The sequence below is a fragment of the Sceloporus occidentalis genome, unplaced genomic scaffold (genome assembly GCF_023333645.1).
Source record: "Sceloporus occidentalis isolate IW3139 unplaced genomic scaffold, rSceOcc1.0.p SCAF_1, whole genome shotgun sequence".
Taxonomy (NCBI): domain Eukaryota; kingdom Metazoa; phylum Chordata; class Lepidosauria; order Squamata; family Phrynosomatidae; genus Sceloporus; species Sceloporus occidentalis.
This window is the reverse complement of record NW_028316981.1, coordinates 254932526-255004614: the sequence shown is the minus strand read 5'-3', so window position 1 is coordinate 255004614 and position 72089 is coordinate 254932526. Positions and strand designations below refer to the sequence as shown.

The window sequence follows — 72089 nt, the reverse complement described above, 5'->3', positions numbered from 1 at the left end:
CACAGCCAAACCGCGCGGCTCCGTTACGGAGCAAAAAAGAAGCTCCAAAATGGAGCTTCTTCTTGCGGCGCCCTAATGACGTCGCGAGGCGCCAGGGGCGCATTCGCGACGTCATTAGCGCCGCAACATGTTCGGATGCACAGCGTCCGATACGTAAAGATGGCGGCGCCCGTATGAACAGGGTGCCGCCATCTTGTACGTATTCTATACATACTAGGGTTAGGGGGGTGCCGAAGCACCGCCCCTTCCTAACCCTAGTACGTATAGAATACGTACTAAATGGCGGTCTGTAACCCGCCTAAGATTTGAATCCACACTGGGCCATGGAAATCCACTGGGGGCCTTCGGCACATCCCACTCTCAGCCATAGAGGAAAGCAAATGCAAACTCCTTCTGAACAAGTCTTGCAAAGAAAACCCTGTGATAGATTTGCTTAGGGTCACCATAAGTCAGAAATAACTGGCAGGGACACAACAGCAGCAGCAACAACAACAACAATCTTAAAATTCTTAACCAGAGAGGAGCTCTAGTGCCTTGCCAATCTACACCTCCAGGATTTCATAGGATGTTGCCATGGCAGTTAAAATGGAATCATAGCACTATGTTTGTGTAATGTGAAAAGGCCCTAAGAATAGAGGGAAATTATATTTTTCCTCTGTTGTTATTTGGAAACTTTCCATATAGCTTGCGGCAAGGGGCTCTTTTGTTGTTGTTAACTGACCTAAGCATTTTCCCATCCTTAATCTCCTTCACTCATTCTAGGATTCTTACTATAAAATGTTAGAGAACTGAGCATATCAAGTTCCCCTCTTACCTTGCTCTCTTTGGCCGGTTACACACCGGCACTTTAGTGCGTGATGAGCACGCACTAGGGTTACAAAAGGGCGGTGCTTCCGCATCGCCTTAACCCTAGTGCATGCTCGTCACGCACTAAACGGCGGCGGCCCTTCCATACGGCCACCGCCGTGAGGACGTCACGGACGTGCCACCTCTAGACGGGGTGGCGCGGATGTGACATCCTCAATCCGTGGCAGGGCGCCTAGGGCGCCCTTTCCGCGGACCAGGAAGGAGCTCCGTTTCAGAGCTCCTTCCTGGTCCGCGGCGCCGCTTTGTTTCGCTGGGCGCAGCCTTCACACGGCTACACCCAGCGAAGCAAGGGAGAAAGGGGCCAAGCGGCCCCTTTCTCCCCCTCCCCGCCGCCGCGGGGTGTCCTTGGGGCTTGAAGCCCCAGGGACACCCCTTTCCAGGCTGCGGGGAAGCGGCGTTTTGCTGCTTCCCCGCAGCCTGAAAAGCAGCGGATCGGGGCCTCAGCGTCTGCCGGTGTAACCGCTGAAGCCCCGATACTCCGGGGAAAGGGGCGGGTCCAGACCGCCCCAAATGGGCGGTCTATAACCCGCCTTTCTTCTCTTCCCCTGCCATCAGTCTGATATTTGTTTCAATAAACTTAACTGTTAAGACTGGCTGTGTTTATTTAGATCTCTCCCCTCACAGCTGTATGTAGTTACTTGAGGCGAGTTAGGGGTTTTGTAATAGAGGTGTAACAACCAATTTCACAAGCAAAATAATGAGTGCACATGACATTATAATTTCAGAGGGGTAATATGTAACACATCCAGTTTAAAGTGGCTTTCCATGGCAACATTAGTCATTTCAAGGCATTTTTATCTCTTTTCCTTATCAATCTTAAGAATTGTGTGTTTTTTTTTAAAAAAACAGTTGCCTAAAATGCTGTGGTCCTGAGAAGACACCCACAAACCAATATGTTTTAGGAGAATTTTAACAGCTCAAATAAAATACCTTGGTTAGGGCAACAGTCAGCCATGCGATCTTAATCCTTTTTATACTGGTCCCAAATCACACAGAACTCCAGAGGCAATTCCAAATAGGTTTTGTAGTTTTATTTAAAAAATAAGGAGCACACATACAAGCATCCACTCATGCACACACAAAAGCACTAACAAAGCAGAGATGGGAGAACGGGGAAAGCAGAGGCTTTGTTAATGGTAGTACGGTACTGATCCTGATGCATGATTTGAATGGATGTGCATCCGGAGCAGAGATAGCTCAAGAGCCGCCAGGCAAGTGGGATGGTCGGTTTATTGAGGAGTCTAGTAAAATGAATAGAGTTTCTGCCCAGTCCCAAACTAGACAAAATTGCTATTATCTAGGTGGTGGTATATATACTCAAAATCATATCTTGGGGCAGTAATCTTGGAATGAATGGGTTAACTCATTTCTAAATGGTTTTTCAAGAGAGAAGAATGGTCAAGAGATTGAGGAAATGTTTGAGAAATTGGCATGAATATAGCAAAAAAAAAACCACAAATATAGTAGAAAACAAAATAGATCCTACAAATGTCAAATCCCCCCCATACACACACACACACACACACACACACACACACGTAAAAACCTTTACTTTTCTCTGTTTCAAAAACATGATCCACAGTTGTTGGTCCAACTAGTTGTTTCATGCAAAATAATTAATGCTGCAGGAACACTGCACTGCACCACTACAACTATTGATAATAAACTGTATCATGCCAGTAAGGGTATAGTTTTATTATTTTGTTTCTTCACTAGGTGGCATTAGATTTGGTTTAGTGGCTCCAGGACTGCTGTCACTGTTCTACTAGTTTCTTTCACAGTGCACTGTTATAGCACTTTAATGCCTCTTAGGTTACCATCGCTCCATGCTATGGATTCCTGATATTCGTAGCTCTGTTAAATACATTTCTCTGCTAGAGAGTTCTAAAGTTTCACCAAACTGCCAATCCCAAGCCTGCACAGGATGCAGCCATGGTACTCAAAGTGGTATCAAAGTGCAATGCCATGTGAAAGAAAGCTTTGTTTGAAAGAGTAAATAAAAGCACTTCCCTAGCTTCCCTGTTGGTATGTGCCCTAAGCCATCCATGACAGTGCACAACCAATGTTCTCATTGTGGAACAATTCTTGGTGGTTCAAGGCCCCAAGAGTATGGTACTAATGACACTATGGGTGTATCTGCACTGTAGAAATAAAGCAGTTTGACACCACTTTAACTGCCATGGCTCAATGCTATGTAATCCTGGGAACTGTAGTTTTATATTTAGCCTTCTCTGTTAGAAATTTCTGGTGCCACAACAAACTACAGTTCCCAGAATTCCATAACATTGAATCGTGGCAATTAAACTGGTGTCAAACTGCATTTCTGCTGTGTAAATGCAGCTCATGTTAGTTTCCCATCATTATAGTGAGGCAAGGTTACTGTCTAAAACCAGGGAATTCCAGGCTATTTTTCCAAAAATTTAGTTGCCTATGCCCCATCCACCCACTGCTTCAAAAAACATATTTTGACTGACAGGATCAATTCTTCTTCATGTGCTATGTTCTATGTGAAGGGAAGTGAATCTTGTCTATATTGTGCTTAGGGCGAGTTTTCTGTTTTGCCCACACCAGAACAGTATTTTGGTAGCACTAGCAGAAAGAAATCTCCAAAGCAAAGGTTGTCATATTGCTGCCTTTACAAAACAAATCAAAGAGAAACTGTGTCTACCCTTCTGTAGCTCCCCTCAAATCTTAACTAAGGGTGCCTGAAAGCCATTTCATGGTTACAAATTATTTACTTGCTCATTTGTATATGAATATTTTTCTAGGAAATGTTACAAGCAGCTGTTTAATCCAAGGGGGCATAGTCCTGCATAAATGGATATAGGATGGATATAGGATGGATTGCAGCCTGGTGAACAAGTGACTTTGAAGGGAGTCCTGGTTGCATGACAAGCAATACCTACTGAAATTTCCTCTTCTATACAACCATTAAAGATAGAGGAGCCATCTCCAGTTTTCACTCTGGGCATTATAAGAAGACCCAGGACTGAAAGTACATACCTGAGCAAGAATTGTATATATTTGCTGTATAGAGACTAATGAGTCACACTTCAGTTTTAAATCCCTACAGCTCTGCAAATAAATTCATTCATTCATTCATTCATTTTTCTGTGCCACCTTTCTCCTAAATTGGACCCATAGTGACTCACAAAAGATTAAAAAAACAATACAACTTTTTAAAACAAAATTAAACTACCACATCAATAAAACAGTTAAAAACACAAAATCATTAAAGCATGCAGAGCTAAAAGTATAAAATATGAGTCATTATCAATGACTAGCAAAACAAACAAGTCAAAACTGCTTAACATTATCTGAAAAACTTAATAATTTTGCCCTTTGTTATGGTCATGGCTAGGAATTGCCATTAGATGTTGTGAGAAAGCAGCTCCCATCCGTCTTAGCAAACATTGTCAACAGTAAAGAATGCTGGGAGATGCCGTTCAACAGCATCTGGAGAAGCACAGTTCCCGCCCCAGTGTTAGAATCGTTGTGTGCGGCTGTAGCTAGTTCATCCTTCTTATGGGGGAAAAACAAATAAGGTTGACACTTCATTTCAACCTGTTATTCCCATGCTTTGACAGGCCCCATCCTTGGAGGAAGGGCAGAATAAAATTAATCAGCAATTAGGGATGTGAAGAATTTTTACTAAATTATTCTGACAAGTAATACACTGAATACACTAGTTCAGCTCATTGAAAAATTGCCAGATTTCTCATCTCCAGCCAGAAAACAGAATTCATGCCCTTCTTTTCCATTGGTATTTCTGCAATTTGTACAAAATGTCTCTGTACAAAATTAGTGTCTCTACCCCTTGTGAAACCAATTGCACATACACACCTACAGCAAGCACAGAAGGGACTGGCTGGTTGTCCCAAAAATACAAGCAACCCATTTAATCCTTCTCATTTTAAAACGTTCATGTAACAAAACTGTCAGCAACTATGCAATATGTGTAACAATTGTTCTCACAATTATCAAAACAATCATGAATAGAAAATATCTTCCTCTCTTCCAAAGGAGGGGGGAAAAATATATGATTTCTCATTCATGAAAACCAGACAAGCAGGTTGCTATCAGTAATACAGTATATAGGTGCACCTCTCTTAACAGTGAAAATAATAGGATAGGTTCCTGCATCATAAAAAAGAAGAGCAGTTCAACAAGTTTCAGCAAACTTTTTATTCAAAATTAACAATACATACACCTGAAACTAAACAACCAGGTAAACTTTGTATAAGTACACAAAAACACTTTGAATCTTCTAAAGACTACTGTACATGAAAACCTCTTCCAAAGTGCATCCAGGGATTATTTCTTTTCTTTTCTTCTATCAGCTTCCTTATTTCCCCCTTCTATTTTGGTAGACATGAGGATTAGAACGAAAAGTGGGGCTGAGCAAGCATTTGTAAAAAGGCACTTCTTTGTCAGAGGCTTTGGGTGCATCAACGCTGTACAAATGATGCATTTTGAAACCACTTTAAGTTTGTAGCTGCATCCTATGGAATCCTGGGATCTGTAGTTTTACAAGGTATTTAGCCTTCTTTGCCAAAGAGTGCTCATGCCTCACAAAAAACTGCAAACCCATGATTCTGTAGGATGGAGCCATGGTAGTTAAAGTGGTGTTGAGCTGCATGATTTCTACACTGTAGATACACCCATAGCTAAGAGAGGTGTTCCTGGGTTCATTTATTCTACCATTCCTGAAAGGCACTCAGAGTGTCAGTGCTGCTTCGTTTCCAGCCCAGACACGATGTAAGCTAGCCCTGGGCCATCCTAGTGTATGGGATTCGAACTTATGTCTCTCCAGTTTAACCTCATGCCAACCACACACAAGGGAAGAAAAACTTCTAGCTACTGTTGGTTCTTTCAGGTATACTTGACAGTGGTTGGTTAAGTACAATCTAGGCATTGGTCCAATTATCTTTGAACAATAAATGCATCTTGTGTAAAACCAACAGGGACCAGAGTCCATTCAGTCTTTGAAGAAGCCATCCATGTGGAAACAATGAATTTCCTTTGTGTATCCCACACAATCCTGCCCTGCAAAAGAGGTTTCTGGAGAAATGTCTTTCACAAATAGCATCAAACCACCACCCATATTTATATTTGTCTCTCTAGGTCCCAATGCTTTTTGAGGACTGCCCACGTGACCCATTTGTCAGTATTGTGTGTGTCTCAAAGGGGCTGGCAGCTAAGGGAGCAGCAGTAATACCATTAGGCTTGCATTTCCCCAAATAAGCCTTTCCCAGCATGACTTCAAAAGGGCTATTCAAAGTGCCTGTGAATTAATCCATGCTCTTTAAAGAATCACAATAGTACCAGCAGCAGGGTAAGCATCACAAAGCCAGGGAGCAGCACCTGAGAAGGATGCCCATCTTGTGCCTCCCTCCTTAGCAATGAAGAATTCAAAAGCTGCTCACCTGTGTCAAGCTGGATAGATTTTTCTTCCAACTGGAGATGAAGATAGGCACATGGCAGCTTTACCAAAAATAATATAGTACACTTTGTACTAAAACCACAATAGCTGGTATGCAGAAAGACTGTCCGGTTATGCTCACATTAAGACTGATAGGCAGACATTCCTGATATCTTCAGTATCCAAAGTGGCAGCCATTTTTAATTAAAAAAAACTAGTTACAGTTGTTTTTGCATGCCTTCAAGTCATTTTCGACTTATGACCCTAAGGTGAACCTATTACACGATATCTTGGCAAGATTTCTTCAGAGGGTTTTTTTTTTTCCATTACCTTCCTCAGAGGCTGAGAGAGTATGACTTGCCCAAAGTCACCCAGTGGGTTTCTGTGGCTGAGTGGGGATTTGAACCCTGTTCTCCCAGCGCCCTAGTCCAATATCCAAACCAGTATGCCACACTGGCTCTAGGCAGGCAGGCATTCCTTATACTCTCAAAATCCAAACTGCCAGCCATTTAAAAAAAAAATAGTTAGGGTTCTAATATATAACATGAAGTCTCAGTTCCTTGGGGCCAAAGTGAATTTTCTTTATATCACGATGGCTGATATTGGGCAACTTTTTTATTGGGGAAATCACCTAAAATGGCAAGAAATGAATGTCAAACTACTACATCTTCAAGAAAAGAATTTTGAATTTGCAAATAAACCTAGGAAGTGGCTCTCTTACAAGCTGAGACAGGGAAGGATAAAAAAAAGTTTGTTACAAAGATTAAGAAAGGAAACCACTATGAAACGGAATGAAAATATGAAAAGCTTTGAGGAATATTACGAAGATTTATATGTGAGGGGATTTGAAAAAAAATCAGTTTGAACGAACCTGTGAAACTATGAAACCTGTTGAGGCGATTAAAAAGATTAAAGCTGGGAAAGCACCAAACCCAGATGAATTGTCTGCACTATACTGGAAGAAATTTGAGTTACTTCAGTCACTTAAGATGCTGTGTGATGGAGTTTTAGGAAGAGAAAGGATGCCAAACTTGTGGAGAAATGCCTATAATACAGTGATTCATAAAGAAGATACAGATGTGATTTTAACACAAAAATTATATATCAATCTTTTTATTAAACAATGACTATACAATATTTGCCACTATTTTGACAAATAGACTGAGGAAACACATCTCTCAGAATATCCATGAAGACCAAAGTGGATTTTTGCAAAAAAGATAATTTAGGAGCAATGTGGGAACAGTTTTTAATATTATTGAATATTTGGAATATAGCAGTAAAAAAAGGACGGCATTGATATTTATCTAACCTATAAAGACAATTTATTCAAGCTTGAGATTTTGGTAAATGGCAACATCAAAATGCAGATATAGGCGCGTTACAGACGGGCCTAAAAGGCGCCGTCCTCGCGCCGCGATTACGCACGAGGGGCAGCGCTTCCGGACGCGCCTTGCCCCTTGCGCGTAACCGATACGTCAAGATAGCGGCGCCCTATACAGATGGGCACCGCCATCTTGACGTAGCAGATGCTCTGCGTCCGCACGTCCAAACCCGGAAGAGACGTCGCGAGTGCACGCTTTGGCACTCACGGCGTCTCTTCCGGGTTCCTGGAAGGAGCGCGATTTGCACACTCCTTTTTTGCTCCGTGAGGGAGTCGTGCGGTTTGGCTACTGCGGCTCCCTCACGGAGCAAACAGCAGCAGCCCAAGACCGCCTCTTTTGGGCGGTCTGTAACGGGCCATAGATACAAAAAGGAATTTCACAGGGATACCCATTTTCACTTCTGCTTTTTATTTTGGCATTGTAGTATCCAGTAACAATTCAACAAAGCAAACACTGTGTCATGCCAGAGAGGGTGAGCCAAACAATGCAATGTCAACTGCTTTGCTGATACAATATTTTAAAACAAAAAGGTGAAAGATAAATGATAAATCTTATCATCTTTCTATTTCCAAAGCTCAAGACTACCCATAATACTCTAACCATTAGCAGTAAAAGTGTACCATCACTATGGTAGCAATAAAACCAGTTTAGTTTTTGTTGCAACAGATAAAATAAGAAGGATGACTGCTGTCTCACAAGTGGTTCCAGTCTTCTCTGAGGCTCAGTCTGATGCAACATACTGATTAGAGCCACACTGAAATCCTCTGCAAACCAGGTTGGTCAGATAGACTCTGGCAATATTGTGCTTATTTATTCCCACAGCAACCCTAATCCAACTCAAATAAGGGAAGGGGTGTGTGTTATTTTGTTGGATTAAGCATTCACCAACAGGGGAAAAAACTGGACAGGATGATTGATGACTGCAGAAATTTCTGAGCTGAAAACCCTTGCTGAGGAAATATCTGCTGCTGCTTGAGGAGCCGTGGAACTGCTATTGATTCCTTAAACTCAATCTTAGTGAAGCAGCCAATGTAGGTTTTGAACTAGTCAAAGATACTAGAGATAATTCTCCTGCAATTTCATAACATAAAAGCTCAGGGTTAGGAAGAAGCACTTGAAGATCTTGTAGTCAATATCCCCAAATAAACTCAAATTCTCTAAAACAGAGAAAGACTATCCAGATTCTGCTGGAGCACAATTCCCACCATCCCTCACTATCAACAATGCACCCAAGGGGTGTATTTTTTGCTGCTAGGGGAAAGTTGATATTTGTTAGTTAGATTAACTATGTTGGGGTATATTTTATTTTATTATGTTGATACTGTGGATTTTGTTCTTTGTATTTTTCTATATATATATTTATATATATTTTCCTTGCTTTAGACATTAGATTTATGTTTTGTATTCTGGCTTATATTTACTGTATGATTATTTTTTGTATCTAATGTTCTTGTTGTAATCCGCTTTGATTCTGTGGGGAAAAGGCGGAACAGAAATAAATTATTATTATTATTATTATTATTATAAATTATTATTATTACCAAGGACTCCAAAACCATCTGCCTCATAGCAGAAGCCAACTCACAACAGCAGTTTTCATTACATACTTCTTGCTTACCCCTTCCACAACTTGTTGCCTTCTAGGTGCATTGAGAACACAACTCCCACTGGCCATGATGATGAGAGTTGTAATCCAGTACAAGGGCACGAAGTTGAGGAAGATAAGCCAGGCTTTTTATTCATAACAGCCTTCTAGACAGGGTTACAAATAACTGAATTTAAAACAGTATATTATCCAATAAGTAGAAGCACCATGCTTGGAAATTTAATAGAGCCCTGGTGGCACAGTAGTTAAATGCCAGTACTGCAGCCACTTATTCACAGCCACAAGGTTGTGAGTTTGATATCAGCCAGGGGCTCCAGGGTTGACTCAGCCCAGCATCCTTTCAAGGTCACTAAAATGAGTACCCAGCATGTTGTGGGCAATTAGCTTACATGTTGTAAACCACTTAGAGACTGCTTAATTCAGTACGAAGCGGTATAGAAATGTAGTTGCTATTACCATTGCTATAATGGCTGAATCCATATTCCAGCATCAGCCACAACTTGAGAACAGGCCTTAGGGGTAGCCTTCCCTAACCTTCTGATTGCCAGATGTGTTGGATTGTAACTCACATCACCCCTGTCCACCATGACCATTTAACGTGGTGATGGCCAGTGCAGTCCAACACAACCGAAGGGCACCAGGTTGGGAAAAGTTGTCTTATAAATTCCATGTTCATAGAATGATTATTATTCAGTGCACAATGGGTATTTTCTTAATTAGGTTTCACATCCTTAGTAGATTATATTTGGCACTTGTCAAAAATGTATCCCTTTACCCTACCATATATTTAAGGCATTCCTCCTTGTCTTGGAAATGTCTCCCAACAGATCAAAGGAAAAGTTATTACCCTTTGCAAATATATTATTTCTCACTCAGTCACAACCCATGTGATTTAAGACAGTTCAGAACTATTGTCTATTTAGGTGTTTAGCTCATTAGGGTTTTTTGTTTGTTTGTTTGTTTTTGTATGAACCATTTTGATAACCAGTAAAAATATTTTTTTTAAAAAAAAAAAGACAGTTCAGAACTGGGATGAGCCAGAGACACAAACATGATCAAACAAAAACTTTGGAGAACTGGGAATGGAGAGTGGGGTGGGAGAAGCAAATGGCAGGAAATATTGGAAACCTCAAGACAAACACAAAGAAATATCTACACAAACTGAGAAATAAAGGAGCTAAGAAATCTGGAGTGGGAAGTGCCAAACCTAACAAGCCAGCTAAACAAACACATCCTTTCATCAATCGTTGGACTGGTCCTGTGCAATGTTTGGAGTTGGCAGCATACACACAGGAGGCCTTAATTGCAGAGCCAAGGACCTACAAATAGTCTTTGGATCAAGTTTGTTTTACTCAGTCTCCAAATACTTTAGGCACATTCTTTACTGGACCAAGATGTGCAACCTCTGACATGCCCTGTCAGGTTGGATAGAATTTGTCAGTTTAGCTATCTCACACATTTTAATTTTTAAAGAACTTTTTTTTTTACACCATTTATAAATTTATGAATTTTGGCCACTTTGTCTTTTGTACTACATTGTACCTATTGGACCATATTCAATAGGTTGTTATTTTTAAGGAGAAGGCTAACGTCTACCAGCCTGCCATGCAGTTGTTAAATATGAGCAGCCAGTCAAAAAGAAGCTCCAAACTTGAAAAGAAACCACAAACAATGGTTGAATAATTTGAAGCCTGATTTGTAAGGGCCAAGTATTTAACATCCTCTGCCTGAATCTTTCTCCCACACTTGTTTCAAAATCTCATTTCTTGTCATAAGGGTTATAGAAGTGTTTATGGGGTTTATCGTACAATCAGTATGATGTAGTGATATGAGTGTTGGACAAGGACTTTGCAGAATAGAGTTCAAATGTCTGATTGGAGGAGAGTTTGTATTTTCAAAATAGAGAATCAAAATGCCATGCTTCTGAAACCTAATATCCAATAAGCCTTGTTTCAGTAAACAGCCCCACCCCTCTACCCCCAGCCATCAACCCTGACCAGGCCCTGAATTTTGCAACATCTTACCTGATCTTGCCTGGAGGTTTGGACAGCTTGCCGTTTTTTGTGCATTTTTAGTTGGGCTGTTTAAGTATCTCCACAAAACATATTTGGGAATTTGGCTTATGGCCAACTCAGTTTGCCCTGCATTTTGTATGTTTCAGAAATGGATATGCGAGTACACCAACTTCTGTGCGCACATTATATACTCGTTCTGCTTGGAAAAGCACTCAATGAAAAATCAAAGTATGGTAGACCTTTAACCTTTTGATCTGATTATAAGAAACTATTGCCATATTATGTGTACTAACCATAAACTCACTTTTCTGAATACAGATCCACAACAATACCACCTGTGCAAAACTGGGGGTGGGGATATTGTACCAACTTTGTCGAACCCATGCTGACAGAAAGAATGATGGTTTACTTGCAACTGTAGTTCAAGTGGTCATCTGAACAGCTAATGTACTCTCCAACATTTCAAAGATGACATCTGGGACATGTGCAGCCAAACATTAAGAGTATGGTCAAGAGGAAAAAAAAAAAAATTAACGAGGGAGAACACACAAAGGTTGTAGCAGTTTGCTTATACTGTACCTGAGCTTACTGGGAAGGGCAAAATTCCATCCCCCTTCTTCCTTACCATTGAATTAATTGAGTACAAGCGATATTTTAAAAGCAACTGAAAATGTGGGATGACCAATTAATTTGAAACTGCCCCTACCACATCAGGCCAGTTAGAGGGTTTGAGTTTACACATATGGTATCTGCTGCACACAAAGCTCCGTGTGGGATGCTTCTATAGCAAGGTTAGTTTTGGTCCATTTCTATATGTAAGTAGCACAGCCTCCACATTTCTGTGCATTCCAAATCTCTGAGCAACTCATCAATAATAAAATGGGAAGCGGAATACTAACATGATAGCAGCTGCAGTGAGGTATAAATGTAGCAAGTACTGTACTACCGTTAAAGGCAAGTAGCCTGTTTTCTTTTTATTTGCAGTCTCCGGAAGGTCTCATCTATGTGTAGGCTAAAAAACTTATCAAGAGACAAGAAAACTTAACAGTCCAAAGGAAGCATGAAATACATCTTGAGCTATAAGCATACTCTCAATCAGAGCCTTTCAGTTTCAATTTGGTTTTAGCTCAACATCCTGCTTAACTAACACTGAACCAGCATTCCGTAATTCAGAGGCAATAGGGTATTTGCATGTAATGAAAATGGAGAGCACAGTACCAAAGACAGGATATGGGGCAGGAAGCTGCAAGAAAAACATGTCCTCATATTTTCATCAATATAAGGTAATGTTATATGTAGTCATCAAGATTATGAAGCACTGATAATCTAATTCTCAGTGAATTATGCCTTTTTCAAAATTTCAATCCCAAAACCATGTCCATATCGGTTTTGTAATAACAAATTCCACTTGGCTATGCACTGGTGTGATATACTTTTATGGTTGTTTCCTTCTAACAACAGTTAAGACAAAAATATTAATATTAATAACCTCTGACTTGCTGTAGCTTAACTATAATTAGAGCAAACCATAGTTCCCCAAGTCTGAACATTTCTTCTGGTTGCATCTAAAAAAAAAATCATGTATCCTCCTTAGGGACACAACGGGAAGTAGATGAGTATGTGAGAACTGGAGGCTCATTCTTCTAAAATCAAGCTTTCAGTCCCACACCTTTAGACTCACATAGCTGGGAGTAACCCCACTGAATGCAATGTGATTTGTAAATATACATGTACAGTCACTCCTCTGCATCCACAGATTTTTCATCCATGGATTCAAGCATCCACACCTTCAAAATATTTTAAAAGGATATACATTTCAAATAGTGAACTTTGATTTCATCATTTTATACAAGGGAAACCATTTTACTACACCATTAAATTTAATGAGACTTGAACATCCACAGATGTTGGTATCCATGGGGATTCCTGGAACCAAACCCCAGCAGATACTAAGGACCCACTGTATAAAACTGCCCAATAAATCATGGTTTAGCATGGATGAAACAAGGATTAAGCTACATTTCCTGCACTTGCTCAACTAAACATACCTTCCCTGCTCCCCCAGTTTGGTACATCTGTGGAAAGTTGTGAACAGTGAATAATATATATTGTGTATTTCAGTGTGATTTTGATAAGCTGGCTCACTTGGGTAAAATGTGGGCTGGCCAATGCTACTGACCAGTTGATTTGTCAAGTGTTCATTCGTAGTTTGTCATCCGTCTGGATAGAAATGACAAACAGTGTGTGTTTTGTCATGGATCTAGATTTCTTTAATATATTTACAGGTTGAATATCCCAGAATATTTGAAATAACTGGGACCAGATGTTTTGGACATTTTCAGATTTTGAAATATTTTCATATACATGAAATATCTTAGAGACAGGACCCAAATCTAAACATGAACTTCATTTATGTTTTGTATACATCGCCCAAAGGTAACTTATACATAATTTTTTAAAATAATGTTGTGCAGGAACAAAGTTTGTGTACACTGAAACATCAGAAAGCAAAGGTGTCACTGTCTTACCCACCCATGTGGGCAATTTGGATTTCATAATTCTGGATGAAGAAGATTCAGCCTGCGTTAAAGGGCCTTCAATCAAAGAAAAACAAGAATACTCATTAATTTAGATTTAATACGAACCGGAAAGGACAGCTAATACCACAGACAGATTGCATTAGCTCCCCATCTCCTTAAGATTATCTTGAATCCTATTTCTGAAATGGGATTCAAGATCTTAAGGAGATGGGGAGCTAATGCAATCCTAGCAAAATTAATATAAAGAGATAGATTTTACATACTGTATTTATGTAGGCGAAAAATCAGATGTAGAAATATGGATTGGTTGAATAGCAATATATGTGAAAAGGATCTATAGGTTTCAGTAGATCAGTAGTGCATGCAACGTATAAATAAAAGGGCTAATGCAGTTCTAGGCTTCACAACAGTAGTTTCCAGATCACGAACCGCAATGGTGCAACTGTATTCTTCTTTGGTCAGATCTCAGCAATCATGCAATTGGATCATGGTTTGGTCAGCTCTCATGACAAGTACTGTGTCCAGTTCTGGGGACTGCAGTGTATGAATAATATGGTCAAACTGGAAGAAGTCCAGGAAAGCAACAGAGGTAGTACAGATCAATTCCTATGAGGCAAAGTTGAAGGTGCTGGTTATGTAGCTCAGAGAATGCAACCAAAATACTCAAATTATGGCTGTTGAATATATATCAGGAAGAACATCCTGACAGTACAAGATGTGTGACAGTGGAATAAACATCTTGGAAAATGGTGGATCTGGTGCAACCTGTCAGGCCTGCTGTAACATCTGTAACAGCAGGGCTTGGCTTAGAGTCTGAGATCCCGCTGAACTGATTCACTGGGATCACTGTAATTGAGAAGCACATTATAATCTGGGCAAGATATTTATATAAATAAACCTTGTTCTAAAGTATTTATAAAAATATTTCTTGGTAATTTAGGTATTTCACAATGTATGGAATGGGTAATGCCAGATGTCCAAGTTGGATTTAGGGGGGAAAAGGCCCTAGGCTACACTGGATAATGAAGCATACCAAAGAATTAAAAAAAAAATCAGAACATGTTTCATAAATTATAGCAAAGCCTTGATTGTATAGATTACAAAAATCTACTGTTTTCTCTTAAAGAAATGGGTGTGCCACAACATTTGATTGTACTGATGCACAATCTGTACTTAGGACAAGAGGCTATTGTTAGAACAGGATACAGAGAAATGGAACGATTTCCAATTGGAAAGGGATTCAGGGCAAGGGGGTCAAAAGCAAGGCTGTAAACTATCACCATATCTCAACTTGTATGTCAAAAATATAATATGCAAAACAGGATTAAATTAAGAGGAAGAAGGTGTGAAAATTGAAGGAACATCAACAATTTCAGGTATGTGGATGACACCATACAACAGTATGCCACATCATTCGCGGGCGCCTTTTATGTGGCTTTCAGCTTAAGCTGAAAGCCGCATGACAGAAACAGAACGCCACATGCTCTGTGTCGCATCGCATGCACGAGCCCCACTGTCAATGGGGCTCAAGCATATGCACTATTTGCTTTATACAGGGGGCGAGGTCCAGAACGGATCCCCACGTAAAGCAAGGGCACAATGTACTAGTAGAAAATAGGCCTGGAACAATTACTGAAGAAAGTCAAGGAGGAATTTGTTAAGGCAGGATTAATGCTGTATCTAAAGCAATCAAAAGTAATAACCACAGATGATTTATGTAACTTTAATGCCAATAATGAAGAAATTGAAATAGTCAAGGAATTTCCCATCTCTATGTAGAGATGTGAGAGCTGGACAGTGAGGAAAGCTGATAGGAAGAAAATCAACTCATTAGCGGTGTGGTGCTGGAGGAGAGTTCATGGACTGATACCATGGACTGCTGAAAAACCAAACAATGGGTCCTAGAGCAAAATCAAGTCTGAACTCTTCCTAGAAGCTAAAATTCAAAGACACAGTTGTGTTAGACTAGAATATCAGTATGCAAAGGGATCTCGTAGCATCTTTGAGACTAACTGTCTACGAAAGCTTATGTTTCTAGTTTCTTTCTTTCAGTCAGGGGTAAAACAGACCGTCACAATAGGCCAGCTTGGGGGCACGGTATTTAGATGATGCACACCTCAAAGCTACCCCCAAGCCGGCGTGACATCATCCACCCGCCTAGATGGCAAGTAGCACTGTGGCGCTCTGGCAGCGTGGCATTTATACGCTGCAAGGCAGAGGAGCGCCAAAAAGTGAGCGCCTCAGCAGAAAAGCTGCCATTTTTCTGGCGTGAAAAGGAGTGGCATTTTGCCCCTTCTTTTTGCCCCAGAAAAAAAAGGATCAGGGGTGCAGTGTGCGGTTGCCCAGGACCCGATCCAGCGCTCAATGGTGCAGCGTCAAGCATGTTCTGGCCCAAAGTCTCAAAGGTGCTACAAGATCCCTTTGCATATAGACGCCAAAATGACCAAATTGAGGCTGTTGTATTTTGGTCATATCATGAGAAGGCATGGCTCACTAGAAAAAGAAAAAAAAGAGCCTTCCCCTCCTTGCCAACTGTCATCTTCTGTCCTAGGAGGGAGTGAAAAGACAGGCCCAATGCCATTGGGCCTGAAGAAGGCCCTCCCTTCTTGCCAACTGTCATCTTTTGGCCTAGAGGGAGTGAAAAGACAGGTCCAACGCCATTGGGCCTGGCCTCAATTAAGAAGAAGAGCCCTCCCTCCAGTCCATCTGCCTTGGTCCAGGCCTGAAAGGAAGAGAAGAACTGCTGGACCTGACCCCTTCTCCACCACTATTCCCTTCTCCTTTTGTGTTGTCTCTTTTTAGATTGTAAGCCTGAGGGCAGGAAACCGTCTAATTAAAATAATAATTGTAAGCTGCTCTCAGAGCCTTTAGGACTGAAGGGCAGGGTATAAATACCATAAATAAATAAATAAGCCATTAATGCTATTAATGCTACATAAGGTAGAGGGGGAGCAGGAAAAGAGGAAGACAACATTACAGATGGATAGACTCAATTAATGAAAGCCATGGCCATGAGTGCAAGAACTGGACGGGGCTATGAAGGATAGGGTAGCTTGATGATATTCATTGGACCGCCATAAGTGAAGGCTGAATTGGAGGCAGTTAACAACCAAGATTTTTTAAATGATATTAGCTCCTAACCCACATAATTCACAAAAATAAGACTTTTAAGTAGCTTTTAACATGATCTACTCACTCTTTCAATTTCCTTCCACAATGTTGATGTGACTTTAGACAAGCAGTCTTCAGTAAAATATGCTTTCCTTCTCTGAATTGTACTGCAGCTCTCCAACTTATTTAGACATTGTACTATATTTAGTTTTGCACAATGATTAGTGCAATGTAAATTCCGACAAAGAACAAGACTCAAATGAGTTCTGAAAATATAACACATTTTACCTTCATATAATCAAATGAGGACAAAACACTCTAATTCAAGATAACGTCATGCATATCAACTGGCAATTCCATTTTTCCCAGAAACACAGGGAAACCTACAAATTTACACTTAGCTTCCTTCACTTTGTATAAAAACAACAGATTGATGCTTTGAACACCAAAGCACAATGTGGTATTAGTTCCCCCAGATCTGCAACCCAGCATCTGCTTGATAGTTGCCATTAGAAAATTGATAAAACTGGAGAATGCAGTAAGAACAAGCCATTATGTTTGTCAATTTTATTAGAAAAACAAAAAACAAAACAAACTACATTTCCATTTCTCAGTATTTTCAAACAAGGCCTTATGGTTTCCATTAAAGCTTCAAATAATATTTTCAGAAACTGTCTACATGATGTACACTTGTATAGAACCTTGCAGATCACAGTGATCACTAACAGGTTAGTTAGTTATAGCAGCTATATTGTGAATGATCCACACGTTTCAGCTTAGTCTGCATGTAAAGTGCTCTCTTTGTGTCTCCCCCCCTCCTTTAAAAAAAAAAGATCCACACATCCCTTCTAGACGGCTTAGAAGTTTTCCATTATTGTGAAAAGTAAGAACTTCAATATTGGCAGATGGATAGACTTTTTCCTGGTCCCGTAAACTGAAGAGCAACCATCACTTTTTGTATAGAGTAGCTCCCAAACATTTCACTAACTACCAGAACTAATCCTACTTTTAATTCAAACAGTAGGGTGCATAAAGGCAGAAGAAATATCAAAATCTACATGTTGATAAATTATGACTTTTTAAAGCAGAATATAATCTCACTGTACAATAAATAAATTATGGCTTAATTAGAATTTCATAAATAAACACAGGCTAAAATTAACACTTTGGGCTATTCTTTATGATCCAGAATAACAGTTGACAAATTTTGGGAAACTGCTTCATGTTCCATGTTTTGGGGATGAGTACCAAGTAACATATACTAAACACCTATATTTCCACCCAAAGAAAATTATGATCAGAATTACAGTACTGTATGAACCTCTTTTTCAGAGCAACATTTTTCACACATTAAGCAGACTATATGGAACTTTAGATGCATTCTAGCTAACAGATGTGCACCAAAGATGACACCTTAAGGCAAAAGTGTCTCAAATGTAATTATCAGTGCATTTATTCTAAACACACTAAAACCCTTTATTTTATGAAGTTATAAAACATACCAACAAATGTTTTTCATATTTAAAAAACACATAAATATTAACTGTGACTGCATTTTATCCCCTGTCATATATGCAGAATTTTCAACACCAAGGTCTGATGTTTCAAGAGAAATTGCACTTATTTAAATATATTTAAATATAACATATAGGAGGTTACATACAGTACTGACACAAATGAGAACCTTATTATTAATCATTGATACAGCTATATTAGTTTTAAAAGTCATTTGTACAAAGTCAGAAGAAATCTGTCTTAGATACAATCATTATGACTCACCTTATCTTCCCACCATTTACCAGTTTTCTACTGCAGCATGGATTTACAATGTACTTTGCTCCCTTGCAAAGATAGTTCCTAAGACACCCAATTACTCAATGTTGTCAAAATATCCTCCTCTTAAAGTGAATGGACCCAATGCACAGCCACAAGAAATATACTGTTATGTGGAGCCTACTTCCATTTTTTAAAAATTGGAGTGTGAATACCATGTCAGTTATATAAAGGCTTAGAATCAGACAGGTCTCAAGCCTATGAAAGACAATAAGGCTACTGATCCAGGCATACAATTTCACTAAAAGCCAAAAAGGTAGTCAAACGAGTGACTTCAGGAAGATTTTTCTGGGCACTACAGCTGATAAGAGATTAATGTTTTTCTCCTCAATTAAAAAACAAAAAAGAACAGAAAGACTCTAAAGCAAGGGTGCAGCAAAAGCACTTAGGAGATATGATGTAATTAAGACATAATGCAAAAGATGGATTCTTGGGCATTACATGTCTTCATCTTGGTACTGCAAGTATTTTGCCGCAATAGTTTCTTCCAGATGAATTCCACAGCTACCCATCAATGCAAAGGCTGGATACATTTTATGAGAACAATCCACCTGACGCTCATAAAGACACTTCATCCGGTCTGCATCATAGAATCCAACTTTGCCTTTGTCACAATCAAGGCAGATTCCAATGCTTGATGGCATGGGAAGAATTCTGTTCAGAGAATCTTTAGGAGCAAGTGAAGCAGGAGAAGCCTTTGGAATAAAAAATTTCTTCATACCTAAGGTTACCAGTGTAAAAGGCTGCAAGGATTCAACAAAGATGTCTTCACTTCCACTGTCATGACCACTGTCTTGTTCATATCTAAAAAGAAAACATGTGATTTTATATGCACTTCAAGTATTGTTACATTACCTAAGATTTACAGTGAATCTTTTACAGTATAACACATTAACATTTTGACAATGCCCTGGTTCTTACAATCTTGTATATGAATCCAGATCATCTGGTATGCAGCTACACAGTGTGTGAGAGGAAGAGAGACACATCTATTGTAAGTATCCAATATTCAAAGGAAAACATACCCATCAAAGCATAAAAATTGGGGAGATTTAGAATGGTTTAATGAATACTGGCAGAGAAGAGGTTTATTCATTTTAGCTACTTAAACAAGATAACGATGGGAAACAGCCTCTGGCCTAAGGACTGTGGCCACGAATAATCCTCCTTCTCGTTTACTATGTCTTCTGCAAGGGAAAAGAATCAAAAATATTTGCAAAATATTTGCAAAATCAATTTGCAAAAAATATTTGCAAAATCAATTGCATTATTAAAATCTTTCGAAGTAATTTGAGAAATGGTACATTTCATACTACTGAGATATACAAATGACATTATGAAAGTTTCAGAATTTGCGGTTGAAAGTGAAACTGTGCAACTGATCTAAGAGAATTCAGAATATATAAACTGTTAGGGGAAGATATTATGAGAGTACAATTAACTTCTGTCAGCAATGAACAAATGCAAACAAATTGGATTCAAAAAAATTTGAAACCATAAAATCATACTCATCTGAAAAGAATATTTTCATGGCAATATTAACTAGCACAATTGTGAATGGTGCCAAAAAATCTTAAAAGTGGATGTGTGGCATGGTTTATGAAAATGACAGGCAACTGATTCTTTGTTGAGGTGCCTTCTTTATGTCATGTTTGCATACTATCTTTATCTGGACTGTCTGAAGTGTGCAAAGAAACCACTATAAATTTACATTTAGAATGCACGGGAAATGATAGGTTGAACAAGATAATTTTTTTACTTTCTTCTAACCACTTTCTCATATCTTCTAATAACCTGCCACTGTGTACTGGGCTTTTAATATACACTTGTCCCTCCTGATTTGTGGGGGATCCATTCTGGACACACACACCCGTAAATCAGAAATACTGCAGATATTCAAACCGCATTGGTTATCATGGAGGGGTGCTCCTGGGCATGCGCCCCGTTTTCTCCCTCCCTGCTTGCTGTCCATGAAGGAGCAAAACCAAAGATCCCAAGTCTGCAAATGGGAAGTGATGAGTGTATTATTAGCCAATTCATCTCTGGCTCCTAGATAATCTAGGACAGAGTGTGTGGTACTCTGGTTTCAAACATCTTATAGCCCAACTCTGATAATCTTCAGAAACTGAAGCAGACCAAAGGAGCAAGATCCTATTTCTGGAATGGAGAGAACATAGGTGCACCTCTATACTACAGCTCCTAGAAGTGGACCACTAGCTGGTATTATTTGAAAACATAACCTATAAGAGCTAAGAGGACAGATCAGCAAACTGCACTCTACATATGCTGTGATAATTTAACTTCATAACATTCTTCTTTCCCATCATTCCAGGATACAGACAAATTGTATGTGATTAATTCCGTGCTATCTAGACATTCAAAAATATAATGTCTGAGTCCTTAGAGCGGGGGGAGAGAAGGAGAGAGACAAAGATATACTGGTGCTTTCAAAGTGTAAATTTGAGTAAAGGTTAATGAATTCTACGCATGTTACATACACACATTATAAATCCTATGACACTGATTTTATTGCATGAACATGCTCAAATCATTCTTGTTTCAGGAGGCCAATGTTTACAGCCCACATTGCTGAGATACTACATGTAGTGAATGGGTGAGGAGGATGGAGGCAAGATATAGAGGAGACCTGGTGGGTAAATATTTTGTTGACTTGTGTGTGAGAGACAGAGAGAGGTGGGAAGAGAGAACTTATATCCACAGGCAGTTTTTCACCAAAACAGACTTACTTTCATTTCCAAAGAATCAAGTTGGGGAAAACACAACAGCTCAGGAAGATGACAAGAAAATGCTTTCAGGGAATACTTTGAAAACTGAATATACAGTGAGCCTGTGCCATATGTGGGCTTCACTTCTGTGGCTTTCAGTATACATTGAAGCTGCAGGAGAATCTAACGAATGGCACACGCCCCCATTATTTTCAATGAGGCGCAAGCATACGCGATTTTCCCCTTATGCGAGGGGGTCCGGAACAGATCCCCCGCATAAGGGAAGGGAGCACTGTATAGCCTTGATTGTACATATGCTTGATTTATCATACATATCCTTGATTTGTCATTATGTGCACATCAGAAACTGTGGTTTAAAATAACATCTGTCTTATTGAGTGAACCAGCTAAGTAACCACATTGGGTGATCTAATAACATTTATTTTCTTTTATACCACAATTCCTTATTCTCCTCAATGAAAGATTAGGAATCTAATAAAACTGGATTCTGGCTATTCCTCCTTTATGTGGGAGGAGGCAATGATGTGAAGTGCATGAGATATGCACTTTCGGTGGGTTGTATTCTGCTTATGCATGTAATTTCTGAAAACTGGATTAGCATTTGTGTTCATGCTCTGGTCCTGACAAATAGTTCCTTCTCTCAACTGAGGAGAAAAGGTTGATAAGAGAAATCAACTGGGATGATGAAAGTACAGTAGTATGGTGAAATGAACAAAATACTCCACTAACTTCAACCTCTTATTTTGGCTAACCCATGCCCAGCTATTATTTACCAGGGTGCATTCTATGGTGTGTAAATAAAATCTGAACTTCTATGACTGTGTGAAGGGTCATATGAAGATATTTTTCAGAAAACAAAAATCACATATTTTATAATATAATTTATACCAGGATTATCAATCTACTTTGCTAAAGAAAAGAAGTGCAAACAGGAAAGCTTAAAGGCAGATAGAGTAGCTACTCATGCTGAGAGGACTAATCACTGCATCTTTGCTTACTGTATATACTCATGTATAAGTCTAGAAATTTTAGTCTAAAAATTGACCCCCAAAAAACTGGGTCAACTTATCCACGGGTCAATGTAGGTACTGTACTTTAATTCTTATCAAAAAAAGAACCATAACCTGGTGAACGGTGAGAGCTTAATCTCTTTTTGGATCACCTAAAAGAAGTGTCAACCCCTCTACTATCTCATCCATCCAGTCTTTTGGGTGAGCACAAATAGTTGTGCTTGTCAAAACTTTCAAAGATCTTTAGCATCGTTTTCCTTTACTTCAGCCTTTACATCCTTCATTACATGCTGCTACGTTTTACCCTCAACTTATCCATGGATCATATCAAAATCCACAATTTTGGCCCCCAAACCTGACCTCAACTTATATATGAGGTCGACTTATAGTTGAGTATATACGGTATATTACGTCAAATAATATGAAAGGACATAATAAGAAAACATATGTCTCAATAATAACTATACTTCATTAGAACAAACTAAGAAGTATAAATTCTAAACTATATTAGTGTTTAAAAGTTGTCCACCTTTTCTCCATTCTTCCCCCCTCCACCTCTTTCTGGCCCTTCTCTTCTTGATGACAGATTAAGATGTCACGTAACTGTAATCTTAAGGGTGAAAAAGATGGCATCAGTCAGTACTATTAATGGGTTGAAAACAAGGGTTACGAACAAAGTACTAACTAATTGCTTCAGGATAAGTTCAAGCAGCCAGCACTAGCAAAATATATATCATAATACCACTATGGCAGCCACAATAGAGGAACAGTCATCCAATAAGGGAAGGATAGTTAGCACTCCCAAATGCTTCAGGTGAAAAAGAACTGGTATTGATTTGGTCAAGTAGTCATAAATGACTGCCATCTTTGGGCCTACATTTTTTTTAAAAAATCTTATCAATTTAAGCTATGGCTGCACATTTTTGAAAAAACAATAGACTTCTCAACTGATATAGAATATCTTGATTTCAGTAAGGCCTTTGACAAGGTTCCCCATGACATTCTTGCAAACAAGCTTGTAAAGTGTGGGCTAGACAAGGCAACTGTTACATGGATATCTAATTGGTTGACTGGCCGAACACAAAGGGTGCTCAACAATGGCTCCTTTTCATCCTGGAGAGAAGTGACCAGTGGGGTCCCACAGGGCTCTGTCCTGGGCCCAATGCTATTCAACATCTTTATCAATGACTTGGATGACAGAATTGGGGGCATACTTATCAAATTTGCAGATGACACCAAACTAGAAGGAGTAGCTAATACCCCAGAGGACAGGATCAAAATTCAAAATGACCTGAATAGGTTAGAAAGCTGGGCCAAAGCCAACAAAATGAATTTCAACACAGAGAAATGTAAGGTATTGCACTTAGCGTGGAAAAATGAAATGCACAGATATAGGATGGGCAATGCCTGGCTGAATGAGACTACATGTGAAAGTGATCTGGGAGTCCAAGTAGACCACAAGTTGAATATGAGTCAAGAGTGTGATGCGGCAGCTAAACAGGCCAATGGAATTTTAGGCTGCATCAATAAAAGTATAGTGTCTAGATTAAGGGAAGTAATAGACCCACTCTATTCTGCTCTGGTCAGGCCCCACCTGGAATATTGTGTCCAGTTCTGGGCACCAAAATTTAAAAAGGATGTGGAGAAACTGGAACATGTCCAAAGGAGGGCGACTAAAATGGTGAAGGGTGTGGAAATTATGCCCTATGAGGAATGACTTAGGGAGCTGGGGATTTTTAGCCTGCAGAAGAGAAGATTAAGAGGTTGATATGATAGCCCTGTTTAAATATTTGAAGGGGTGTCATATTGAGGAGGGAGCAAGCTTGTTTTCTGCTGTTCCAGAGACTAGGGCCCAGAACAATGGATGCAAGCTACAGGAAAAGATATTCCACCTCAACATTAGGAAGAACTTCCTGACAGTAAGGGCTGTCCGACAGTGGAACACTCTCCCTTGGAGTGTAGTGGAATCTCCCTCCTTTGAGGTCTTTAAACAGAGGCTGGATGGCCATCTGTCGGGGATGGTTTGATTTGGATTTACTGCATGGCAGGGGATTGGACTGGATGACCCCTGCGGTCTCTTCCAATTCTATTATTCTATGATTCTGTGAGGTCTGTTTTTGGAATCACTTACCAATTCCCCATTTACACAATTTTCTGTAATAAGTCTCTCTTTCGTTACTAACAAAATACCATTTATGAAACAAAGCAAGGCACTTTTATGAAAGCTAAAATCCTTAACAATTCATTCCAGTGTAAGGTAGGCAAAATAACAATTCATATTGCCCTCCAGTTAAAACCTATTTATGTGAATGGACAAGAAACTCTTATATGGTTGTGAATCTTTTCCATAATTGATACAGCTTGTTTTGGGGTAGCTTCTTTTGAGATATACATTTCATATGTCAAGTTTCAAACATAAGAGCAGATTTCCTAAAGGTTCTAGCTTTTACGTCTTTTAGGATAGCTTTTCTTTATCCCAACTGAAAAATGAAACAATTTTCATATGTCTTATAACATTTTGGACGCTCTCTCTCTCTGTGTAAAATATGTAACGTTTTTAACTTGTTAAGTACCTTAACGGTTTTATTAAATCTGCACACAATTGTTTCAGTTCCAAGCATTAAACATACACAATATGGAGGCTCTGCTTTGCATTGGTTCCGGTCCTACCTATCAGGCAGATTCCAGATGGTGTTGCTTGAGGATAGTTATTCGGCCAAGAGGGAGCTCAGGTCGGGCGTCCCTCAAGGCACGATTCTGTCCCCAATGCTGTTTAACATTTACATGAAGCCGCTGGGTGAAATCATCCAGACATGGGGCGGGGTGTTATCAGTACGCTGATGACACCCAAATATATTTCTCTGTGTCTTGGACTGATGCAGTGACTAAGGATGGTCTCTCTCCTCTGAATGCCTGCCTTACTTCGGTAATGGACTGGATGAGGAAAACGAACTCAAGCTGAATCCAGATAAGACGGAGGTACTTGCTATAGGGACCCCCAATCCGGGAATGGAATTATACCAACCAGTTCTGGACAGGGTCACACTACCACTGAAGGATACTGTTCGCAGTCTGGGGGTGTTCCTTGACTCATCTCTCCACCTGATGGCTCAGGTAGATGCGACGGTCAGGAGCTCTTGCTATCAGCTTTGGCTAATACGCCAGCTGCTCCCCTTCCTGGAGTGGGAAGACCTTGAAACACTGGTACATGCACTGGTAACCTCTCGGCTCGACTTTTGTAACGCGCTCTACATGGGGCTACTTTTGTGTCAAGTTCGGAAACTTCAACTGGATCAGAACATGGCAGCCAGGTTGGTGCCTTGAAGGACGCCTGACTGGGACTTCAAGTTCTGTTCATATCACACGAGTCTTAAAATCCCTCCACTGGTTGCCTATTAGTTTCCAGGCAAGATACAAAGTGTTGGTTTTAACCTTTAAAGCCCTACATGGCCTGGGTCCTGACTTCTTGTGGGAGCGCCTTCTCGCATATCATCCTCCCCACACTCTCCGTTCCGCTGGAAAGAATCTGCTCCAACCAAAGAGGACTAAACTCTCCACAGTGACCCAGAGTACCTTTTCAGCAGCTGCTCCTAGACTCTGGAACGACCTGCCGGATGAGATCCGTCAAATTACCACCTTGGAGTCCTTTAAGAAGGCCATTAAGACAGATCTCTTCCGCAGGCCTTTCCATATTCGAACATCTTTTTGCCTCCCCCCCCCCCCCCGCCATTTTCATGGAACTCTCATTGCTATCTCTTTCTATTTTAATTCCGATTGTATATTAATGCTTTTATACTCTTACTAGATTTAATTTCTTTTTAGTGTTAACTGTTTTTAAGATTGGGATAAAGAATGGGTTTTGCATTTTTAAGCATCTTTCTTTTAACTGTATTTTGCTATTTTTACTGTTGTAATCTGCTTGAATTCTTTGAGATTAAGCGGAATATAAATAAATTATAATTATATATTACAACACAGGCGTGGCAAGAGGCAAAGAGCTGTTTTAGGCATGCATAAATGACCCTGGGTTTGCCTAAAGATTTGTTTTGGTTTAATTTTCCTTTGAATGGCAGTCTTGCTTCAAACCCAAATGCATCTGAGGAAGTAGACTTAAGTCTATGAAAGCTCATGCAGCCAACTTCTTTCTTTAGTTAGTACAAGCTCTCTCTACATATTGATTCTACAGACTAACACAGCTATATCTTTGAATTGTACCACCATGGTAAATTGTTTTTGATACTCTCCATTTGAGAAAGAAGATGAAAAGCTAATGACTGATATGCAGAGATCCCAAATTTCCTTGAGCAAACATAAGAATTACCTGCACAGTTCATTACATGCAAGTGAACAGCTAGAAATACTGACCGCTTCCATCACGATACCTGATTAATAAAAGTGGAGCAAACTAGCTGTTATTTTGACCAGGGAACTTTTTAACTTATTTGGAAATTTGTGTGTGTATGTGTGTGTGTGTGTCTCTACAGCTATGTATCTATCTATATGAGAAACCATACAACCAAGAAAATGTTACTTACCTTGGGCTAGTGAGATCACGAGAATTATGGAACCATTCTTGGATCTTAACATCAGATGCAACTCCTACTTTCACAAGATATGAATAAGGCTCCACATGGAAAGCCCAGAAATGCTTTCCTTTTACAATACCAGTGTCTCCAATAATGTAGTCTAAGCTTGTATAGCAGCCTGCTTGGATACGTTCAGCTCCCAAAAGCAGAGGAAATCCAGCCCTGCTTTCCACGGCATTTCTCCTTGCGTTCAGTATGAGATGTTCACTGTTGTAACCACACTTGTCATCAAAAAGAAAACTAAAAACTGAAAAATAAATATGGATTTTAGGTCCATATGTTCTAATCAATTATAATTTTCCAAAAGTTCTATAAAAATATCTAGGATACTCCAGGTATAGATAGACATTGCCTTTTATTCTTAACAGCAAACTGGATAAGGATTCTCAGATATAAATTACTATAATACCTTGTCACCGTAAGTCAGTTCTAGAAATTTAGTTTTTAGCTCTAGAAATATCCTAAAATGCAAGGATGCCTTCTGCTTCATAAGTATCTATTTCTTTTTTGGATTAGACAATAAAGATGATAGAGACGTGATTAATATTTTTCCATATATTATGTAACACGTCCCTTTAAAAACATATATTCTTAGCTTGAGGTACATTCCAGGATACCTGTTTGAACTACCTTTTAGGATTGAGCAGTTGATACTTGCCGGGAATGATCATTCTTGTAGGAACAGACCACAATACTTGGGTTTGTTCCTTGTGCCAACCTTGTCAGGTAGGATCTTCAAAATTCCAAACCATTACTACCATTGCTTCCAAACCCCGCTGGGCCACATTGTAGGTAGAGCAGCTAATTGTTCTGCCCCCTCAGTCTGAAGAATCTGGGCACCTAGTTGTTTACTGGGGAGGCAAATAGGTCCACCTTTGGTATTCCGAACCTCTCTGTGATCAAGAGAAAGATTTCTGGGTGGAGATGCCACTCTACCTTGTCTATGTCTCTTCAGCTGAGCCAATCGGCCCTTGAATTCAATTTTCCTCTTATGTGTTCTGCTTGGAGATGGAAAAAGCTTTTCTCTGCCAAGGTCAGGAGTAGACTTGCCTCCTTCATTAGTGATTTGAACCTGGTGCCCCCTTATCTATTTATGTCCTTTATAAAAAAATATAAAATCAAGGTTGATATTTGAAATTGATACTTTTTTTGAACATTTTCAAACCATGGATGCTTGAATCAGTGTATAAGAAATGCAGGTATAAGAAAGGCCGACTGTACTGTACTTTAACTTTTTTTTTTTAAAGAACCATTCCCTGGTGAAAGGCAAGAGCATAAGCTGTCGTGGAATCACTGGCCCCTCTCTATTTTCTCAACCAACCAGCTTTTAATAAGAGTGCAAACAATTATACCTGCTGGAAATTTTAAAAGTTCTTTGGCATTGTTTTCCTTAGCTTCATCCCTTAGATCCTTTGCTACATGCCCCTAAATTTTACCCTCTACTTATCTTCAGCTCATATCAAAATCCATACTTTTTGCCACAAAATCTGCCCTCGGCTTATATATGAGGTCGACGTATACTTGAATATATACAGTATGTCCTTTAAAGCACTGTCCCCTTTAAGTGGAAGTGCCAAGTTCAAGACATAGGCCAAAATTGGAATATCAAACCCAGGGACAGCTAACTGCTCCATCAAGTCTTTTTCAAACCTGTATGTATATGTGTGTGTGTGTGTGTGTGTGTGTATATATATATATATATATATTTAAAATGTATCAGGAATGGGCAGTTTTACATCCTGAGATGTTATTTGCTGCAATACTGCAGCCAATTTACGGGCATTTTCCTGATATAAGGAAACCTCCTGTTCAGAATGTTTGGAAGGAATTAGAGTTAAATTAACAATACCCAAGTTCAGTGTGCTCTGTTTTGTTTTTGTCTACATTTCCACAGAACTTATCCTGTTACATCTTCTTTGTTCTTTTACATTATCAATTTCTTATCTGTAGTTTGCAACATAAAATTCATTAGCTGCTCCGTCACTAAAATCATATATTTCATTAGAATTAATATGTTGAATCAATGAACCATTTCACAGTAACATATTCAATTCTAAATTATGCTGCTTGCTAAATGAATTAGTTCCTTCTTGAACCTCTGGTCTAATTAAAACACATAAAATTTCCAATGAAATTTCCTTAAATTTCCAGTGCTATTAAAGTGTAACGTATTTGACTGTATTGCCCCATAGGTGATGACTGTCTTAATGAATTCTTGGTAGACATAGACGTTAAATTAATTTGCTGCTGTGTGTGACCCACCCTAAGAACTGCTTCTCAGGAAGGCATGTTTATGAGCCATTGTCAGTCTCAGCCCCCTGTTGACTAGTGCTTGAACTTGACTGGGCAGCTCCTTTCTTACAGCCTTTTTCTTATGGACTGAGTTTCCTGTTTCAAAATGGTGACCAGAAACCTTTTCTGTGTTTTTGCTCCCAACACCTCCTTTGCCGATACTAATGGATTCACCAGGTACAGACTTAGTCTTTATTTTCATCTTGTTTTGGCTTTAATCTGTTCAGTTTTACTAGGATTACCCACTCGTGTGGAGACTGTTGTACCATGGCTTTGATTCATTCATTTTTACCGGGATTATCCACTACTGAGAGACCGGTGTTTTGTCTCTCTCACTAGATGAGAGGATAATCATTTTTTTAGATGCGAATCCAATCCCATTTCAGAAACTTGTCATTCAACTGCTTGCTGGCTAACATTTTTAATATTTTTAATATTTATGACAGCCTCACCCTCCTCAAACTGCTTTCTCGCAGCTTTAGGATTTGGCAAATTTACCCAACTTCCTTCAGTCTGATGCTTGTGTTTCTCTGATAAAAGCCCACTATCAGCTGTGTCCTCCATTTTCTGCTGTTTGCATTTCTTAAGGCATATTTCTCATGCCTTCCCTGCCTATTTCTTAACACTAACTTATTTTCTAATTAACTGAGAGGAGAGGAGGCTTAATGCCTGACTAGTTAGCAAGGCAGGAAACCTAAAACTGAGGAGAGAGAGGTTGGAACCAACAATAATAACTGTTTGGAATTTTGAGGATCCTGCCTGTCAAGGTTGGCATGAGGAATAAACCCAAGTGTTGTGAACTGTTACTTAAGTCTCATGAGGAATCATGATAACTGCCTGTTTGGGTGAACTTTTCAGGTTCAAGCGTAACTGTCAGAACGTAAGGAACTGAAAAAACGTTTCATTTTAATATCTCTTTTAACATACATGCACAAACAGTCATAGTAAGACCTCAACCACCTTTAGTCAACTATTAGGGAATTTCTGAAATATCTTACCTGGAGCTGGTGGTGTGTGCAAGATAATCTCTCTGCTCCAAGGGCTACAGATAGATCCTTTATATCCTCTGACTCTGAAGGCATAACTGCTGTTTATGTCAAGGTCAGAGATTACTTCATTCTTGGTGATGACTTCTCTCTCTTGCCATACTGAGCTAGTTTCTTCTCTGTTAAGTTTACGGTATTCAAGGATGTAAGTATCAGTTGAACTTATTTTCTGTGGATGATCCCAACAGATCAAAGCTTTGTTATACATTTTGGTCTGTTCTTCATTGATTTCGGGTATATCAACACCTGGATCAAACATACAACAATTAATTCAGATTTTAAAATCAATTTAATTTCACTCCATTAAGCAACTTAAGGGGGAGGGACACTTACTTCATAGAATACATTCCATTGTAATTTACTCAACCTGGGTTATAATTCTTGCCCAACAACAGTCCTGCTCTTACCATTCATCCTTCCTTGGCAATGAGATGTTAGAAATGCTCTTAGCTGCTTCTGTTAATATCTTTCCTTGACTCATTACCAATTTGAAAGTGCTTGAATCTACTGATAGTGAAAGAAAAGGGAACTCCAGGATGTGTTTCCATGTGTACATGCACACACTGAAAGTATCAGAACTTAACTTGATCTTAACACTCTACCTTAATTCCCAGTTAAACTTAATAAATAAATTAAAACTCCATCGCCTATTTCCAAATGTCTAGGATTTGCCTTCACTCCAAAAATATTTCAAGACATAACTATATCTCTAAGGTGTTTTTTCCCATGAAGATATTATTGTTACATAGTATAAGATCAGTTTCTGAAAAAAGATGAAAAGAGAAAGATAGAGCATTCATGGTCAAGGTGTGAAGAAATATTACGTAGTCCTTCCATTTAAACTTACCACTTGACTGAAAACACAGGTCTCCAAGAGCCTCCTGCTGTTTTGCGATGTCAATAACAAAATCTTCAAAAGAGGCTTGGGCCGCAGGTCTGAAACTCCTCAAAGACTCAGTAGCTTTTTGAATTCTGTATGTAGAAGAGGTTTACTAGCTATGCATTTACACTTTCTAACAAAATAGCATTTAGGCTCTTAGAGAAACAGAGAAGCTCTTATTAATGAAAAATACTACAAACAGAATGATACTAAAGTACATGATTTCTATAACTATTATTTTATTTTAATTATTTTATTTTATAATTGCTTCTTGTATCTCTGAATTAATAATTCTTTGGAAAAGTATTAATTTAAATCCAACTTCCTGTGTTACCGTGGAACACACACTAGAAGCAGCTGAATATGTATTAATTAACTTGTAATTTTCTACTATATAATTTAGAATTAAAGAGGGTGAAAACACAATCCACAGAAACTTTCCCCTATGTAAACTAATTTCCTCTATGTAAACTAATGGATGGGAGCTGCATGGGAGACCTATGATTTTGTAATGTGGGCTTAGATTCAAAGGGTCCCATTTACAAACAGAAAGTGGCTAGTTTTTAACCCTGCACTGCAGTCAAGTCTGACAGGTCACCAAGTTCAAAATTCAGACTTCAGTAGTTAAAACTCAGAAAAACTTTATGCAGTAACTATAAATCCAGTTCAGAGATGTTTGGTGTCAGAACTAAAGAACAAGCTTTAACTTTGCCTAACTGAACTATACACAATTTGCCCCTCTCATTCCCATGCTGTCCCTTCTTTGTTGTTATGGTTAGATTCTTTTCACAGAAACGGCTTTGAATAGGCTTGACTCATGCCTGCTTCCTCTCCAGTATTATCTTACCACCTGTGTCTGAGATCACCATGGCCTGTTACAGACTGCCAAAATAAAGCTGCTTCGGGTCTCTTTGGAGGTATGCTGTTTAAATGATGCATGCACCCTAAGAATCCGGAAGCTGCACCAAAGCTGCACTCCAGTGCTTAGGAATGGAGTGTGGCTTGGGCGCAACCTCCGGACTCTTAGGACCCATGTATCATTTAAATAGCATACCTCCAAAGAGACCATAGCAGCTTTATTTTGGGCAGTCTGTAACAGGCCAGCGTCTCTGCAATAGCATTTCTATTATATAGCCCATCACACCAACTTCCCAACATTTTATGGCAGGAAAGGTAAATTTGCAACTCATGACAACTGCATACTCATGCTGAGGCTCCTCCAAACCATGGAAGTGGCTTGGTGTGAAATATGAGAACATTCATCAGAAAGGGACAATGAGAAGAACTAGTGCACATGAGGAGCACTTGTACAATGATTTTTATATCCAGCCCACACTCCAGAACAAGTCATCCTCTAAATAATAATAAAATAATAATAAAAAGTTTATTTTTATCCCGCTTTTCCAACTTTGATCAAAGCGGCATACAGAATTTAGATAAAAAATACACCAAGATAAAAACAGTTTAAGCAACATTTAAAAACAGTCACAATAACAACACAGGGCCAGCTGAGTGGGGGAATCCTCTGAGGTACATCATCTAAACTTATTCAGAAGTTAAATGACATACCTTTCATGAAGCTGTTTCGCTGTTTGAACAAAACAAGACTGGTCTGTTTCTTTGAGAACTTCTTGGGCATATCCTACTAGACCATTATTTTCTAGAAGTCCCTGATACTCTTCTATTTGATAATGCAATTTCTCCAGTCTCAGGTTTTTGGAAGCTTCAATAGCCCTGAGTGCAGTTGTTCTCCTCTCTTCTAAAACATCAAACAACCTATCAAAGTTGTTAGAAGCTTCTTCCTTGGCTCTTTCACAATTGCACTATTTAAAAAAATACACATAATTTACGTTAATGTTGAAAACCAACGAGAACAGTTTTCATCAGTTAGAGTGGGTCCTTGCTATCAGTAGGCTTGCCATCTGTGGGCAGCATGCCCTATTGCTCCCAATGGTGGCACATGTATGTGGCCACATTAAGCAGCTGTACACACATCGCACTGCAATTAAGGACAACAGGACTTGAGGTCCTGCATTTTTTGCCTCTGTGTGGAGGTCCAGAATGGATCCCCTATGGATACAAAGGTCCAACTGTACTAGGAGAATTTAAAGAGGCATAGACAGATTCATATAATGTGCAAAAATAAGAATCTAGGTCAATATGGATAGTTATTTATCAACTGCAGATAATGCTTAAAGTATCTGAGGATATGGTATAATAAATGTGTTACTCTTTAAAACAGCCACAAGACTCTATTGTTTTTTATCCATCTGGGGGGATATTAAGTTTTTGTGCAAAGTACACATTAATATTTTATTACTCAGTTTAACTACAAAAAGGTTAGGTAAGCAACAATTTCTAGTTGAATCAAATTCATCACTTCGTTACATAAAGAAACTAGCAATAACCAGCTAATATCCTCACCTGAATAATGAGTTACTTTAATAAACTAAAACATTGTGAAGATTTCCTCCTATATTCAGGTGAAAGTGTGCCTCACCTGAAGTAGCTGTGTGACATCTAAAAATATCTCAAACCCTACATTTCTAATGTACTTCTTTTAAAAAAAACCTCCAGCATTTCTTAATTTACTTTACAATAGAGAAGTTTGGCTATTTTAAAAAAGCAAAGCATATTTACAGTGCCAATGCGTCAAATAATTGTACATTTCACCACAACAGAGTTTGAACATTAAACCTAGCACCACTGATTAAAAGCTAAGTATCTTACTGATAGCTCTTTGTTTTTTGGGGGTGGGGGGATTTTCACAAATACAGAACTATCTAGAACATCATAGTGATTTTCAGTCCAAACACAACTGAACTCAAACTAAAATGTATAACTCAAACTAAATTTGTGACTTTTACCTAACAGCTAGGGCAGGATATACATTACAAAAATGTCCTTTGAGGGAATGGTTAAATCAAATCATCCTGCAACACACACATTGCCCTCAATCTAGTACCACCTTGGCAAGTGCTTTAAAAAACATTTAAAGAGACATGAGATCTCATCATGGATTCTAGCAGCTTATCTAGTTTGCCCCTAAGTATTCATATAAGTACATACAGAAGTAATAGAGTTGTGTTTGTGTGATTTTAAAACTCTCATTATATAATTCCATTACCACAGTTTTACTTACTAGAACCAGCACATATCTCGTGTCTAAAAGTCTCATGGATCATCCATTCTATATATCTAAAACAATCCTAGACACATATGCCTACATGATTTATTTCAAAAGTCAACAGTGAATGTAAGAAGAGCCATGCTAGATCAGACCAAAGGGCTCATCCAATATTCTGTCTACACAATAGCCATCACAGTTGCCTATAGCAAAATCCACCAGCAGGACATGAATACAACTTGTGTTCTCAAACAACAAATGTACATAAGCATAGTCCTTCTGATACTGGCAGTGATACACAGCCATGCTGCTTAGTAGCCACTATTGTCCCACTGCACATACTTTCAACTTTCTCCCCATATTAGGCCTTAGACTTCTTTCTTTATAGCTTTTTAGAAGTACAAGAATGCCACACTTTATTGTCACCTACCCACATATCAAACGGCTTGCTGTTAATTTTTGCTGTTTGTTGTTGTGTGCCTTCAAGTCGTTTCTGGCTTATGGCGACCCTAAGGTAAACTTATCACAAGGTTTTCTTGGTAAGATTTGTTCAGAGGAGTTCTTGCCATTACCTTCCTCTGAGGCTGAGAGAATGTGACTTGTCCAAGTTCACCTAGTGGATTTCCAGGGTTTCAAACCCTGGTCTCCAGGATTCTAGCCCAACATGCAAACTACTACATTTTAATTCTACTGAAATGACTGCAGAATGTGTATCATGAAAAATCTCAGCCTCTTGGCCTACTCTTATCACTTCCAGGCTGTAACTTACTATCAGTTTAAGAAACACACACTAGTTCTTCTGGTCCATATTACAGTTCCTGAATATTTTTAAAAACATTTTATAAATAGTATTGTATGTTTCAATCATCATAGTAAACTTAAAACCTATGATGACTGAAACACAGAATACTATTTAAAAATGTTTTTAGAAATATTCAGGAACTATGGACTATGAAAGAACAAAATCAGCCTTTAGACAACATATCTGGGATATAGAATTACAGAGCCAGAAGGATAAAATTATGAATATCCCAGTTTTAGGAAGTTTGGAAATGATTTTTGCTAAGCCAACCTATTTGGCTAAGCTAACAACACCCAAACTTAGAACAGCCTTCTCTGCAGCCCATTTTAACATCCTCCCATCTGCTGTTTTGGAAGGAAAATATAAGTAGCTTCCTTGTGAGAAATGGATGTGTTTTTGTTCTCAAACTTCAGTTGAATCACTTGTGCACATCATATTGTACTGCTCATACTATCAACGTGTGCGCTCCTCTTTAATCTACCCAATTTTACAAAAATTCCCAGGAACACTAGCTGATCATTACTTGACATTGAGGAGGTAGACCCTCAAATAACTGAGAGCATGGTTCGATTCTGCGCAGCTGTCATTGCTACAAGCAGACAAATTACCCAGGAACAGACTTATTATTAAATGTTAAAAGTGGGTTCCTAAAACATAGGTCACTGTATCCTGGTCTGTGGGGTGCTGCCTGTCTATATGCACATTTGCATTTTAGCTGATTTTACTTAGGTGTATTGGCATATTTGTAGGTTTGTTTCTAATGATAAATACTTATATATTTTTGAGATACTTTAGTCAAATATCGTAACTAAAATTGATTTGAACTTAAAATCTATATTCTAAATAGTAGCCTACTCTGGTACATTTCATTATCCCAAATTCTTGAATAAAGAAAAATATTCCTTACCCACCACCAACAAAATAAGCCAAAGTTTTTATCCAAGTTAATACATCTGCTGAAGCTGAATAGTAGGTAAGCTATATTCTTAAAATACAGATTTTAAGAAAAGAGACAAGAAGAAATACTTTGCCACACAGTATATCATTCAACTATGGAATCAACTATCATATTTTGTAGTGGACACCAACTTCAATTACTTTAAAAGGGGATTACACAAATTAATTAAGTAGGACATTAGCAATGGCTACTAGTCAGGAAGGCTGCATATTATTTACAATATCACTCTGATCACCAGCTATTAGGGAATACATGTTAAAAGGGTGCTGTTGCATTCATGTTCTATCTGAAAACCTCCCACAGGTAACTAGGTGGCCACTACTGAACAGGTTTTTTGTTTGATCCAGCCTCATTCTTTCTGTGTACTTTAACTTCCATAATACAGGTATCTACTAGCTCTTCCTTAAAAGCATATCATATATACTCAACTATAAGTCGACCTCATGTATAAGTCGAGGGCAGGTTTGGGGGCCAAAAGTATGGATTTTGACATGACCTGTGGATAAGTCAAGGGTAAAACTTAGGGGCATGTAACAAAGGATGTAAAGGATAATGCAAAGGAAAATAGGGGCAAAGAACTTGGAAAATTCAAGCAAGCATAGCTGTTTGTGCTCATCCAAAGACTGGATGGATGAGAGAGAAGAGGGGATCCATGCTTTTTTTTGGTGCTCCCAGGATGGGCTAAGCACTTTTATTCAGAGAAAGGGGATGGCTCCTTTTTTATATATATAAGAGTTAAAGTATATATTGACTCATGGATAAGTCGACCCAGTTTTTTGGGGTCAATTTTTTGGCTAAAATTTCTAGACTTATACATGAGTATATACAGTATTTACAATCAACCCTGGTGTATAACTTGATTTCCTCAAGTGCAGAGGAAAGAGAAAGATGTTTGAGATAACAGACTGGAAAAAATAAAACTTCAGCTATTCATATCCAACCTTCATTCACTTGAACTTGGGGCAACATAAATAGTTAGGCTGAGCAGTATTGTTTAGTACACCCACTGAACTTCACAGCCAAGTGGGAATTTTAAAAAAGGCTTTTATTAATCCTAGTACAGAACTCTAGCAACTAGGCAATATCAGTCTGGGAATGAGTTATTAAGAACAATTCAATTTTAAAAAGATATTTGCATGGCTAATATATACAGAAAGGTTTTTTGTTCCTTAGGAGAGAGAGCATGATCAGCACTTTTGAAATAACAGCCCCATCATAATACAGCTTGGATAAAGTCAATGAGTGCTTCTTACCTCTGTTTCTTTCATTAAAAGACCAAGTTCTGTAATCTGGCTTTTCACCTGGCTCTCCTTACTAATGAGGTAGTCTATGTCCTTTGAAAGTTTTTCCTATTAAAAACATCAACAATACTGGTTAGAAAACTTTTCTAACGACATTTGTGCATTACCAGTTTGTACAGGCAAGCCATATACAAGAGATCTGCTGATGTTGGTTCAGAAAACTTTCACATGGCACAAAATGTTCATAATACCAGTACAGTCAGTGGCACAAGATGAAAAGAACTGAGCAGGAGCTTGTGCATTTACAGAACACAGGTAAGTCAAGCTCCCACTAAAACTTTACTCCGCAATAAAATATTTTGAACCAAGCTCTGCACAAGTGAAGAAATCACTTGCGTGTGAGTCACAGAATCATGAGGCAGCAGCTGAAGAAGAAACTTCAAGTCCATTTCACCAAAGCAATGTATTGTTTCCAGATCTAGAACAATTACAACCCAACATGTATTTTACATCCACTGAAAATAAATGCCATCAGTTGTGGCATATAAGCACTGCACTATACAGGAGCATAACTAAGACATGGCCGGGGGGAGGGGAGGGGGGGAGATGGGCCTAGGCATGACTATCACATGCACTATCCCAAGAAGGATTTCTACCACTAGAGAGAAGCTGCATAAGACCAGCTTTTTCTCCTGAAGAAATATGCCTCTTCATTTGAGAGGCATCTGTAACCATCACTAGATTGCTTTGTGGTGGTAGTGGTGGTGCCTTGAAGTCATTTCCAACTTATGGCAACCCTGAGGCAACCTTATCATAGGGTTTTCTTGGAAGTATTTATTCAAAAGAGGCTGCCGCTGTTTTCGTTTGAGGGTGAAAGAGTGACTTGCCCAACATCAACCAATGAGTTTTCCTGGACTTGCAGGGATTAAAACCCTGGCCTCTTGAAGTTCTGGTTCAATACTCAAACCAGTGTACCACAGCAGCTCTTCAGATTGCTCATTTACTAAAGTTATTTTCAAAGTGAAATGGCATTAACTAAGGTTCAAAGAGTCTGAGTTTAGGAATACCTCTGCATTTTTCCCATCAAAACACAGAATAAGAGCAATACATGTCACATAAAAAACTACCATGAAATACAAGACAACTTAAAAAACTAACCAAGCTCAAGATAACCAAAACAGCTTTTGGCACTGTTACATATAATCTCAAATAAAATACATTTTTGCTGCTTCTACTCCAAAGTAATAATGCAAAATTGCACTTGTTTCACCAAGTCCAACATGAATCATCTGTTTGAACATCTGGTATGGGTTCGACTAACATAGTCAACAATATGTTTTATGAGTTAAAATTTACATCATCTAATTAAAAATGCCCGATTGTGAAAAAAAATAGACAGATCAAGTTGCTACATAAACCTAAAACAATCTCAATCTAAAGTAATCATAATGAGTCACCATGACTTTTTCAACACTATGTACTTGGAAGACAGCAGTCCTGTCCTGTCCAAATACAGATCCATTGCTCTTTCAACCTGTGCTATCAGCCATGTCTACTAAGTGTCCAGAACACTCAAGTTATACAGTGGTCCCTTTCCTTATGCGGGCGATCCGTTCCGGACCCCCCCCCCCCCCCGCACAAGGGAAATACTGCAAATGCTTGAATCCCATTGAAAAATGGGGTTTGTATATGTGGTGCAGCGCGCATAGCACAGACACACACACCATTGCCACTACCGGTACGTGGCTTTCAATGTAAACGTATGTCATGCCTCTGTCATATGCAGGCAGGCTGTAGTTCTTATCATCACCAGCCAGTGGCAATACTTCCTACCACAGAAATCAATGTTCGATGCCAGCTCTAGTATGGCATGGCATAGTATGCAGCCAGGGCCAAACATTAAGATGCTATCTACCCAATGGATGCTTTGAATTTTCACAGAAGTACAAACGTTCAAGACTAAAAACTTATACAAAGTTTAAGAGACTGTACTTACAGTTACAATCATCATTCTGTAAACAGCACTACAATATAAAGTGTCATGTTAAAAAGCTGTGGAAAGGACAATGCAATTCTTTTATTTTCAACAAAATAAAATCTGGAACATTTTCACTTACCTTGAGTGTTTTGTAGGCACTGCTTATGGTAGTTACTCTGTGGTTTGCATGTGTGCCACCCAGTTTGCAAAGATGACAAACAGGCCTTCTACATAGTTCACAATACATGTTTACTCTCTCCATTTCATGTTCTGGACACATCAGAACCTGACAAGATAATAACAAAATATAAAATATGTTTGAATAATTTATCATTAGCATAGTACATTATAAAGTACATTATATTACCTATACTATTGTCTTTATGAAAATACCTTTTTTTAGATTCCACAAATAATATAAAGGAAATTCAACTGAAATTCAGTACTTCCAAATATATTTAATTCTTGATAAAGCACCTTTTAAAAAAGCATCAGCAGTTAAGAGATCATATAACAGTCATAACTCAGCAATTGGGGGATAGTTATAAACATGTATTAATAATGACTAAGTCAAGCAGGCACAAAAAACTGACAATACAGAGGAGTGGGAATAAAAACTGTTTTCTTCAGATTAAGTTGGCCATGTTCTCTAAACCAGCCTCTCTCATACTGACAGTCCATGTATATCTGAAGAACACACCTCCCCAGATTCCTGATCAGTGGTCATTGCAGCTGATGAGGGTTAAAGTTCAAAAAACTACAAACTTAAAAAAAAAAAAAACAGATCTGTTCCAGAGCTATTATAAACTACCTGAGTGCCATGAATTTCTAAAAACTTGCCTATGTAATCAACATAACTTTTGATTTAAAATATTATGTATATTTTAGTGAAATTCAACAGTTGACTACCTGAGTAGGAAAAAATGGACAAAACTGCCATAACTATTTTTGTTTCTCTCTCACTCATTCACCCATAGTCCCACTCATGTGACACTTACTAGCACAGAAAATATTAAATGCATCTCTGTGAAACCACTGTAACTCAAAGAATAGCAGGTAAGTCAAGTGATGTCCTTATAAAAACAATTACTTTGCCTTATTATATGTAGAATTATGGTTGTTTTGTTGTTGTTGTTTTGTCATCAAGTCATTTTCAACTTACAGTGAACCAATCAGGTCTTCTTGGCAAGAATTGTTTAGAGGCATTTAACATTGTCTTCCTCTGAGGCCTTTATAGGGTTACAAACCTAGTAATTTCCATGTCAGAGGGGGGATTTGAACCCAGATCTCCTGGAGTTGTACTCTTAACACACAAAAGACTAAACCAGAATTTTAATCTTTTGAAGAGACAGTAACTCGGGAAGATTAATTAGATGGATTTAGGAAGAGGATATTGGCCTATTCTTTAAAATCCAAACCTGGAAAACAAATCAACAACCCCCTCAGTTTCCCTACATTTCACATTGGTGTTTCAATGCATATTTTCAAGCAACCATCTGTAATTTCATCTTTTTTAATGTAAAGATTTAAGATAGACCTGTACATTGCTGGCTGCACTGTTTATTTATATCACACAGGTACACTGTATTTGCAGTCCACAGAGATGCAAGATTTAAAAAAAAAATCCACTGTAATGGGGGAAGTAATCATGCAGCCCTTCAGATATTATTGAGCCGCACTCTGGAACAAATGAAATATCCATAAACTATTCAAAGATAGTACGATAGTACCATGGCAAACTCACTGCAATAATCTAATCTGTAAGAAATTACAACATGTTTCATCATGGCCAAATAAGACCTTCTAAGAACAAACACAGATGACTCATTAATCTGAGCAAAAGTTATCCACTCTTTGCATAAGTAACCCAGATGGGAAGCGAAGTCTAATACCCAAATGTGAGTGCTCCCCCATCTCAATCAAACTAAATCCGTATTCCAGGATCAATCCCTCCAAAGAGTGGATAACTTTTGCAAAGGGTGGATAACTTTGATCCCTGACAAGGATCAAGACCAAGACCATTTATGTCTTGTCTGGATTAAGCTTCAATTTCCTGACCCTCATCAGCCCACTATCATTGCCAGGCATTTATTCAGAGCATCAACGTTTTCCTTGTAATCAGATGAAAAGAACAGAGCAGCATATTAGCAGCATATTAATAACAATGCATTCATAATCTCTGGACTACCTTTTCCAATGTCTCTGTGTTGGTGTCAAACAGCATAGGAGATAAAGTAACTTACTGCAAAATTCCATAAACTAGTGGTCAATGTTTCAAGGAACATCTAACTAACCACTTTCAAGAGACTTTCCATAAAAATCTGAAGCACCACAAAGCAGTGCCTCCAAAACCTAATCCGGCAATTAATCCAGAAGGATACAGTCGGCTCTTTGTATCTGTGGGTTCTATTCTGGACCCTGCCCCACAGATAGCAAACTTTGTGGGACTTCAAGTCCCACTGTTCCCAATGGCAGTATGATGTGTGCGCAACCATGTTGGTGCAGCCATGTGCACACGTCACCATTTGGGAGAATGGGGCAAGGCCATCAGCGGATGCTCCAATCTGTAGGTGGCAAGCCCATGGAAAAGGAGAGCCAACTGTACTAGGGCCATTGGATTGGTTAAAACACTACAAAGTAGTATTGGTAATCAATGGAAGCATTAACTCCCACAAAATTGTTTCTAGAAACAAACCATCTGGCTCTGCAGAAGGGGATAAAGAAAGTCATTTCTGGGGTTGGGGGGCGGTAGTAAAGCAGATGTAAACAACCTATTTCATCCAGCTACCTGTTTAGCCTGTTAATTTTTTTCACCTGATTTGATTAGACTCATATAGTACCTTTCTAAATTTAATTGCACAAATACTAATATCAGACATATTATAATTAGATTTGACCAAAACTCCACAGCAGCCTGGAATTTAATATTTTAAGATTCATTCACTTAAACAAGATTACAGGCAATTATAGGATTCCATCTGTTTCTCTTTACAGAGCAATAAACAACCATTTAAAACAGCACATTATTGTAAATAAGCTCCACATGATCACCTTCTTGGCTATGATATTACAGGAAAAAGTCCTTTGATGAACAGGTAGTACAGAAGTGTAATCAATGGAGGAATGTAAGCAGTGGGGTCCCTCACAGATCTGTTGTGTGACTAACACTTTTAAATTAGTTAATAAATAAGTTTGAGTTAGGTGTGAACCAAGTTTGCTGATGGAACCAAATTATTTACAATGGTTAGACTAAAACAGGATTGTGAAGAACTCCAAAAGGATTTCTCCAAACTGGAGGAATGAGCACTAAAATGGCAAATAGGTTTCACTCTAAGCAAGTATAAAATGATGCATATGAGAAATTTAAAAATTCCACCTTAACATATACCCTGGTGGGATCTGAGCTGGTAGAAAATGACCAAGAAAGTAATCTTGAGACTGTAGTGGGTATCACAGTGCAAATCCCAATCCAGTGTGTGGATGTTGTAGGAAGGCTAATTCCATTTGGGGCATAACTAGAAAAGAAATTACTAATAAAACAGCCACTATAGAAAAATCTGCTTCTGCGAACAGAAGGCAGAAAGTGTGTGGAACGGACAGCACGCACCTGGGTGTGCCAATTTCCACAGAACTTCTCCCCCCCTTGTCACTCTCTCTGTTCACCACATTTTAACATAGGGAGTTCTCCAATGCTTAGAAAAGCAGCTCTTGAGGAAATAAAAGGACAAGTACCAGGTCTCAATACCAGATTCAATATGCTGCTGCCCAAAAAGCTCCTATCACCACTGACCTTTAGTCATCTTGTGGCTCGAGCTGATGGGAAATGACGTCAGCAGGCCCATGTATTTCCCAGCCATAATTCAGTGTTAGTTATGGTTCTGTGGATCCAAGCCAATATTTAGGCTGAAGGGGAGCATGGGTTTGCTGCCAACTGTAAATATATGGATTTATAAATCCATATAATTGGAAGTTATTACCCAAGCTAGGAAATGAAAATCTGGAACATAGTCTCAATAAAGCTGGAAGTAAACAACCTCATTTGTTTTATGAAACTGCAGAGGCTCATAAATTCTGTACAGCAAATCTTAATCTCAGCCATCATTACACAGTATCTCAGGGAAAGAACTATTCTCAGTGTGATTCCCATATCCTACCTAAGAGGCAAGTCAACGTTGTATGAGGTCACGGGTGAAGACAGCCATATTTTGCAACTGCTGAAGTATGTAGGTTATAGTTAGTAGAGTCTTTAGCAGCAAAAGAAAAATATTAACGCAGGAAGCATAATAATAATAATAATGATAATAATTTGTTTTATTTATATACCGCTATTCCAAAGATCATAGCGGTGAACAGCAAGTAAGCTAATTTGCCCGTAAGCTAATTTGCCCTCAACAGTCTGGGTACTCATTTTAGCGACCTCGGAAGGATGCAAGCCTGAGTTGAGCTTGGGCACTTTTGCTGGTCTTGAACTCGCAACCTTGTGGTTTTGAGTGAATGGCTGCAGTACAGGCATTTAACCACTGCGCCACCAGGGCTCCATAAGAATTCTAGTCTCATTTTATACAATGGCATAGTAAAATGGTGTCCCCTTATATAAAATGGTGAACAGCAAAGTTTGGAATGTTTTCCCCTCAAATATTTTTGAGCCACAATTGGTTGAATCTGTGGCTGCAGAATTCATAGATATGGAGGGTCAACTGCAATTTAAAAAGAATCACATAATTGTTGTTGTTAATTACTATCATGTTGACTTTAACTCATGATGACCATATCAATAGCCCTGTTCAGGTCTTCCAAACTCAGGGTGGTGTCCTTGATTGAAATCTAGCCACCTTTAATGTGGTCCTCCTTTCCACCTTGTCATTATAGTATTTTCTAGTGAGGCATGTCCTCATGATATGTCCAAAATACAACTGTCTTAGTTTACTGAGTGATCATGGCTTCTAGGGAAAGTTCTGCCCTGATTTGCCACAAAACTCTCCTCCAGCAACACATTTCAAGTAAGCTGAGTCTCTTTGTATTATCTTGGAAATACAATGGCATGGACAAGCCAGACTTTGGTATTGAATTACATGTATCTTTACAATTGAGGATCTTGTCTTAACTCCTTCATAACTGCCCTTCCAGGTGCTAGTTTCCTTCTACTTTCTTGACATCAAACTGGATTATTTCTGCAGTCCAGATGCAGCCAGGGTTTTGTACCTTTCATAACTACCTTTAAAAACTTGGAACAGATTCACCTCTCCACTGACATCAAAACTATCAGCCTCCAATGTTTTAAACTACCATTCCCATAATAATTTAGTATTAGCCGTACTAGCTGAAAGTGCTGAAAGCCTGTAGTTCCCTACACATGAACTAAGGGATATCTCAAATTGCCAATAAAGACATTTTATTATATTTGGTTGTGGATAACCATACAATTTCTGTTGGTGTAGTAATAAATAGAAAAATATAAATTATTATTATTTTAATATTTTCACCAAAGACATAAGTCAGTTTATATCCAAATTTACAAATTTTCAGAACAACATCTGAGTTTGAATTATAAACTAGAGTTTTGTTAACCATGTTGATAAGGGTTGCCATCTATCCTGAAAAATCCCAGATTGAAGAGACTAAAAAAATGACCTGAAGCAGTAAATCCTGGATTTCTCCTTTGTCGCATGCTAATTGGTAGGTTAAAATGTGGCATTGGCAATGAAGCAAGAAGCTGAGCAAGAAGACTGGCAGTGGTGGGAACCTCAATCTGCTCTGCAGGCTGCGGTTCCTACTGCACAGGGGGCAGCATTGCCACCTTATTATTCCATTCCCTTCCCCTTCCCACAACTGTCCCAGAAGGAAGGAAAGACTCCTTTCCTTTCCTCAGAAGGCAAGCAGAAGCGGCCTTGTGTTGTGCAGTAATTGTATCGACAGCTGAAGCCAGCAGCTGGGCAGCACAGTGGAACTTCTCTCTCAAACAGCCTAGAGAGAAAGTAAAGGAGTCACTTTACCCTTTGGAGCTGCTTGGAAGCCTCCCTCTCTTCATGCCAGAATTTGGGAGGGGGGGGGGGTAGAGGATGAGAAGAAAAAAAGAGTTCTTAGCTTGGTACTGAGGTTAAAATCTAATGCTAGAAAAAGTGAAATGATTAATGTGTTGAACCTGCATAATCAGAATGCAAATTAATAATATGCACAATTATAATAATTTGCACAATTGAAAATTAAATGCCCAGATATTAGGGACAATCCTAACTTTATACAATATTTCTATACCATAAGTTTCTCTTACAAAAGGTATGGGATAAAGACCCTAAATTTGTTTAGAAGAGGTTCATTTAAAATGTCTTTACAAAATAAATAAACATTAACATAACAAAAACTTACTAAACGTGTTTTACATCATACAAACTAAAAAATGTATATTCAAATAGTAGTGTTAAACGTTAGATGTGAATCATTTATGCATAAGTGCCTCAACACACATAAAGGTTGAGTATCCCTTATCCGAAAATCTTAAAAGTCCAGAATCTTTTTCATGGGCGACACCTTTGCTTTCTGATTATTCAGTGTACACAAACATTGTTTCATGCACAAAATTATTAAACATATTGTATAAAACAATCTTCAGGCTATGTTCATAAGGTATATATGAAACATAAATGAATTTCATGTTTTGACTTGGGTTCCACCTCAAAGATTACATATATGCAAATATTCCAAAGTCCAAAAAGAAACCCTGAAATCTGAAACACTTGTGGTCTCAATCATTTTGGACATGGGATACTCAACCTTTATTTCATGTATTTTCTAATTTTTACATATTTTGGATGCCATGGACGTAACTGAAGAAATGAAGCATTTTTAAAAAAAGATTGTTTTGGACTATTTAAATGGCATAGGAGAGAACCAGTACACCTCAGACACTGTAAGTAATCTGTTTTATCCTTCATTAACCCTTATTGCTAGAAACTTCCAATAATTCCCTCAATGGATTAGAATGATTTAGAACAATTTGGTTTTTCTTTTGCTTTGTTTTGTTAAAAGACTTCATCTATTTGACCGAGCAACAAATTCTGCAGTACAGTGGTGGTCACACCCCCCACCCCACCCAAAAGATTCAGAAGGACCAAAAACCACACTCACATAAACAGGGTATTTGCCACCATGTTTACTACCACAATGTGGCATTTAAAGCAATAGTATCAATTTTTATGTTATGCACAAGTTTTATTATAAGTTTCTTTTTAATCATTTTATTAATCCTACATGTTCATTAGAATTATGGAAATATTTTCAAAAAAGCCAGTTCACATACAAACGGAATATGTGCAAAGGCAAAACAATTCTGTTACATGTTGAAAGAAAAAGAATACTTACTTTAGGCCTGAAGTTGGTAGTTGGTCCAACATATTCATGCTGGGCTTTTAAAGTTCCCCAGGGATGATGTATTTTGAAGCATTCGTTGCAATAACTTGCGCTACAATCCATACAGCTCTTTGTGGATTCCTGTGGTGGAGGTTTACAGAGATCACACATAATGGCTGTAGCTGCCCTTGCTGCCTGCCTGTATCGTTCTACAATAGTTTCCAAGGTGATGTTGCGAAACAGGCCATTGATGCCACGCTCTCCTAGGTCTATGTCATGTCGGCATCCAGGACAAGGAAAGGTAGTTGTCTTAGGAGTCAATGAATTGCGTTTCCAACCTGTGTAGATGGCAGGACCTGGTTTAACTGCAGTTCAGTTAGAAAAATTATTTCAAAAGTCAAGAAGTGAATAAATGGTAAGCCACCAGATCTTTACTTCGGAATCTCATACCTTTTAGTACATGTACCTTTCAGATGGACACTATGTGGGTATCATACCACTTATTAACTCTGCATATCAGCTGCACCATCTTGAAAATTGGAAGCTACAATAAATTCTAGGTGTTTCATATTTTCAATATCCTTTGACCACTTGGTTGAAAGCTAGAGAATAGGGTTTGTTTGTTTGTTTTGCTAGAGGGGATCATAAACAGAAGGTAAGTGTAGTTTATGGGAGAGCTATGTGGAAACAGGAAAACCTCTTAAATCTGAGAGATCACGTGCTCATTAGATGGCCATTTGGAACCCATGTACTCCCAGGCTAATGTACTCCAAGTAATTGAGGTCAAGTATATAGTGTTATAATACATGCCTGGAAGGCAAGAGTAAAACAAGCTAGTAAGTAAAATTATTGCTCTGATAGAAGGGAACACATTTTATCCTAAGAATAGGAAATAAGAAATAAGTGCATGTCCCTTTTAATGCAACATAAATAATATTGGGGTTTTAGTCCAACATTAATAATATTGATTTGACCCTCTTCAAACATTAAATATGAAACCTCTGGCAGACAGCTAAGGCTGCATGTTCACCATGCCAAGAAAAATCCTGGGTTTTTCCATTCCCTTCACAAACATCGAAATTCAGTGACCAGGTTTACATAAATATTAGTAACTTTCAGATGTATTACATAACATATTTTGTTTCACAGACTGGATTTTTCAAAGCAATGTTTTTTTTTCTTCTTTTTGTTTTGTTTTACAGAACCAGGAGAAGAAAAGGATCCAACTGTTGAGGCACATGGTGTGAAAACAAATCAAAAAGCTGCATGAGAGGTTTCACTTTGCACTTTTCCTCACTGTTTTAAGAGCACTGTGTACACTTGGTATTGCAAGGTTTCAAATTTGGTGGCAAACCCCATCACTGTGGAGCAGCTCTGTAGAGGCAAGAAATATATTCCCCCCCTCCACATGCACCTAATAGCATCATGCAAAAAATAAGTTACCATGATCAAATCCATTTGTTAAAACATGTCATGTATAAGCCAGTTCAATCTTTTCTTAGTTTAAAATGTGTATTTAATGAATACTGTATGATTCAAGACACCTGTGCTTCTTAAGGAAATAGGATACTTTTGGCCCAAAACCTGTAATTTCCAAATAATTTATTAACATGAACTATTTTTGCAGTGGATATTAATTCTGAATGCTATATCCACACTTCAGTATACAAAGTTCCACCACTGAGAATTATTAACAGTAAAGTGTTTATCTCATAGAAGACACCAAGAAATTAGGAAGTTTGCTACATTTTAATTCCCTACGAAATGTTGCAATCATTAATTTCACTGTTAATTCTTATAACCTGATCACAAACCATAAAAGAGAATCCTGAAGTACAGTGGGTCCTTTTGACCCCCTCCCCCCATGGGTACCAAAATCTGTAAATGTTCAAATCCCATTATATATACATTGGAGTAGTAAAATGGTGTTCTTTATCAAGGTTTGCCTTTTGGAGAGAGAGAGACAGACAGACAGACAAACACATGGAATATTTTCAAGCTGTGGATGGTTGAATTCTTGGATGCAGAATCTGCACATACAGAGAGTTGACTGTATTTTCACACTTGAACCATGTTGAAAGTTTAATCCTGAAAATCACATCCTGCAACAAGACATGCACGTAATCTATTCTATGCAAATTTTGACTAACTTAGAGCACATGCATGTCTATTTAGAAGTAAGTCCCACTGAGTTCAATGGGGCTTACTCTTCAGGTAAATAGTTATAACACTGCAGCCATAAAAGTCTAAGTAGAAGGAAAATACAGCATGCAGCATGCAGTTAAAAGATGTCACTAAAGTCTTACTACAACAGGTAACTAAAACATCTGATTTTAAGACATCCAATATTTAAATGACAAGAAGACAAAGATTAAAAACAAAACCTACAAAATACGTTGCAGTGGTCAAGTTTAGATAATACATCTAAAATGCTTAGCCTGTAGCATGCTTTTGAAGTGTCAGCAAATGTGAACCTTATCATTTCAAGCCAAAATATGAAGTTAGATGCCACAGAACTTCACTTCAATTAATTAAAAATGAGAAGCATGGTAATGAAAGCATGCTTTTATGTACATGCTGGTGAGACTATGCTGATGACTAATAATCCAGATGACCTAAGATGTTCCATCCCTTTTCACAGTCTTATTATTTGGCTAAAACTAAGTTATTACATAGTATACTACCTACATTGTACATAAGATCCAAAAGAACTTAAGTTTTTAAAATTTAGTTTAGAAGTACAAGCACTGAGATCTGGCAATCCAATATTATAAGAATGGAATTTTGTATGGTTTTGGAGGGATTTTTTCCCCATTTTGAAATATTTGTATATACATAATGAGATATCTTGGAGATGGGAACCAAGTCTAAACATTAAATTAATTTATGTTTTGTATACACCTTATGCACATAGCCTGAAAGCAATTTTATATATAATATTTTTAATAATTTTGTGCATGAAACAAAGTTTGTGTACATTGAACTATCAGAAAGCAAAGATGTCTCAGCCACCTATCTGGATGATTTTGGAGTATTTCAGATTTTGGAATACCTAATAAGGGAGACTCAACCTGTAAAATTTATTCTCCAGCTCATTAGTGGCTGCTGCTTTTCTTGTGTTACTCTATTTTTAAATGTTTATTATATTGCTTTTTGTAAGAGGTTTTTAAGTGTTTCTGAATTTTTAATAAAGCTTTATATTGACCTTTTCTATAAACTGCTTTTGACATGATAATAAAAAAAACAGTGTGTAATTATTTTGAGTAAAACAAGAACTGTTTTCTGGCCATTGTTTTCCTCCATCTATAGACACACAGTCCTTGCCAAAAATGTTTCAGACTTCTGGGTGAAAATAAACCCTACCATCTGTCTTTCTCTGCTTCCAATATGACTAACAAAAGTAGCCCATGGACCGAAATAGACAGGCAGACAGGGGCGGCCCAAACCAGGCTAAAAAGGAGTGGATATTTTCCGTTCCTTTACCCAGTCCATTTGGGACCACGGCAGCAGGCGCCCTTGGGACTGCAGCATGTGGTTACCACGGTCCCAGGGCAATCAGGTCAGCTTCCTGCCCATCCGTTTCGCCCCTACGTTGCTATAATCCAGCAAGTCCTTTCATATATATGCAGCAAATTGCACCTGATTCTAAATCTTTCTTTCCCGACTCAAAAGCTTTTTTTGCTTAAAAGGGAAAAAAACAACAGTGTTTAAAAACATAATTTACCACAATAAATGCCAAAAGAACCAGAAAAGGGATAATACATCTTTAATTCAGTTTAGGTTTTTGTTTTGAGGGTTTTTTTGTTTTTGTTTTTTGGACTACAGCAATATCACCAGCATAATAAAGCTAAAAATATATTTCTGGGGCATATTTTAAGACTTTTAGAAAAAAGTCAACTGGATTCATGTATGAAATTAAAAAATGAATACCTGCTCTTCTCAGGGAAAAAAACTTTCTAAATAAAATCTGAGATTACAGGAGTGAATTATAGCTTGGTAATAAGACTGAGTGAATTAAGTTAAGCTATACAGGTCCCATATATACAGCAGGCTACTCTGAGGCAGGGCAAGGTCATGCAAAGAGCTGTACTGTGACACCTCAGACGTCTAACCATCTCACCACACAACAGCTAAGATTAACACGTGTCAGGATTAGATGGCACAAGCCGATCAGGAAATGATTGATAACTTCCAAACTCCTCCTCACAGCTACTATGGAAGAGTGTGGGAAGCACATAAGCATGGGAGAGCTAGGCTCATTCTAATAATGCTAAACTCTGATGTAGCATTATATCTGAACAAGTCCAAAGAGCTTAAAGGGCTCGGAATGGATGAGGGGGAGAAGGGAGTGGTAAGCAAAAGCCTTAAAAACATATTAAAAGCTATTTATTTCCATTAAGCCAGAAACAATACTGCAGTCCTGCCTCAAACAAAGGCATGTTAAGGGGAACTGAGTAGAATACACCATTCTACTCTACTTAACCGGCTAGGGTTAAGCTGTAGCTACAGTAACACAAAACTAATGCTTGGGGTGTTTCACTGAACTTCTTAACTATTTTTGTTGTTGTGAGCCTTCAAGTTGTTTCCTACTTATGGCGACCCTATCATGGGGTTTTCTTGACAAGATTTGTTCAGAGTTTGCCCTTGCCTTCCTCTGAGGCTGAGAGCATGTGACTTGCCCAAGGTCACTCAGTGGGTTTCATAGCCAAACTGGGAATCAAGACCTGTCCAGCATTCCAAATCACTACAAATAGAATGCATTATATCATAATATATTGCTTTACTAATCCTTATTTTAATATTATAAATCAGCATTGTGAAACTGAACAATTTTCTTGTTAAAAAAAGAAGAAAACAGAGATCCAAAACACACTGCAGAAATAATCCACTTTGAGACTGCTTTAACTGCTCTGGCTCAATGCCAGAGAATTCTGGGAACTGTAATTTTGTGAGACATTTACCCTTCTGTGTCAGAGAGGTCTGGTGCCACAACATACTACAATTCTCACTATTTCCTAGCACCGAGCCAGTGCAGTTAAAGTGGTCTGAAACTGGATTATTTCTGCAGAGTGTTTTGGACCATATACATGAAATAGCACAACTGGCAACAACACTGTACCTTATACAACAATCTAAATTTGAGTCTAATTTGCCATCTTGCTGGTCAGAAGCACTAACAATATCCAATTTAAAAACTACTCTTGTTATTTGTAAGAGTCATTTGATTTGTGTGGAAATGTTAAATTAGTTTCAAAATAGAGGTTTCAAGTGGCACACTTGAATCCAGTTGACCTTCATAGCTGTTATTCAAAAAGAAAGCAGTATTTCCTATGCAATATATTTCTATCTACCTGCTAAGCTTAGACTTGACCACTGATTCCTAAGAGAACTCTAAAGCCAAAGACAGGAGTCAAGTACTAATAAGAGCTATCTACAGCTGTACAAAAGTAAAACATTTCTACCTCTCCACCCAAGTGACCTCCTTTGTGAGGCTGCAAACAATGAACAGAGAATTGTTTTTAGAAGCTTGGGGGGAAAGGATTTTCTATTGGTTTATTATGATACACTTAAGAAAAGTATCAGCCATTCTCCTTCCCATTAAATTAAGTACAGGTGGACAACTATGCCTGTGAAGATGTTTTTAGCTTTTAATGCTCATCAGCCCTAATCAGAATAACCAATGAAGAGTTAGTGTGGGAGTTGCAGTCCAAAGATATCTAGAGGGCCACAAATTGTCCACCCTTATATTACAAAAATAAATTTAGACACAAGCCTCATCATGCTTTCAGGATCTTATCTCTCAGTAAACAAGCATCATATTAGGCTACAAAATTGTTAAGAGGCTTGGGATAAGAAAAACAATGTTTTATTTCATTTCATTTCATCATGTTCATTAATACCAGTAAGCCACCAATATCTCTAACTGAAAGATTATAATTATTTCAAATGCAGATGTTTACTTTTAATTACAGATTTACAGAACTTAAATTTTAGGCATTTTTGCTTTAATATGACTTCCACAACGAAAGCTCACTTATTTCCTGTATAAAGGTTATTTGTAAACCAAACACACACATACACAAATACATCCAGTTTATTAATTCCGTAATGGCTCACAGCCCTACTTTGTTGTTTAACTAACAGCCTTAACATAAGATGTATTTATTAACAGAAATGTCATGTATTCAGGTAGTCATAGAAATTATTTTGAAAACACAAGGTTTGTCTGTTTTCAATTCTGGCAAGGTAGGTCTCAGTCTGTAAGATCTAATTTGTTTTTTACTAGAACCCCTACATGCCTTATCAAAGACATGCTGTATGCAAAAGGGAGAAGGCAATAGAATCAATTACCTACCCTACATACTTGACAGTAAGTACATCTCATGGATAAGATGAGGGCAGGTTTTGGGCCCAAAATTATGGAATTTGCTCTGCCCCGTGGACAAGTTGAGCATAGAACTTAAGGGCACTTAACAAAGGATGCAAAGGACAAAGCAAAAGCAAATGATGTCAAGGAACTTACAAAATTCCAGCAGGCATAACTGTTCCTGTTAACCCTAAAACCTGGAGGGATGAGATGGGAACTAAATTGGGGCTGAGCAATGTGTAGGATAGGTGACCAGGCACAAGGCTAAGTACACACCTGTCACTATTGGTGTGGGATGTGTTCCACACACAAGTAACAAAGGTTGTAAAGGACAAAGCAAAGAAAATGGTGAGTACATTAGCAGTGATTCCAGCCTTTAAATTTAGTATGATAATTTTGCCTGGAAAAAAAAGGTTCTTTGGCCCTTTGAATATTATCATTGGGTACAGCTTTGAGCCATATGTCAGTCAAGATAGGACAGTTGTTTTCATGGCCTGTTGTTTTCACAAGTATGGTCTTCGCACCAATGCTTGCTATAGTTCGATTACCAGCATATCAAATGTCACTGAGTTTTTTTATACATTACCAGTGTTAGCCATACTGACATCTTTGTTTAATCTTGGCTTTATAATAAATTTTATGGAACTTGGGCGGGTTACAAACCGCCGAGAAGCGACGGTCTGGCTCCGCCTCCGCTTGCAGCATCCAGGAACCGCAGCCTTTAAACGGCGCAGCTCCCGGACACTGCAGAGAAGGAGTGTGGAAATCGCGCTCCTTCTCAGGCCCCGGAAGAGGCGCCGCGAGTGCCAAAGCGCGCACTCGCGGCGTCACTTCCACCGTGCGACGTGCGGACGCTGAGCATCCACGTCAAAATGGTGGCGGCCATGTGGAACGGCCGCCGCCATTTGTCACAGACTCTGTCCATGATAGGGTAAGGGGCGTCTGGAAGAGACGCCCCTTTTTCAAAATGGGACGTCCTAAGGACGTCCTTTATGGCGGTCTGTAACCCGCCAAAATGACCTTTTCATCCAACTCTTTAGGCTGCTTTTGAAAGATCTTTGTTCACTGACAAAGGAGCAATAAATATCGGTTTATAAAGCACATACACACCAACCAGCCAATGCTTTAAAGTGTGCTATATCTACAGTCACTGAATGTTTTCCCTTTTTTGCCATCTGAAGCACCTTTATCCAAATGCTTGAGCAAGACACGATGCAGCCATTTTGCATTCTATTACTCAGTGATTCAGATCCTTTTCCATGTATCAAAAGACACAAGTTTGTGAAGCAGCGCCTTCTTTGACTTTGGCATTTCTTGTAGTTCATCCTCTTTTTTCCTCTGGTCTCTTAATGAGTTTTTTGTTGTTACCAAATTCTATCACAGCTATACAACTATTGGATTCCTTTGCATGAACAATAATTTTCCATTTGAATGATGTTGTGTAAGAAGCTCTCATTTTTCTTTTCAGAATTCATTTTGCAGAGACTGAGAAATTATAATTCTATTTTATATTACTGTAATAACCACAGGATTAATCGTGGGCTTATCGTAGGATTGAAATATTAAACACATATAAGTGAAGGCTTTAGTACCATAAGTACTAACCACCAGAAAGCCTTCCTTTCTGGTGATTATTAAGATCCAGTTGGAAGAAATGGAAGTAATGCATGCAGACAAAATGGTTACCCAGTACATTGTGACTCACTCAAGCATTTGGATAAGGGTGCTCAAGATGGCAAAAGATGAAAAACATTCAGTGATCAAAAGTACTGTACAACATGCCTGTTCAGCCACATCCACAGCTGCCCATGATGGTTCAGGCATGTCAGCCTCCAAGGCCACTGCCTTATCTAAATAGACTGATGTTAACCTAATCCTAGAGAAACCAACATCAACCCATAGGCAGGTCAACCCAGGTTTTCAGGGTAAATTTTTAGAATAAAATTTCTTCAATTATAGTCACGTATATATGAAACATTCCCTGAAAATCTCTGTGAAATTTAGTTTGGCTCTCAGGATGAAAGAGATTCCTTGCTCTTGAGATATTCAAGTATAAACCTACACTTACGTTACTACAGATTATGGAGTCTAGCACAAAAATCTCAAAGTGGCTAGCAGATCTGCATAAGGGCATGGTGAAAGGCAACTAATTAATATTGACATTTTATAGGTGAAAAAACCAGATGCCAGGGAATTAAGAGAAGGCCAACCAAGGGGCGAAGCAGACTGGAAGCAAAGAGTGCCTCTAGCTGCTCCTGCCATGACTGCCCCAGGACCGTGGCGAACACATGGCCCACTCTCAAAGCAGGCTGCCACCACGGTCCCAAATAAACTGCCAGCAGGAGCGGGTTTTTTTACTGCTCCTTTTGCCAATGGTGTCGGGCTATCTTAGGTGGCCTCATAGAAGCTTCCAGATGTTCCAGGACCGGGCATCATCTGCTCACCACACCCCCAAAGTGGCCAGAAGCCCCTCCTTTTGGCCTGTCTGCTTTGGACCCATATCACAGATTTTGTAATTTTTAATCTTAGGTGCAGTACATACCACCAACAAGCAATGTACCAGTGCCGATTCTAGGGTTAGGGACTGCGCAGCAACTGCACGGTCCCTAACCCTAGAACGTACGGGCAGCATAACAATAGCGGCACCCTGTGTATATGGGCGCCCCCATTGTTATGTAAGCAACACACAGCATCCGCATGTCACCGTGCGTCACTTAAGTAACGAGTGCGCCATTGGCGGCTGCAGCTTCTCTCCGGAGAAAAGTAGGCCGCGAGCAGGCCGCCCTTTTCAGGCAATCTGTCCCAGGCCTTAGTTATCATTTTTATACTCCTGGGAGTCAAAAGGTCTTGTTAATCCACTAGCCATAATCCAGTGAACTATCAAGAGATCACAATCTACTTTCTGCTCACTCCAGAATCTACCACTGTAGTACTAGTGAAATGTAGTCTCTGTTGGGTCAGGCCTAAAGTACAGAAAACACAAAGAAGAATCTTATAGCATGGAAGAAAGCACAGTTGCATGAAGCAACATATGCTCTGCATGCAGAAGGTGCGAGGCATCTGTAGCTGAAAACAACCATTTGTTTTATTTGTCTGGTAATAGGAAAGATCTGCTACAGATCCTGGAAAGCAACAGCTAAGCAGAGTAAACTGTGCTGGGCTAGATGGAAAAAAATGTTTTGTTATGCTTAACATCTCAGTTGATTCTGTAAAGAATTCCAACATCACTTATCAAACAGAAACTAGATGTAGCTGAGTAGGGAAGTGGATGGGGACATCAACCACCTCATGCTAGCTACTCTCTCTTGCAATAAACTGCATTATTACATGGAGTTTATTTCCAATTAGCTGTATTAAGAATAAAGAATACACACAAACATGGACTTCAATGAGCTCTAAGAGCACGGAAATTAAATCAGCACAAAGGTATGATATATTCTTAGCAATGTGCAATCTATGTAACATAAACCAATCAAGCTTACCAATTAAGCTTAACGAAGATAAATATGCATCACTAAATGGTACATATAAGAGTTTGTGTATTCTAAAATCTGTTTGATTAGAAAGATAATATTCTAAGAAACCCTGACAATATAGCGTAATCAAATGATTGGCTTTTAAATGCTAATGCTTTAAATGGTTGAAATACACTTTGCAACTCAGTTTTTGTGCTAATTATAATCAGTGTTGTTGCTGCTGCTGCTGTCACATACCTGATCTATTAACCCTGTCAATTCTATCCAAGCTAGGGGAATGCATTCGGTTGCGAGGGCTACTTTGATTGGACGTTTCTGAGGCAGTATCATTGAACGAATCTTCAATTGAGAAGTAGAGGATTTCTTTTAAGCATTTGTGGCAGATACTGTGTTGACAAGGGAGAATAAGTGGATGGGTAAATAACTCCTTGCATGCTGGGCAGATGAGTTCTCGTTCAATATTCTTAATGGTAACCTGTAAACAAATAAAACAGATTTTTATTGTTATTTCAAAAGTAAAACTAGCAATGTGAGACAACCTATTGCAATAACTTATAGCTGCTTGTCATTTTAATCAGCTTTAAAAAAAAACCTGAAGATTAGATCACTATACCTAATTTTTCCTGTATTAGGTTCAATATTCAAAAAGATCCAGATCCAGGTTCAATATCCAGAAAGTAGTGACTATATGGATTCCTATCATCTGCTCTGGAAGCAAGCCTTAATTTTAAAATCTATGTGTGTAAGTCAAAGCTATAGTTACCCCACAGACCGGGGGGGGGGGGTTGCAAAAGCCCCCATGTATTTATCTATTTCCTTAAAGCAAGGACATGGTCATGAATAGAGTAATGTGCTCAACAGGAACAAGCAAGGAAAAAGGGTTGTAACTGCCAAGATTAACAGAAGTTTAGAATATTTTGTTTCTCCATTTATACTACAAAATTGTAGGCATGCCACAATTGCAACATGGCATTCCCCTTTCCACACCTTCTTCTCTGAATGGTGAGGAACATTGTGGAAAATAAACAGCACACATATCAAGATGCTCTTTGAAAAGCCAGTTGTGAAGACATTACATCCATTGCCAATTGATCCAAAAAGTAAGGAGAATGCTACCATATGCCTAAATAGAATGGCTATTTGGATCATGTTTCCAAGTAAAAATATGCAACTCCTGACAATAAACATGGAGGAATGTTTTCTACCTAAATTTAAAACCATTAATTATCACCATTATCAAATGTACTGTTTCTGCTTTCTTCTGTTAGGGGATCTTTGAAATGTATTCTCTCTTAGAACAATACTAGTCTTTCTTCACTCATAAGCCTCTAACCAAACATTTCAAAACCAGAGTAAACTGAAAACTTCCTCCTTTTTCTATTAACTCAACTCAGGTTCTAGGCACATATATCTACACTGCTAGTAACAGTTTCATACCACTTTAAGTGTCATGACTCTCTCCTAAAGAATCCAAGAATTTGCAACTAATGGGATATTTAGAATTCTGTTGAAGAGTTCTGCTTACTTACTGAACTGCAGAACTAGAGCTCTCTGAGAATTCTAAGCACTTCACTAAACTACAAAATCTCAGGATTTTATTTCCAAGTATTGGTGAGAAAAATTGCATTTTAATAACTAAGGGATTAAAAATAAACTTTGTTCCTTAAACAGGCACACTCTAGTGTGCATGCAGCAGTTTGCTTTCCCTTTCTTCCAAAAGAACTTTTAAGAACAAGAAAGCACATTGTCGTAAGAAAGAAAAATGCTTGTCCCAGTTACAATTCAGTCAGAATAAGTTATAGCCTGGATGAATAGATTATGAGACAGGCTCTGCAATGCCCAACTCTTTTGCCTTTTGGGAATAGCACTTAGTGAATTGTGCTGCCATAGGTTCAGTGAGGAATGATCAACTTCCTATTCACTCTCTAGAAGCAAAAGCATCACCTTCCATTCATCCAAAGGCAAAGGAGAGAAAGGTTGCATTACACTGGTCCATAACATATCGGCTAGAGGTATACAGTAATTTTAAACTAGCTGAAAACATTATGATAGAGTTATCATTGCCTGTGGTGTACAAACTCATTTATTTTGTTCTACTGTTTTGTCAAAATGATTTTGCAGCACAGCCAGCAACACAAACACTGTTAATTCCAAAGACAGTTTCATGTGGCTAATAAACCATCAACTCACTCATGATACTTACTCAAGTCTTACTTATTCAAGATATAGTCCATCCTTTAAACAGGTGCCCCGCACAGAGACATCCTATTCAAGACAGACTGGTGGATTCACTTCAGGAAACAGACTTTGGATATCACAAAAAGGCAGGGTATCATTATTGTATTGTGAGTGCCTTGAATAGCAAAAGATACTCCTGTAATGTTGTGCTTCTCGTGCCAAATTAACTCATCCGGCTTTGTGTTCTATACACAGTAATTTAAGTGGGACCTAGGTGGGTCTCATCTGCAGCTTTCTTTGAGGTAGAAATATATTTTGGGCCAGCCAAGAGGGGGTAAAAATCATACAAAGAACAAAATGACAGAAAATGAAATTTTCTGTCATTTTGTGAACTTCCAGACAGTCTTAGATGATGCTGGCTATCTGGATCCATTCCATCCCTCTTTTGACCTGATTTGGCGAGGGAAACCATCTTTATTATCTGATGGAAGATTCATGGGGAATGGACAGGGAGAGGATAACACTTCCAAATGGGGATGCTGAAGGTCCTGTTCCATTCCAAGGCCTTTTATCTCTTTAATATATACATTAAAATTTTCTAAGAGTTCATTTGATGGTTTGGGTGAAGCTAGTGTGCCTCTCTTGGATCTACTAGTTGGAGGGAGACAGCAGAAATTTAGAGTAAGTGTATGAATGTAATTCTAAGACAGATGAAGAGAAAGGAACTGTTAGTCAGAAGGCCAAGTAATCTGGATGTAGATTTAAAAACCATCATGAATGGGGTTTCATTGCTTCTGAAGAGCAGCTACTGTATGCCATCTGGCAACTTTCTTGGATATGGAGCTACCTATGAAATCACAAGGGACCTTTGAAGCTTATGTGTGCTCTTTACCAACTGTAGTTCCATGTGAACAAAGCAGATCTGGTTTTAGTTACAGATGCCCACAATATATTCAGAATAGGTTATTGGTTATAGGTTATTAAGGGACACGGAGGCTCAGCAGTTAGGACACTAAGTCTTATGATCACAAGGTTGGCAGTTCAAGACCCAAGCACCACGTGACAGAGTGAGCTCCCATCACTAGTCCCAGCTTCTGCCAATCTAGCATTTTGAAAGCATATAAAGGTGCAAATAGGAACCACTTCAGTGGGAAGGTAACAGCTTTCTGTGCAGACATTCTGCCCACATAACCATGGAGTTGTCCCTGACAGCGCTGGCTCCCTCGCCTAAGTAACAGACACGACTTGACAACCATGTCAAAGGGGAAACCTTTACCTTTATGATACTGTTATGCTTTCTACGCAGAACTGCCTTTAATGACAGCTTGGAAATTACATCTAATACAGAACACAAGTACCAAACTTGTGGGGGACCAGGCATGCAGATCATGGATCACCAATTCCATGCCAGTTGTATTAGCTATGGTTTGTTTGTTTTTAGGCTCAATTTAAAATGTTTCTGTGCCTTAAAGTCACCCTAGGTCAGAAAAAAATGTGAAGGCTCACAACAACAACACTGATCTTTAGAGCCATCAAAGGTTTGGAAGCGGGTTGTTTGAAGGACTATCTGTACCCATATAAAAATTTTCCACAGGCTACAAAATCAGAGGTCCTCCTCTCTAGCTGGCCTTAACAATCATCAGAACAGCAGATCTTAGGGAACAAAAACCTATTCAATAGTGGCCTTGCCTCATCTCTTCACTGCTCCCACCTCAGAAAATGCATGTACCCTTGCAATGAATTTTAAAACAGATTTGTCAAAAACAGAACCAATTTTTAAAAACCCTTTTTGTTCACCTTTAGTTCAACTAATTATTTTAAATTGTTAACTGATTTATCTTGTTATTTATGATGCTTTTGTGTTTAAAGCCAATTTTATTTTTATCTGTCATGGAAGGTGATATTGGTCAACTGTAGAGGATTTTACCTACAATAGCAAAAAATTATTATTATTATTATTATTATTATTATTATTATTAACCTTTATTTATAAAGCGCTGTAAATTTACACAGCGATGAATATATTAAACACGTATAATATTTCAAATGTATATTAAGTATTGGCATCAGGTTTCTGGAACCAGTTGATCCTGCAGATTTTCCCTGCTTCAATCCATCATTCCTGATTCTTACACAGAAAGATCTTGTTGCACCTTTGAGGCTCACTGAAAGAAAGAAATTGGCAGCATGGGCTTTCATGGACTTCAGTCTACTTCCTCTGAAGTCTACAAAAGCTCATGCTGTCAATTTCTTTCTTTCAGTGAGTCTCAAAGGTGCTACAAGATCTCTTTACGTACTGATTCTACAGACTAACATGGTTATATTCTTGATCTTTACGTTTTTCCTTACCACTCGCATCTACTTTGCTGCATATAGGCAGAGGAGATGGGCGGTATCTTCCCAGAAGAACTGAAAAGTAATTTTCGCAATCTTTCACACACACGCACGCACACAGGCACACACAAACACATGCAAACCCCACTAAGGTGACCCCATCCCACCACCCTCAGCCGATCTTAGGGGTTATCAAGAGACCCCAAATTCAGGCCGAGGCGACTGACAGGCATCTTGAGGCAGGAGTTTCCCCCCCCCCCCCCATCAAAATTGCTCCTCCGCAGCACAATGAGTCTGCACAAACCACCAGCACAGGACACACAATATTATGCCCAAGTCTCTGCCGTTGTACGTGCCTTAAGCAAACAGAGGAAGAGGAACCAGCCTTCAGGAGAAGGGTGGGTCTGTGGGGGAGAAAGATCCAGCCAGAGAAGCACTGACAGCTGCTGCAGAAGACAAGGGCAGAGACTGCTTAGAAAAGGGCGGAAGGGGCTGAAGAGAAAAGGAGACCCCATCCCTTCCCCAAAGCAAGGTGGCCAAGCATCCTCCTTTCCCAGGACACAGCCTACATTGCAGCCTTAATTCCAAAATGCCCTCCATTCTGAGCAGGACTGAGCAGAAGCATGGACTTTTTTTCCCTCAAAGCATTTCTTTGGTCATGTCCTCCTTTTTCCCTGGAGTGTCCTCCTTTTCAAACATGACTCAGAAGCATGGATCTAGATTTCTTTCAGTCTTTTTTAGGTTTGGCCGTGTCCTCCAGTTCTTTTTCTGGAATGCCTTCCATTTTGAGCATGACTCAGAAGCATAGTTTTGACATTTTTACCATTTCTTCTGCTGTGTCTTTCATTTTCCATGACTGTCCTCCATTTCCCCCTCCTCTTTAGAGGCTGAGGACCTCTGGTTGCCCTGCCCCAAAGGGGTCTCTCCCCCCAAAAAGAGAGGATTGCAGGCAAAAGAGAAGTCAAGGCAAAAACAGGGGAGCCTCCCAGTCCTTCGCCTTTCCACTTCTGTGGTCCAATACACACCAGAGAAATAAACCCAGTTTGAAACCACTCTAACTGCCCTGGCTCAGTGCTAGGGAATCCTGAAGTTTATTGTGGCACCAGAGCCCTGTGACAGAGAAGGCAAAATGCCTCACAAAACTAGTTCCCCAAATTCCTTAGCATTGAGCCACAGTTGACTGGATTGTTCCTGCAGTGTGTTTTTTTGGAACTGTGTGTGTGTGTATTATGTTGTCTGCCTTCCAGTCCTACAACAGGGTTTTGTTCAGGGCTGGACTGGATGGCCCTTGTGGTCTCTTTCATTAGGAGGAACTTCCTGACAGCCAGGGCTGTCCCACAGTGGAACACACTCCTTCCTCCGAGTGTGGTGGAGTCTCCTTCTTTGGAGGTCTTTAAGCAGAGGCTGGATGGCCATCTGTCACAGGGGGCGCTTTGATTGAGAGTTCCTGCATGGCAGAATGGGCTTGGACTGGATCAGGGCCCTTGTGGTCTCTTCCAACTCTATGATTCTATGAGGACTGTCATGACCTTTCCCCTGAGGAGGCTGGGAGAGTGTCACCCAGTGGGGTTTCCAAGGCTGAGTCAGGATTAGAACCCAGGGCTCCAGAGTTGTAGTACCAACAGTCAAATCACCATGTTCGCTCTCTTCAGCATCATAGAAGAGACCACAAGGGCCATCCATGCAAGCCCATTCTGCCATGCAGGAACTCCCAATCAAAGCACATCAGACAGATGGCCATGCAGCCTCTGTTTAAAGACCTCCAGGGAAGGAGACTCCGCCACTCTCCATTGAGGGAGTGTGTTCCACTGTGGAACAGCCCTGACTGTCAGGGAGTCCCTCCTAATGTTGAGGGGGACTCTCTTTTCCTGGAGCTTGCATCCATTGCTCCTGTTCCAGCTTGCTCCCTCCTGAGTATGACATCCCTTCCAATGCCCTCCGGGCGACTCACGGTGGGTTCCAGCCGGTCCCCTTCCATCCTCGAGCCGCCGCCTGAGCCTGCGCCTCCGCCTGGGACGGGCGGTTGAGCCGAAGGTGTCCGTTGCGCGCGGGCGGGTCCCTTCCCCTCTCTCTTTCTGTGCCTTCTTTCCTGGGTTGGTCTTTTGGCGGGCTTCTCCCTGAAGGCGAGGGAGAGAAGAGAGTGCGGGCGGGCGCGCGAAGCGGCTGCGAGGCGCCCAGCAGCCTCCTCCTCCTCCTCCTCCTCCTCCTCCTCTGCCCCAAGGAAACTCTGAGGGAGGCCTGCTGCCAGCAGGAGCAGCGGAGGGGCGGGGCGCCCAGCCTGGCAACGCCCCCCACGACACAATGCAGGCAGCCCAGGCACCCGCCTCCCTCCCTCCCTCCCTCCCTCCCGCAGACACAGCAGCAGGCGCCACCTGGCAGGCACCTCAGCCCCAGCCTCCCTCCAGGGAAAGGAGGAGGAAGAAGCTCGCTCTCTCTCTCTCTCTCTCTCCAGACATGTTAGTCTGTGGAATCACTAGGCACAGAGACCTTGGGGCACCTCTGAGACTGTTCACTCAGAGAAAGGAGCTCTGGCAGCAGCAGCCTTTCCTAGACTTCGGTCCACCTTCTCAGAGGCATTTGGTCATGCTGCCAACTTCTTTCTCTCAGTGAGTCTCAAAGGTGCTATAAGATCTCTCTCTACTGATTCTACCAACTACACAGCTGCAGTTTTGAATTGAGCCCCGAGAGGAGTGAGTTTTTAAACTCAAAAATGTACACTTTATGTGGAGAGATCTTGTTGTGGCACCTTTGAGACCCACTGGAAGGAAGATGTTGGCAGCATGAGATTTCCTAGACTTCAGCCGACTTCCTCAGAGGCATTTGGTGGAGTGGAAAGCCAGGCACAGACCTATATAGGCCATTGGTATGTGAAGATGTGTGTGGTGCCTGGCTTCCACCCCACTAAATGCATCTGAGGAACATCCAAACAATGATACCTTTATTGGGACAACCAAAATGCACAATTACACGTTGCAAGCTTTCAAAATCACAGTTCAACAGGCAAACAGGAGAAAGAAATTGAAGATGTTAGCCATAGGGCTCCTGCATTTTCTGTTTCTGGCCTTAGTTCAGATGGTAGGGAGGGCTATCTGCAGGCTGCCACCTTCCTCTTTGGCCATGCGGTCACTGGGAGATTTTCAAAGTCAAGGAAATTTAATGAGCATTTGCAATTCAAAATTCATTTGCATCTGAGGAAGTAGACTGAAGTCTACGAAAGCTCATGCTGCCAATTTCTTTCCTTCAGTGAGTCTCAAAGGTGCCACAAGATCTCTGTATATAAGGAAGGAAATCCTTCTTCCCAATAGCTAGGACACAGACTGCTAATTCAAACTTTCTTCTAAGCGCTCTGGGTTTTGACAAGAGGTGTCCTCCCGACATGTGCCCTTGCACACAACACCTGGAACAGCACCAGGAGCTGACTGAGTTTCTGACATCAAATGGGCGAAAATATCACTTGAGGAGTGATATAGCAAGCGAATTGTAGGAATGTATGGTAAAGAATGATGAGTTCAAGATGTGGATTTCATTTCAGGCATACATTTAGGATGATGTACTTATATTATCATATCCAAGCACATGGATTGAAAGTTGAGAAACTCAGGTTTTCTCCAAGTGTACTGCCAAATGCATAGACAGCACTGGGCAACAGTTTTGGTCGTTGTGTGTCTTCAAGTCACTTCTGACTCATGGCAAACCTACCACAAGGTTTTCCTGGCAAGATTTGGGGGAAGGGGGGCATTTGCAAGTATCTTCCTGTAAAGAGAGTCACCTGGTGGGTTTCCATAGCTAAGCAGAAATTTGAACCGTGGTCTCCCAAAATCCTAGTCCAGCACTCAAACCCCCATATTATACCTATTGTTCTCATGACGGACTTACTGGTGACAGAGAGAAACAGGAACAACTTCTCAGTCCAGCTAAGCTTGGACCTTTGGGTTGCTTGGCAGAAGCAACAGGGCATTTGCCTACAGCCTAACAAGGCACTGAAGATGGGTTTGGGGCCAAAGAAGGTCTTCATACAAACAGCCGAAGCAAAGCAGGCAGTCAGAGTGCCTTGGACTTGGAAGATGAACATCACCCGCCCAAGTCAAGGCATTTTAGAGAAGAGGGTTCAGCCTTGTCTCATCTGAAAATGATTCTCATGACTAACTGCCTTGGCTTAACATGTCTTACTTCCCCTCCCAACCTTTAACAACACTCACAACAAGCAACAACAAGGCACACAACAAGGATACAAACATACCATTTGCCAGAAAAACAAACAAACAACAACAGAAATGGCAAAAAATAAAAAAATAAAAGCGGTTAAACAGTCCAGTTTCCCACAGCTGTTTTGTCACTGGCTGTAAAGTAGCCATTGTATGGTAAAAGAAGTCAAAGGGACATTAGAGGGAGACACTGCCAAGTTACAATTCATGAGGATGTTCTAATTATCCCCCACATAGGAATTGGGACAATGGTTTCTTATCACAATACATGTGTTAATTGGTTTACCCAGTGTCAGGAGGTTTCTTTGATCCCTAACAGTTCTGTGAATGACCAGTGTTGATAATTTAATTGTCACTTTCAGTACATTCTGAGCTTAATTTTCCTCTGGCATCATGTGTCTAATATACAATCTTACCCTCAAACTCATGCAATAATGCATTTGTTGGTCTTTGAGGCCTCTTTTATTTTTGCCGCAATGTCCTGTGGAACTATGTGCCCCACCACAAAATGGTAGGGGAAGCAACCCTCTGCTTGATGCACAGGCTGCCTATGCTTACTTCTGCATAAATGTGCATAGGATCATGCCATAATATAAACATGACAGAGCTTTAAAAAGGGAGGAGAAGTGGGAGAGGTCAAGATACTTGTTCCTGCTGCTCTTAAGCTAAATTTGATTAACAACAAAGTATAATTAATTCTAAAAGCAAAGTAACCCAATTCAGGGCAGTCCCTCTAGAACAAACCGCAGACGACTTTATCTACATTCAGCAAACAACCTCTCCATCACGAGGAATGGGGGCTGGGAGTGGAAATGCTACCTGAAGTTATATAGAGTTAAGCTTCTAAAAACACACCAGCTGGACATTTAGGCTGACACTGGCCTCAGCGCTCTCTTTCTCTTAAAAAAAATTAAAGGGCTTAATTAAAAGGAATTAAAGAGTCTGTCAAAACCCAAAAGGACTACTCAATCTGACCTATATATTTTTATACAGTTGATTATCTCAATAGCGTTGATTTTTCATTATTAGTTTTTCTTCCGCAACTACTCAGATCTTTCATGCTCCCCAAACCGACTACAAAAAAAGTTTTATTCCTACAATTGTTTATGATTCTTACAAGGAAATGAGACTGGCCAGTTTGGGGTGGAGGGAATATCTGGAAACTCAGGCTGCATCTGCACTGCGTAAATAATCTGGTTTGACACCACTTTAACTGCCATCTGGGAACTGTAGTTTTGTGAGACATTTAGCCTTCTCTCTCAGAAAGCTGTGGTGCCACAACTCCAAAAATTCCTAACTCCTACTGTTATCTTTCTGTTTATCTGACCTGGTGGGGATTGCCCCATGGTACCAGTAGTAGTAATATTGGGGGGGGGGGGGGTGTCACTTGCTAGAGGCTCTTTTGCTACCTTTTGTCAAGGAAAGTGGGAAGTGTAATGTTCTCCAGGGCACCTGATAATCATGCAAAGGTGATAGCTAAGGAAAGCTACGGTTTTGGAACCACTGCTGTTGGATGGTCCTGACCCTGTTACACCTATTAGTAATGTCATCAGGAGCTTGATGAGATCTGAAGTTAGGTTCAAAGTAACCTGAACTATTTTCTTGGTAGCGGTACAAGACTAGTTTCAAAATGAATCAAAGATGGGCTCCTCACCTAATATCATGTTTGTATTATGAAGCAGAACAGAATGTATCACTTGAGGCAAGAGTTTGTTCTTGTGTTAAAAAAAACAACCCTATTGACAGGAAACCAATACAGCATTATGCTGGGCTAGAACTCTCTACTTTCCTATTTGTAGGGAAGGTTTTGAGGTTTCACTGCACATGTGGACTTTGAAGTGATGGAGCCAATTCTACTGCCTAAATTCTACACATTTATCATTAAACTTGCAAGACATTCAACGATGCTAGTCTTTTGTTGTTTGTTGTTCTGGTTGTTTCTGAGTTATGGTGACTCCCACAGGTTTTTTTCCTGGCAAGATTTGTTCAGAGGGTGTTTGCTTTTGCAGTCCTCTGAAGCTGAGAGCCTGTGACTTGTCAAGGTTATCTAGTGGGTCTCCATGGCTGAGCAGGGATTCGAACCCTGGTCTCTAGAGTTGTAGTCCAAAGCTCAAATCACTACACCACGCTGGTCTTCGAACAGCAAAAAATATAACTCAACTCCAGAGAGACTCTCTCCCCCCCCCCCCCCACCAAAAAAAAAGTAAGTGGATAGCAGTTACAGCTGTGTTATGCTAACCTATTCCTCAGTCTTTCCTCTGAGTAAACAATAACCATTAATTCTTATAGATAATTGCTCAATTGTTGAGGACAATAAAAAACAAACCTTGGATTGCCCCAGTTCTGGAATAAAATAAACAAAGCCTTATTAAGACTAAGTTAACACAGTTAGCATCTATTCATTAGGCATTAGTCAACAATAGCGTATTTTGTATACACAAGGTAGATCCATTATAAATTGCTTTGCCTGCCTCTCCCCAATTTTTGTTGCTGTCAAGAATTCTCATGAGAGAATGCTCACACAATTCTACTTCTGGCAGATCAAAGGGACTAATCTGTTGATATATCAGTTTGTTATGGGCTTTAAGGTGCTTTCAAAGCAAGATTTCAATTATCTTTCTTGCTTAGTAGGCATTTTAAAACTGCCACAGTTTTAAAAAGTCATGAATGCCCTTTCAGCTAGCAGACATTAGTAAAGTAAGATTTTAAATGGTTTTAATTCTGTTGTTATTTCATAGTTTTAATCTTGATTTTGTATGTTTTTAACTATATGTGTTTTTATTGTATTCTGTCTTTTTGTAAGTTGACCTGAGTTCCAAACTGGGAGAAAGGCAGAATACTATAGAAATAAAAGGATGGATGGACATGGCAGCACATTTTAAGCTTACCACTGTAGTATGGGATAGTAGCACAATAGTGCTGTACACCATTCCACCACTTATCTTAATGTTCTTTATGATGTAACAACATTGTATGATCAAAAGCAGTAATCCATTATTTCAGTGGATAGAGTAGGTAATCACAGGTTCTTCTCTTGTTCAGTGAGGAACCCAATAATCAGTCCCTACGATTTTGCTCCAGAGGTAGAAGAAGTACAAAATGCTCTAAACAGAGCAAACTCCTTGTTCATTGCACAGTTTTCAGTTATTATCATGACATAACAGGTATTGGTTTTTCTCTTTCTTTACTATCTTATTTGCAGTCCCATTAGGATTTTAATCAAAAATATTATCTTTTATACTAGTGATTTAACAGATGAATAGCAGTACTCACATGAGAACCAGTGCATTGCAGTTTGAGTGTTGGACTAGGATTCTGATTACAATTCTGAGGATTACAGACTGAGGACAGCAATGGCAAACCTCCTCCGAATAAATCTTGCAAAGAAAACTGTATTATCACGTTGCAAGAAGTAAGCATAAAGTCACACAGCAACTGATCAGTAACTACTATTTCATTTATTATAAATGGTGGATTTATAAACTGCCTTTCAGGACAAAAAACTAAATTATGAAATAATAAAAGAGAATAACAAAAAGTATTATAAAAAGAGTAATATTAGTATTATTATTTAGTATTAGTATTAGTCATAATAGGTAAAGTTAAAGGTATTCCGCATAGACAAGGTGTCAAGTCAAGTCCCGACCATAGGGAGCGGTGCTCATCTCCATTACTAAGCTGAAGAGCCAGCGTTGTCCAAGGACTGCACTGGTGGCCATGTGGCCAGCATGATTGCACAGAACGCTGTTTTCTTTCCCACCAGAGTGGTATCTATTTATCTACTTGCATTTGCATGCTTTCAAACTGTTAGGTTGCAGAAGCTGGGACTAGTGATGGGAGCTCACCACATCATGCAGCACTCGGGCCTTGAACTGCCAACCTGCTGATCTTTCCTCAACAGAGTCAGCGTCTTAACCGCTTGAGCCACCGCATCCTTTTTATTAGTCATAATAGTATTATTTTAAAAGAATAATAAAAAATAATAAAACATTTAAAAAGAATCATCCAAGATCTTAGAAGAGCCAAAACAAACAATGAAGTCCATACATCCAACAGAAGTCACATGAAAACACAAACAATATGATGCTATACAAGTTACTCAAAAGTAAGGCTCATTGTGTTAAATGAGGCTTTTTTTCCAAGTAAGCATTATAGGGTTACAGCCTCAAACTAGCTCTTCCCATCCTCAGCTGACTTCAATTAGGATTGAATAAAACAATTCTACTTCTAAAGGGCTCTTGGAGATACCGATTAATTGCTTTGCTGACATTATTACATTTCTGTCTGTTGGGGGAGGAAGGGGCTTGAGTGCTCTCCTGACCTCACTGACTCAGGAAATGACAGACCTGTGAGCTGTTTCCAGGGCAGACACTTAAACAGTACAATCTGCCACTGTTTTCCCAAAAGTAAGTGCCATGCTCAATGGATCCTTTCCTCCAATAATTCTACAATGATGCCTACTTCCTAATATATCCATGCTTATTCCATGGGAATAAATGTCACTGAACACAATGACATTTACTTTTCAGTAAACATAGATAGGATTACACCTGTCCAAACAGTGACAAGCCACAGCAACATCAAGCAAGTCTGAAGGACACATTTGTTTTATATGAAGCAAAAAAACAGCTTCTCAGAGTTCACAGCCTGGGAGTGGATACTTCACATATTACTACATACGGTAGGTTTCTAATTAAAGAAGCACCCCTATTTGGAGGGAGAATCTATTATGTTTGCTTCTGTAGTCAGAGTGATTGGGAAATTAATCCAGGCATATTATTGGCATGTAGGCCAGGAATCAACAAGTGCAGTTCTTCAGATGTTGTTGGATTGCAGTTGCAGTCAGAAGTGAGGAATGTTGGGAAGCTGCAATCCAACAACATGGAAGGGTGAATATTTTGTCTATCCTTGATGTAACAGGAAACACAACATCTGAAAACAACTATGAAGCTAAAAACAACTCACTAGCAACAAACAGCGCTATTAGTCCACAAGTTGAACCAAAGAAAAATTGTGCTCTTAAATTACCTAGAAAGAGTAGAAAGATGGGATGGAATTGAAAGCCTACAAAATTTTGCCCCCTCAATTGGCTACTATTCCTCAAGATGACAAACCTCTTTCTCTTGACCCTAACATCATACAGGGCAGGGATAATATGGCCCTCCATTTATTGTTCCATCAGCCCTGACCAGCATAAGCCACGATGAGAGAGTGTGAAAATGACATCCAAAAGATCTTGGAAGAACATATATCCTCCACCACTGGTTTGTGATATTGGAGGTAAAGAGTGCATAAGTCAAAAGAAGTTGCATCTCTCTAGCTTGGTTATTCCTCTCTTACCTCTATTTATTTCCTTTTCATAGGCATGAAGTACACGCATTTCCTGACAAGGCTTTTATGGTGCAATTGCTTTGACTCATTTGCACAATTTTGCAGCATGGCAGTAAAATGCTGACTTCTATTTTTAACCCTCTACTTCTTCCATCTTTTTTTCCTACCAAGAAAACTCCCATTAAAGAATGAAAGTCAGTATGGCTGAACAAAACCTTTTCACTGGTACTGCTAAGGCTCCCTCCATCTGGAGGCACCCAAAATATCACTGAGCACTTGGGAAAGAGACCCTTACAGCCAAAAAGAGCTGTTAACTTATTTAAAAGGTCTTTAGTAAATTCTTACCTTTCAAATGTCCTAATTTGACAGCAACCATCCCAATTAATCATCTGCTATCCCACTTTTTCAACTGATTTTAAAATATGAGTTCACAAGTGCAAAAGTAGTTTGCATTCAATTAACTTAGGCCTGTTACAGACTGCCAAAATAAAGCTGCTTTGGGTCTCTTTGGAGGTATGCTGTTTAAATGATGCATGCATCCTAAGAGTCCGGAAGCTGCACCAAAGCTGCACTCGAGTGCTTAGGAATGGAGCGTGGCTTTGGTGTGACCTCTGGACTCTTTGGACCCATGCATCATTTTAAACAGCATACCTCCAAAGAGACCCAAAGCAGCTTTATTTTGGCAGTCTGTAACAGGCCAAAGACAGGGAAAAGGAAGGGGCAGAATCTTGGCTTTCCCTGTAGACTCAGGCAAAAGGCAAACTGCTGCTGCGTCTCCTGACTTTTGTGTTCTTCCTCATTAATAACCTTTGGGATCTTGACCACACTCTCTAATGTTCCTTGGTCACATGTGTCCCAATTTTCATCTCTCTATTCCAGATTTGACTCTTCCAGTTTGTTATACTGTTATAGTTCAAACAGATATTTAGCAAAATAATGCTAGGAAAGGTGGAGGGAAGCAGAAAGAGAGGAAGGCTGCATGTCATATAAATAAGCTGATGATGAAATCTTGAAGCAGATTACCTTCTGCAGGAACCATAAGAAAAGTTGTAATCCTAAAAAACTAAAAACCTTAGTTCCCATAAAAATAGTAGATGACAGCTCGTGATGCACAAGCAGATTTCCACTTACCAATGGACTTCCTTTCCTTCCCCCTATAGCCCCATCCCCTGCCCTTCCGAATGGGCACCCCAGTTTTCCAGAGCAAACCTGTGTGTCAGGGAGGGGCTTTAGGGAGGGGGAACCAGCTCTGTTAGTGGTGCCTGATCTTTTTGCCCATTTTAATGAGCAATCTTGAACATTTTGCTGGTTTACAAGCACATAACATTTATACAACTTTCTTCATATGCTCTCTCTACTGTATTAAAATGCTATCCTGAAGACAACCAAAAGCAGAGATGTCATT

General features: G+C 39.3%; 1 protein-coding gene across 2 annotated transcripts; it reads right to left on the bottom strand.

Moving 5' to 3' along the window:
• Window positions 1–18328: 18328 nt before the first annotated feature.
• Window positions 18329–63139, bottom strand: TRIM36 (tripartite motif containing 36). Of its 2 annotated transcripts, XM_089492146.1 has the most exons (11): window positions 63100–63139; window positions 56874–57111; window positions 46806–47131; window positions 39586–39732; window positions 37481–37576; window positions 32910–33163; window positions 31308–31432; window positions 30413–30706; window positions 27072–27369; window positions 23066–23146; window positions 18329–19583 (listed from the first exon to the last, which is right to left on the bottom strand). In XM_089492146.1, exons 1-11 carry the CDS (start codon window positions 63124–63126, stop codon window positions 19217–19219), a joined length of 2253 nt encoding a protein of 750 aa, XP_089348272.1. In that variant the 5' UTR covers window positions 63127–63139; the 3' UTR covers window positions 18329–19216. The 2 variants fall into 2 exon arrangements, with proteins under 2 accessions (XP_089348272.1, XP_089348278.1); XM_089492152.1 differs by lacking the exon at window positions 23066–23146.
• Between the last annotated feature and the right edge of the window lie 8950 nt (window positions 63140–72089).

Excerpts from the sequence above, each read along its gene's own strand:
- TRIM36 (XM_089492146.1), bottom strand. The coding sequence starts at position 63,126 with ATGGAAGGGGACCGGCTGGAACCCACC. Across the intron at positions 57,112-63,099 it reads GGGACCGGCTGGAACCCACC|GTTACCATTAAGAATATTGA; the intron begins GTGAGTCGCCCG and ends ATTTGTTTACAG. Across the intron at positions 27,370-30,412 it reads GCACACACCACCAGCTCCAG|TTTTTAGTTTTCTTTTTGAT; the intron begins GTAAGATATTTC and ends TTTATTTTTCAG.